General features: G+C 30.7%; 5 protein-coding genes across 8 annotated transcripts; all 5 read left to right on the forward strand.

Moving 5' to 3' along the window:
* The first annotated feature begins 1,412 nt into the window (after positions 1-1,412).
* Positions 1,413-3,909, forward strand: LOC137821420 (two-component response regulator ARR6-like). Its single transcript, XM_068626007.1, has 5 exons — positions 1,413-1,821; positions 2,007-2,083; positions 2,183-2,260; positions 2,380-2,450; positions 3,291-3,909. The coding sequence occupies exons 1-5, from the start codon at positions 1,695-1,697 to the stop codon at positions 3,541-3,543; spliced, it is 606 nt and encodes a 201-aa protein (XP_068482108.1). The 5' UTR covers positions 1,413-1,694; the 3' UTR covers positions 3,544-3,909.
* Positions 3,910-11,184: 7,275 nt separating this feature from the next.
* LOC137822709 (formin-like protein 4) lies at positions 11,185-13,851 on the forward strand. The gene is made up of 2 exons (XM_068627655.1): positions 11,185-12,231; positions 12,427-13,851. Exons 1-2 carry the CDS (start codon positions 11,396-11,398, stop codon positions 13,748-13,750), a joined length of 2,160 nt encoding a protein of 719 aa, XP_068483756.1. The 5' UTR covers positions 11,185-11,395; the 3' UTR covers positions 13,751-13,851.
* Positions 13,852-21,663: 7,812 nt separating this feature from the next.
* LOC137820015 (protein EDS1B-like) lies at positions 21,664-25,117 on the forward strand. Its single transcript, XM_068623777.1, has 3 exons — positions 21,664-22,176; positions 22,787-23,554; positions 24,001-25,117. The coding sequence occupies exons 1-3, from the start codon at positions 21,865-21,867 to the stop codon at positions 24,727-24,729; spliced, it is 1,809 nt and encodes a 602-aa protein (XP_068479878.1). The 5' UTR covers positions 21,664-21,864; the 3' UTR covers positions 24,730-25,117.
* A 2,680-nt stretch (positions 25,118-27,797) lies between these two features.
* On the forward strand, positions 27,798-30,895 carry LOC137821948 (protein EDS1L-like). Its single transcript, XM_068626766.1, has 3 exons — positions 27,798-28,646; positions 28,845-29,624; positions 29,951-30,895. Exons 1-3 carry the CDS (start codon positions 28,308-28,310, stop codon positions 30,680-30,682), a joined length of 1,851 nt encoding a protein of 616 aa, XP_068482867.1. The 5' UTR covers positions 27,798-28,307; the 3' UTR covers positions 30,683-30,895.
* A 13,094-nt stretch (positions 30,896-43,989) lies between these two features.
* On the forward strand, positions 43,990-48,748 carry LOC137821949 (TORTIFOLIA1-like protein 3). 4 transcript variants are annotated; one of them, XM_068626767.1, is made up of 5 exons: positions 43,990-45,212; positions 45,557-45,665; positions 45,916-46,469; positions 46,666-47,080; positions 48,243-48,748. In XM_068626767.1, the coding sequence occupies exons 1-4, from the start codon at positions 44,421-44,423 to the stop codon at positions 47,071-47,073; spliced, it is 1,863 nt and encodes a 620-aa protein (XP_068482868.1). In that variant the 5' UTR covers positions 43,990-44,420; the 3' UTR covers positions 47,074-47,080; positions 48,243-48,748. The 4 variants fall into 4 exon arrangements, with proteins under 4 accessions (XP_068482868.1, XP_068482869.1, XP_068482871.1 ...); XM_068626768.1 differs by having other exon boundaries at positions 48,344-48,748; XM_068626769.1 differs by having other exon boundaries at positions 44,189-45,212; positions 47,275-48,628.
* Positions 48,749-72,089: the final 23,341 nt, after the last annotated feature.

The raw sequence follows: 72,089 nt of genomic DNA on the forward strand, positions 1-72,089 counted from the left end.
TTTTTTTTTTTTAAATAAGAAGGCTTTGACATAAATTATATTGATTTGAATTGACATTGGTTATTTTTCTTTAAATTTTACACCGTACTTTACGTATCTTTGTAAGAAAATCATTAGATAGAAATAAATTTTAAAGACAAAATAAATAATTAATTGATATATTGACTAAATTAGATATTATTATAGAGATTAAAAAATTATTGATATCTAAATGTATATTTGTATATTGATTATTAATTCATAATAACTTTCTTTGAGTTTTTTTTTAATTATGCTTTGATTTTACTTGTTACATCATATAGATGATTTTGTAACTTTAATTATATATATATATATATATTATAATATTAATGTTACGCGTGTTTGAGATATTTAGCCTTGTAAAGTCTTCGTTGGATATTAAAAACGTGTACGTTAAAAGCGTGTAAATTAAAAGCGTGTATGTATACATATTGTTATTTTATAGCATTACATGGTTTGTGTATCCATTAGTAGACAAAAAATAAACTTACTCGCAATTTAAGAAATAAAAAATAAAATAGTGTCACTCAAATTATAATTCAAAAATTAAAACATAATCAAGTCACTAAAATTACAATACAATGCAAATTCGCAAAATCTGATAACTTGATGTGTCGGAAGGCAAACGTTAGAAAATAAATAAATTAATAAGAATATTCTTGAATTATTTGATAGTTTTTAATTAGATATTTAAATTAGTATTTGGAATAAGATCCTGCATTTAATTTATTTCTACAATTAAATCAATTTTATTGATCTTTCACACATGTGTTTTGAAAAAGTGCATAAAGCTGAAATTGAAATTTTGTTGACCTAAACCATACTGCTAGGAACTGAATCGATCTTGAAGATTGAAATCGTTTAAAAAAATGAATAAAATTATTTGAAGTTGAAATTTGAAAAAGTGAAGTGTACTTTAATTAAAAGAAAATTGGTGATCCCTAATGTGAGGCGTACGTTTGATTTGATTATATAAGATATTAGTTTTAGGATAAAAATTGATTAAGTTTAATGATTATAGATTTGAAAGTGCTGCGGTGCAGTGGATTTAAAAGGAGAATCGAAATCCATTAATTTAAGGTAAATAAAGTGTGAGGATTTTGTTAATAAAAAGCATATAATCTAAATGAATAAAAGGATCTGTGGCAATGATATGTAATAATTGAAAATGAATATTATTGAGAAGTAAAAGGGTTGATCGGATCCAACTAGGTAGGCGTGATGCAATGCAAGGGAAGATTTGATTTGGTTGAAAATGTGAACTGTGTGAAAGTCAAGGAAGATGGGTTTGGGAAGCAGAGACTGAAGGTGGACCCCAACAAGATACGTTTGGTCGTGTCTGACCATCAACAACGTTACTATTAATAATAAAAGTATGACTGTGACAACATAAGCGACAACTGCAGGTGGGATAATCCTCTCTGCTTCATTTCCAAAAACAACAAACAAGATCTCTCAGATTTGGATCCTCCGAATCTCCCTCCTTTTCATTTTCGCATTATTATTTTTTTCATAATCCTTTTCTTCTATCATCACCATTCATTATAAACCACAACCCTCTCTCTCTTCCTTCTTAACTTCGCTCTATCTTCCACCATACCTTTCTTCCTCCCAATTTTTTTCTTCAATCACCCCTTTAGCGTTTTACTTGTTGTTTAAGTGTCAATCCAAGGATGTCTGCCGTCGGTGATGTTTTCATTCCGGAAGTGGCTGCGGGGGAGCTACACGTGCTTGCCGTTGACGACAGCCACGTCGACCGCAAGGTTATCGAACGGTTGCTCAAAATCTCGTCTTGCAAAGGTACAGGGCTAAAGATGAAGAATTTTCGTGCTTCTGTGTGCTTTTTGGTCTGATCTGTTGATAATAAGTAGGATTTCGAAATGGGTGTGTGTAAACTAGACTTTTTCGGTGTTGGGACGCTTTTTTGTTGATTTTTCTTGCACTTGGTTTGTGTTCTGATGGTTATTTGAACTGGGTTCTGGCAGTGACGGTGGTGGAAAGTGGAAGCAGGGCCCTGCAGTATCTGGGGTTGGATGGAGAGAAGAGCTCCATTGGTTTTGATGTAAGCATATATGGCTTTTGAATTGTTAAAGACACTTCTTTTTGTTAGTGTTTTCTTGGAAGTGATGCTTATGTTGTTGTTTGATGAATGTTTTGACAGAGTGTCAAGGTTAATTTGATAATGACAGACTACTCCATGCCGGGGATGACAGGATATGAATTGCTCAAGAAGATAAAGGTGGGAAATGAAATGAGAATGATCTTTGTTGTTTTTTTAGTTTAATTTTAATTTCTTGTTGGTTGTGGGTTTTTCCTATTTTCTCCTTTGTTGTTAATTATCTCTGTTAATATCCGCAGGAATCATCTGTGTTTAGAGAGGTTCCGGTGGTGGTTATGTCGTCTGAGAATATCTTGACACGAATTGATAGGTGCGTTCTTCATTAACTCTTCAATAGTTTATTGATTTATGGGGGTAAAGGTTTTAATATTTTGGATGTTGTTTGTTGATTTACATATGCTAATGCTTAGATTAGCTAAAGTATCCGATTATTTGGGAGTATCACATTGCTGCATCTGGAACTCTTGTTTTTTAGGGCATAATTCCCATCTAAACTTGAATTACATGTGTGAAAAAGACATGAAAATTTGTTTTATATGATTAGATCCCCTATGATTTGGGCACATGCATAGATCGAAAGATTTGTTGGCCATGTGAAAAAGGAATAAAGAAGATTACACTGGATATTGGACAAAAGGGATTTCATGGTGGATAAGACTTGTGAGAATCTGTTTTTTGACTTAGACTAGCAGCGTAGTGTATTGGATATAGCGAATCTCGCTCGTGGGAAAAAGTTATTACTGGATTAGATCCCACACTTTCCCATTCTCTAGGATGGTTCCAGTGAAATTCATTTTCTGATCCATCAATAATCTGAACATTAGTCACATGGAGGAGCGTTTTGAGAACATGTTTCTAACTTGCATTTGTGGCTTCAATGATTGAAGCAAGATGAAATCCAGATTCCCTCTTGCCTAATTGTCAATTGGTTGCACAATGACCCTGTTGGCACAACAGCAATTATTGTCTTCATAATAGCCACAACTATAATCTCCTCATTGCTTGCATTCATACATGGAATTATAGGCAAACACTTAGTTTTACTTAAACATTTGAACAAAAGTTCTATACTGTAATCTTTATTTGCCAAAATTGATGATTATTTGAGTTATAGACTGATTTATTGATTGTTTACTTTTGTGATTGGCAGTTGCTTGGAGGAAGGAGCAGAAGAGTTTCTGTTGAAACCTGTGAAGTTGTCAGATGTAAAACGCGTGACAGATTTCATCATGAAAGGTGAAGGGAAGAAAAGAGTAAAAAAAAGCCATAAAAGAAGTAGATCAGATGATTGCACCCCTCCATCTATTTCAACTTCATTCTCATCAGTTTCTCATCCATGTGAAGTATCATTGCCTGCATCGCCTTCTACCTTTCACTCAAAGAAATCCAGATTGAGCATATAGATTGAGCAGTGGTGTTTATGTCTCCTCCAATTTTGCCAAACCATTGTTCATACCCAAAAGCCTTTGATGTTATTGCATTTAGACTACACATTGCTGATACTGAGTACTAGGATTAGGAATGAGGATGACAGAATCACTCTGCTTTTTCATTTGGCCCTTACAAAATTTTGCTGTACAGAAAAAAAGTTCATTAAAAATTAACGAAACCCTCTGTTTCTCTTCATATTCACTATATTCAATCATTCTTAATTGTGATGTTTGTGGATCCTTCACTTCTTGGGGATTTCTCCAAACGAGTATGAACTTCTGTAATATTTTTCACTGTTATCAAGACATTAAGGAATAAAGTATTTATTTATTCTTGAAGTTATATTTCATTGATATTCTATTTTTTAAAACTGTGAAGCGGTAAAAAATCGTTTACTTGTTAAGTTAATAAAACCTAAAAAATGTCAAGATTCTATAAAGGCTTTTCTTAATTTTGATATAATGGTGAATATACTTTCAAGGTTAAATTCATCTTTTATATTAAACTAAAAAAACTAGAAAAGGTTTCTAAAAGCATTAATAATTTGTAAAATGATTTGATGTGGTGAATTTAGAAATAAAATTGTAATTAAATAATATGAAAAAATATTAAAATAATAATATTATGATTGTATAAAATTATGGGTTCTGAATGTACCATTATCTTAATTGTTTACCATAATCAGTTGTTTCACATAGAAAAACGTATCTTTTTGTTTTGATTCTTACTGTTTATTTATATCCACTACACATGCATGATTAACACGTTTATTATTTATTTTGTTTTTGTCTTCAATAATTATTATTTAATCGTGGTTTCTCATAATAATTCTATATTGGTTCTCAGAACAGAGACAACTTTCTTATTTTAAATTATTTTATTCAAAGAAAGAAAAAATTAATTAATATCATACGTATAACATTGTTTCCTTCTAAGGTTTGTTTTTCTTTTTTCAACATTTTCTATTTGATGGATAAATAATTTATCGGAGAGGAAGGATTTGAGATAAAAAAGATCTTATTCTTATAAATCTTGGTCACCTTTGAATTTTACCATTCAGTAAGAAAGACCCTACGAAATAAGGAATACAAATTCAGACTAAATAAAAACAATAATGTTGCTAGTTTATTAACCTTTTTTTTCTTTAAATAAAATTATTTAAAAATAATATACCTTAGTTATTGACCTGATGACTTAAAACAATTCATTACTTAAAAATGAATAAAAATATGTTGAGAGATTAAAATGAGAAAAAAAATGATAAAAAAGGAAAAAAAGGACATGTGTCGATTTTGTCTGGATCAAACAGCAAAAAGTTAAGGACAGAAAAAATGTCACAAAAAGTATGAAATTTGAAAATTAAGAAAATAAAATATTTAAAAGTATAAAAAATAACGAGTATTTTATGAGTTAAACTTTCTTCACAGTAAAAAAGAGATTTACGTAAAAGTTTATATATAATAAGTATATTTTAAATATTATTGATTATGTTATAAATAACATTTGTGAAATAATTAAAATTGTGCATAATCTTGAAATTTTTCCCTATACAGCGACAAACCACAATTTGTAATGAAGATAAATTCACAATCCACTTTTTTCTTACACGCACCTAACAACCATCGATTATATTGTTTAATAATTTTTTATATATAATTACAAATTTATTTTTTATTATATTTTTTCAAACATAGTTGAAATAAAGCTTTTAAAGCTTTTTATCTAGGCTTGTTATTAAAAAGCAATTTAACTTATTAATGTATTATATTTTGATAGAGAGAAAAAAAAAAGAAATGAGTTGGATAAAGTTAAATTAATAGAGTGGAAATAGATAAAATAAAGTAAAAAATTAAAGACATTTAATCAAAGAGAAATAGAGAAGAGATAAAAGAAATAAAAACATGAATATAAATATATAAAAAATAGTACAATAAATCCTACCATATTTTAATACTATTTTTATTTTCTTTTTTCAATTTTTACTAAACACCCAATTTCATTTTGATCCTCAAAATCAAACAAAAGTTTAAATAGTATTTAAAAACAGGCACTAATTTATCCAAAACGAATAACAAACATGAACTATCAAATTTAGTTTAAATTTTTTTAGTTTATTAACATCAAATAACTAACTTAAAACTATCAGATACCTTAGGAAATCAAATTCTGTGTCTTCTAACTATCATTCTAATGTTAAAGGAGTATATGTTGCCTTAAACTTGAGGTTAAAGGTGAGACTAATAGAGATCGATTCAAGTGTTTCTTTGGTTCTGGATTTATCACACATGGTAACTGTTTAAGTGCACATTTGGAAGATTGTTAAGTAATGCTTAAAAGATGAAAAGTTATATGAAGAAGATGCATCTGAACACCCTAAAGTAGATGCAGAATTACTTCTGTTTGAGACTTAAACGCGTCCAATCATTTACTATGCATGATGAAACACACAACAAGTCTATGCCTCTGCCTTGCCTAGCATTGTAATGTTCAATACAATTCTGTTCCCAACTTTGTGTGAAGAACAAGAAACACCATCTACTGGTTTGAAGTACATCATTTGTCTCTCAATTCTAGTTTCAATCACATGGGCTTTCTGAATTCTCCTTAAGAACACTACTGCATCATCCGACAAGTCTCGAGTCACACGAAAACTAAGGTTCAACATGCTCGGGACATTGCACGTCATGGATGTGTAACTAACAGCATACAATGTGTGTCGTGATGGAAGCTCCAAATTGCTTGTTAATAATTGATAATCACTAACAGATGTGTTGTGTGTGCACCAAAAATGTCTGAATAGGATAAGAGGAATCCAAAATACATTGTTTTCACTTTCCATACATTAAGAAATCGGATTTAGCTCTTCAATTAAGCATCATTATTTCAAATAAATTGGTAACACATGAAAAATCTCAACTGAATCATGTACAGTTGTTCATCACAAATACTGTTTGTGTTTGAAACTTTCCAAGGATGCCAGTAATGTCCAGTGAACATGGTCAAACTATTTTTCTTTTCTTCAGAATTGGCTGTAGAATTGGAGGAGCAATAAAGGTTGTTTGTTATATTATAATAATCGAGGAAGTTCCTGTTGTTCCCAATCATGGGGTAATACCAATGAATTTGAGTGTAGCTATTATCAATCACCAGAAGTTTTGCATTCACAACAAAGTTTCCACTTCCCCTAGGCTTAAAGCCATAAAATATTGCTAATTCTTGCTTTTCACATAAATCATGGTACTTTATTAGTTCAGAAAAAAAAAAAAATCTTATTAAATGTTGTTCCCAAAAGAAAAGTCTTTGAAAGGCTAACGTGACCTTTTATTTTCACATAAATCATGATACTTTTTTTTCTTTGTTTTTGTATTAGAAACTTTTACAAGGAGATGAGACCTAGAAAACTATTGAATTCTTCGTCTTCTTCCTTTCTTGAGGGGCAGGTTGCTAGGGCTTCACTAGGATCATTTTCGCCTTTGTGCTACTTCTTCGGCTCTCAGTTTCGGATGAATACCAAATGAGAGATGTACTTGCAAAAAACACTCCGACGCTCAAGTCAAGTCAGTAAAGAGGGTATTCGACACTCGGATAGGTGTGCAGTAATAAATACGTACCTTGTTCCTTGGAATGTGTGCTATTTATATTATTTTAATGAGTTTACCTCATTGGATCTGATTAGTTGAATGAATCACACTTATGGTTGTATTACTTAATTCTTAATGGTAATTTAGTTTCACCAACTTTGGTTTAAGTGTTAATGATTATTTGTGTCGGTCGGCCAGACCGTCCGTGAATGTCGAGGTCAGCTCGGTTAGGGAGATCAAACCACGTCAGCGTGTCGATCAGACATGATTTTAAAAATTGACTGAATATTGAGTAAATATAAGAGATTGTAATTAAATAATTGGGAGACATCCTTCCACTTCACTGTAACACTAATAATTCTTTAAATTAAAAAAAAAAACTAATCTGCATTCCGAGAATTAAGGAATAGACAGTTGTGAGAAGACAATAAAAAAGAGGGTGTTTAATAATCCGAAGGCGTGAGGTTTTTGATTGAGAATTTAAGATCCAGCGTGATTCTTGGATGATGATAACAGTAGGTTGCATCTACCAAAGAAAGAAGAAGCAGAAGTGGTAGAACAATAAATAAGCAGCATTCTACCGCTTCAACCTAAGATAAGATTCCCACAACCTTTCCTCTGTGCAACAGCTGGAGCAAGATTAAACCATTTTCATAGACACAACATTACACTCAAACATTTATTACTATACCTAAGATCAACCTCAATTATGTGTCTTATTAACTACTTCAACCGTTACATCCACCATAATCAAAGCCTCAATCAACCATCCTTTCACCATTACTCATTGCCTCAAAGTTTAAACCACTGGTGTGTGTTGTATTATTATAGGTCTTGCAAGATAAACAACAATAATGCAAATGTTGTGATTGAGAGAAACCACTAGGTCCATACCCTGGATTCTCTGTCTCAAGGATCTCAAACTTGTCTACACTCTCTCAACTCCACCACCCTGCCCTATTCTATTTTTCTTTACTAAATATGTTTTTTTATAAAAAAAAATTAATAATTGACTTTGTAATTTTTTTTTATCTAGTTTAAAAAAAATATTTTAATCTGTGTTGTTCAAATATCATTAAAACTTCTGCTAACCGATTTAATTCATCATATTTTGATTTTGTATTCTTACGATAAAACATTATATGACGTGTATTTTCTTTTCATATTGTTATTCTAATAGCATTGGGATATGATGCTGGGGGCAAAAGGACTGCAAAAAAAAATAGTTTTTCTTTTCTTCCTAAGGCCGGATAAGATTAGTTTGAAATTGGAAAGATCAAACTTACTCCAACTTTTAGATAATAACATTTATTTATTTTATATATTTAATTGTGATATATAATTTACTATTACTTTTTTAATATGTAAGGTGTTTTTTCCCTCTAACTCTGGATATTTTTAGCTCTACAAACAATCCGACGATTTTATATGTCCGCAATAATTAATTTTGTTAAATTAAAATTATTTGAATAACGAAATAAAAATTATAAAAGTTAAGAAATTTATTTGTACTAAATTTTAACAAAATAAAAGATTGATGATTAAAATGATAATAAATAAGTAAAGTTGGGTATTTGAAATAATTATGAGTGTGAATTAATGTTTGCAAATATATATCCAATATAGTTGTGTATAAAATTTGACGTTTGTCACATTTATACATATGCTTCTTAATAAAAATTACATGTAAAGAGAAAAGAAAATGTTCCAATACACAATACCTCATTATTATTATTTTTTATTTATTTCTTATTAAAAAAATATAATCTAGTTATAAAGATAGTTTAATAGAACTTAGAAATAGTTTACAATTTTTGTAAAGACAATATGATAAGTGCAATAGATAAAGATAAAGAAACACTTTAATTTTAATATCAGGTCACAAGACTAAAACACTTTAATTTTAATATTAGATCACAAAAGTGGAAATATTATAAATATTATCAATTCTAATTATTATTATTATTATTATTAAATATTATCATTATCTCTAATACATAAAGTTATTATTGAATATTACCCTTTATTTCACCCTACAATAATCAATACAAGCATTTTTTTATATAAAGTTATTTCTAGTTACAATAAAATAATTGTTTATAAGGTTTAAAAAATAACTCTATAAGGAGAGTATATATAAATAAAATCTTCTTGTAAGATAAAATATCGATAATTTTTTTTATGAAGAAATAACCGTATTTATTTTATCTTGTAAGACATTTCTATGATCCAACACATAAATAAATTTTGGCAAGGACACATGCACAATACATTAATATTCTACGTAAGATCATTAAATATGACAAACTTTTTATTTATAAATGTTTTGAATAAGATTGTTACGAGTAATGTGTTGAGTTTTTCTATGTCAGAGGATTTGGTAGTCTTTTAGTTAATAGAATCTTTGTGACACTCAACTTGATGTACTTTACAATATTTGTTGTTTTGAACTTATTTTTCTTGCATTGATAACACTATTTTTTATGCTTAGCAACATTTGCTTGATTTTGTCACCAAAACTATATGCTTAACAATCTTCAACAAGGTCATTGTCAAAACTTATTTATCGTTTGCAATCTTTGCTTGACTTCTTTGCCAAAACTTATATGCTTGATAATCTTTGCTTGATGTCATTACCAAAGCTTATATGCTTGGTATTGGTCATCATAACCTAAGGTCGGGTGACTCCGTAGTGTTATCGTCCAAGCCTGATCTTCTTAGGGTATATCTCAAAATATTCTAGGTAGATAGCTGAGCTAAAGGAATGTGAGATTCGTTTACCCTTTCTTTTAGTCTCTAGGCTCAAAGTTCAATGTTGGGGGACTATGTTGTGTTATTACCTAGACTTGATCTTCTTAAGCCCCCGATCTCATTAATATTACTAGTAGGTCGTTGAACCACAAGAGAGATATGCCAATTAAATCTGTTTAATAAGTGAATCTTGATAATACTGTTAATATATTTAAACTATTTTCATAAAAATCATGAGATTAAAGAGACGTAATTAATAATAAATATAATGAATAGAGGCTGAAAACAAGGTCTCATACAAGTCACAATAAAGAAGGAGAAATAAGTGAACATTAGAAGAAATAGAAAATCTCCATACTTTCTTGCTAAACAAAGGTCTTTTAACATAATCATTATTTGTTATAATAAATAATTTATTTAAAAAAAATACTTAGAGTGATTGAGGCAACACCATAAGATTGTTTCTTTGTTTCCAGAGGGGTTTCAATAGGGGATTTGAGGATGTGAAAATGGATAAAAATAGAAAAGAATTGAGTGAAAAAGAAGATTGTTTGGATTAAGGAAAATATAGTAAAAAATAAAGGAAATTAAGAAAAAAATTGTAAGTGATTTATGGAATGTGATAAATAATAAAATTTAAATGATTATCTTATAACATTACCATTTTACCCTTGGGTTTAAAATTAAATTTTGGATAACATAATTTCTGTTGCGATCCGTGAAGTCACTTGAAACAAAACTAAAAATTACCTAACACTGGTCATACATGTAAAAATATAGAAAAAGATTTTGATGAAATAAAAAATATTAGAATAAAAAAAATATAAAAGATTTAAACAAAATTATAAATGACCAAAAAAACTTGCAATAATAACATTCAAGAATACAACATTATATAAGTTAGTCGACAAGTCTTCTCATATTTCACTTGAACTTGAGTTTCCTTTGAAAATTGCAACTTAAATTCAACCTGCGTTTAATTTAAAACTATTTTATAAGAAGTTGGAATTGAAAAAGAAAAATTGATTTAGAGTAGAAAGTACAAAATAATATTTCTTGTCTATTCTTCTTTTCTCATCTACATATTTTTCTTCCTTTTTTTTTCTCCCTTGTTTATCCAATTCAGTATAAATGATTTTTGTTAGTTTTAGTTGGAAATTCTGTCCGTTCCTTTTCATCCATGCTAACAATCCAAAATTTGGCCGTCTTATGTGTAATTTTATTGGTCATGAATGTGGAATTGCCCTTTGTATCCAATTTAAGCTCCTTCTGACATGGACCAATGACAACTACCTCATTGAAAATATCAACAACCGTAACCAAGAACATTGAAAACATACTACACCAGTGTTAATTCTTGTGTGCAATTTTACTTCTCTTCTCATCTTACTACTATTCTTCAATTCCTGTTCTCCTTTGCATTTTCCTGCCCATGATCAGCTAAAGATCATAGAAAACTTCACTCTTCAAAGTCCCATTTGAAAATATATCAATGTCAGCCTCTAGTCATGCAATTGCAAAGGCTGTGGTTGCCACAGCTGGGGCTATGTTACTTATTGCTGCTGTTCTTTTTTACTTCTTTCACAAATTTGTGATTTCTAGATACCGCCAGAGAAACAAAATTGGAGCAAGTTTGCTTCGAGAATCAGGAGTGAACCTTGAGTATATAAACAAAGTTGGTGGCAATGTGAAGGGATTAATTGTTGAAGAAAATGGGGTTGATGTTCTTTATGTGATGGACACAGAAAGAAGACCATTGATAACTGGATTCCAAAATAGTATACTCAATCCAAGTTATGAACACGATGAAGAAGAAAAGAGAATAGATATAATGGTCCACAGGTCCAAAGTATTCAAGCCTGAACTTCCACATGCAAGTGAATCTCCAAGCTTAGTTGGCCATGAGAATCAAGTTAAGCCAGAGTCACAATCACCATCAGTTTCAACATCACTAACACCAAGACAAAACTTGCCACAATCTCCTCAGCTAGCACCTTCACTTCAACCACCACAACAATCTTCACCAATGATTCCTGAGAACAAGAAAACTCAACCACCACCACCTCCTCCTCCTCCAACTCGTCCTCCACCACCACCACCAGGTCCACCTCCACTTCCAAAGGCCAGTGGCTTCATTTCATCCCTGAAACCCCCTCCTGCACCCAAAGGGAAAACAAACATAAGAAGCACTAAAGAGGGTATGGCAGGGGAGAGTTCAAGAGAGAAGGGTGTTGGTCAAACAAGACTGAAGCCTCTACACTGGGATAAGGTTGTAGCAAATGTTGATCATTCAACAGTGTGGGATCAGATCAATGATGGCTCTTTCCGGTAGATTCTCCTAATTGTTAATTTTGTTATAATTTTTTACATTACAGTGTAACTGATGTAGTCGCCATTACAGTCATAATTAGTCAAAAATTCTTTAAGTTGAAATTACTGTTGCTAATTAACCGTTTTTAAAACCTTGACTGTTTATGTCACTATACTTTCAACTTCACAAGAACTTCTTTCCCCCTTTTACAGGTTTGATGATGAACTAATGGAATCACTCTTTGGATATTCAAGTAGCTATAAAACACAAGATAGAAACAGAACTCTTTCCACTTTGGCCAAGTCCAATTCCAATGCGCCAACTCAAATGTTCATTCTTGACCCAAGGAAATCTCAAAATACTGCCATTGTGTTAAGATCACTTGCCATTTCTCGCAAGGGAATCTTGGATGCTGTCCTTGATGGTCAAGGTCTAAGTGTTGAGACACTTGAAAGACTCACTAAAATAGCTCCCACCAAAGAAGAGGAAGCAAAAATCATCCAATTCAGTGGCAACCCGGATCAGCTTGCTGATGCCGAGTCTTTCCTGTACTACATTCTTAAAGCAGTTCCGACAGCATTCAACCGTTTGAAAGCAATGCTTTTCAGGTCGAGTTATGATTGTGAAGTTCTTCAGCACAAGGAACAGCTACAAACACTTGAAAGAGGTTGCAAGGAACTGAGAACCAGTGGTCTGTTTTTGAAACTCCTTGAGGCCATTCTCAAGGCTGGGAATCGTATGAATGCTGGAACTTCAAGAGGCAATGCACAAGGCTTCAACCTGAGTGCTCTTAGAAAACTTTCTGATGTGAAAAGCACAGATGGGAAGACTAGTTTGCTTCATTTTATAGTAGAACAAGTGGTTCAGTCAGAGGGAAAAAGACAAGCTCTCTATCGAAAGCACACACTTCACATAAGCAATGTTGAAGCAAGCAATGTGAATAGAGCTTATTCATATAGCCTGATGCAACAAGAGGCTGATAAAGAATACACTATGCTTGGTTTGCAAGTGTTAGGTGGGCTAAGTGATGAGTTATCTGAAGCAAAGAAAGCAGCTAGTATTGAGTATCACAATTTGATCACAATGTGTTCCACTCTTAATGCTCATGTTAGTGAAATTAGACAGATTGTAACATGTTGTGGCAACACGGGGAGTGGTGGATTTATCAACGAAATGAAAGGGTTTCTAGAGGAATGTGAGGGAGAACTTGAGGTGGTGAAAGAGGAGCAGACAAGGATCATGGAGCTTGTGAAAAAAACAAATGATTACTATCTATCAGGAGCATCCAAAGACAACATGGTAAACCCCTTTCAACTGTTTGTTATTATAAAGAATTTTGTTGACATGGTTGGTCAGGCTTGCATAGAACTAAAAAGGAAGGTAGAAAAGAAGAATGTCGGAGGAGAGGCTGTGTCAACAACACCACCTTTGTCGCCATCAAAGAGGACGCCACTCAGATTCCCTAACTTTGATTTGTATTTTCTGTCAAATGTGTCAGAAACTTCATCTTCTAGCCAATCAGAAGATGATTTCTGAAGCTGGATTTGAGTTTATTTCATTTTGGTTCTGCAAAATGTTCACTGGTGTTTCCCTTGTCGATCACTGATGTGGTACATAAAATCTTTAACATTGATGGATTTCTAAGGTGTACAAAAGATATGACTTATTGATTATACTTTAATAAGCTAGTTAGAATCTAGATTTTGGTTCAATTCAGAATTATTAAGATTTTATACCTTTTATAACAATCCTTCTTCCTAGCACTTTGCTTGTAGGAAACTGCTATAACACTCTTCCCTATTGTGCTAATTGGCTTGATCAAAATCTAACGTTAACTAATGAAAACATAATGGTAAGGAAAATTGAATAATCTAACGTTAAATCTTTATCAAACCCTCAAGTACACATTAAATTTTTATCAACCTCAAGTCCATATTAAATCTTTATAACTTTAAATTTATTGAAATATGTATTTAAATTCTCATTAACCTCGTAAAATTATTGAATAAAACAGATTATATAGATAAATTTATTTTTTAATAAATATTTAGTACAATTTATGTTTTGTCTATTTAATGTTAAGGTTTACAAGAAAAAGAATAGTAACAAATTTTCATATCATATCCAAAGTGATAATATTAAATATTTTTAATATTTATATATTATTTTCTTGCCAGCAAAAACCATGATTGTTGCGATGTAAAAGAAATTTGTCGCCAGCAAAGGTGAAGCCGTCTCTGCAATAAAAAAGACCAAAAAGGTAGCAGAAACTTTGTGACTCGATGTTCAAATAATAATGTTGTTAAAGACTTTGGTAGGTTATGTTATTAATTAAAGGGGCAAGTCTTCTCAACAGCCATTGAAGTTGTCATTGGCGACCGTTTCAGCAAAGAAAAGTGAACTTCGTATTGTTTGGACCTCTTCCAAAATTAAAATTCCCAAATTAAAAAGAGACAAACAGAAAAATCCAAAAAGAAAAACCCACATGAAAAAAAAACTAACAACACACTTTTTTAAATACCATCTATTTATTTAATATTGTAGCTTTTTTAATTAGGATAATTCTATGAGCCCTACCTTGCCTTTGGACGCCGCGGAGTAATGCATTTCCTTAAAGAACTTTAGTTACCCTACTTTAAATTAAACACTTTGGATTTAAAAAGCAATTGAAACTATAGGTTTTTAATAAGTATTTTATTTTTTCAATAAAAAAGAAAAGTTTAATTAAGAAATATTATAATTAAAGAAGCTATTCCTTAAAAGATCTGAATATCAGTGGCATTATCACAGCATGAGTTGTAAATAACGTGATGAATTACATTCACGTTTTGTGGATTTGTATTAGATAAAGGATAATTAAGTTAATAATAAAAAAATATAGATGGTATAAAAATAACCATTCGATAATGTGTCGGTTGGTATCGACCGAGTCCGTCTCTACCTAAGTCACCGACTGTCTGAGTTAAAGAACATTACAATATATGCAATGAATGACAATAATAACAGTTCTACACTTAATAAGTCACATTCATATTTCGAAATATATGGAAAACATCTCCGACAAATCAACAACTAAAAAGAGATTAAGGATATTCTCTAAATATATCTATACATTCCTGTAAATTAGGAATCATTACGAATCAGTTATTAACAATTGATGGTTGATTCGGCATATCACCGTAAGGGCCCATAACCTACACTATAAATATACCCTATGCGGAAGAGTAAAATACGCTTTTGTCAATCACCAACATATACTTTTTACACAGAGTTCTTACTTGATCGTCGGAGTGCCTTTTTCAGGTACTCCCGACCAAGCATCAACATTTGTGAAGAAGACTTGAAGGAAGGAACAAGAAGATTATCTCAGCAATTATACGCCCAGTTTCAGGTACTATCTAGGCACTCTTTGCCTATACAGGTACAAATAAATTTATGAATAGAGTATTTTATTATCATTTTAGGTTGGAAACAATAGACATGGATTGATTTACTGCCAACTGGAAAAAAACTTATGAAAGACTTATATATATATATATATATATTTCTATTTGCCCATGTTTTTTTGTCAACTATTTAAATCTCCATATTTTTTACATCTCCTTATAATGCTTATAATGTGTATTTGATCATCAATATTTAGTTGTTTCATTTGTAAGAAAATCTAAATATATTTTACATCTCCTTATAATTGTTTATTTGATTATTGATGACTTTTTACGACAAGTGCACCACGTTTGTCAGAAGTAATAATTGTCCCTAAGGACGGATATCGATCCCACAAGAAACAGTGAATTATCGAGTACAATAATCGCTAAATATAAAAACAGAACAATTAAAAGAGTTTTGAATTAATTGTGTTGACACTGATCAATAAGAAAACAGACAAAGAATTAGTTGTTTCAATTGGAAAAATAAAGATTAGTTTCATCTCTCTCACTCTCAAGTATTTTGATTAGCATGTCAATATTAAGTTCTTTCTTTGATTGAAATTGATGCCCGTATAAAAATCATTTATATTGATTCCTCGCATATAAAATCCTTAAGAATGTTCCCTAACCATCGATCCCTCGCATAATTATAAGAACAACTTAGAACGAAGCTCAGACGTTTAATAGCAATTAACATTTCAAGTCTATTCCTAGCACTCAAATAAGTTAAGTATTGTTGTTTAGGTCCGAATCCTAAAAATACCTCCCGGTCAGATTTAAGATTCTCAATTTGTCACGGAAAATTAAAAGTAAAACAACAATACCAATCATCAATCAAGAACTGAATATTAATATATAAGATATCACCTCAATACACAAGAGTTTGAGCAGATTATTCCCAATCCCAAAGGGTAGAATTAGCCACGCATACTTCTAGCACCTTCCATTCTCCCAATTGGGTTACAATTCACTCTATGGTGTTTTCCTCTCAATCTGGCACACTAAGGTTGAGCCTCTAGCCCTCTATTTATCCTAGTTTTCTAGGGTTAGGTTGTTTCTTGTGTCGCGCTAATGGACTAAATGATAAAACATAAAAAAGGCCCAATCTTTCTTTGCATCTTTTTCCAGTCTGAGACATTCCATCTTTATCTTTTTTGCTCAAATCATTCATCTTTAATCCAAATCTCCAATCTTCCTTAGAAATATGCAATTAACACCAAATTTGGGAATAAAATACTCTTATTCAAATAAAGATCATAAAAAATATAAAAAGGTATACATTCATAAATTAAGGATTATTTTATATGTAAATTAGCAATAAATCCTCATAAGTGCCTATATTTTAATATGAAATATTACTGAAATTAGACACTTATCAATTATTAATATTTAGTTGTTTTAAATATTTATTTAAGTTGTTTCATTTGTAAGAAAATCTAAATATATTTGGGTCGTTCTTTCAATTTCATGATAGGATTATTTCTAGGAACTGAAGTAATCATGGTCAGATTAGAGGGTCCTATGTGATTGGTAGAATACTGAGAATAATTAGGTCTTATTATGATATGATCTCCTATAAGTTGATTTGAGTGAGTACTAAGTAGCGTTTTGACAGATTTGTTAAGAAATTTGGGTCGTAGAGTTTCTCATCTTTTAGCCCAAGTTTCCTGCTTAGCTTAGAAGTTGATTTCCATTACCTAGGGATCTTTCCAAAAAATTCTCTAACCAATCTTAACTCTTCTATAAATATAAGATGCCTCCCTAGTTTGAAAAGACACTTGAACACACTAGGTAGAGAAGAACTTCTATCTTTAGTCACTCTCTCAACCAAAACATTGGCGTCCATCGTTTGGCAAGGTAAAACTTATTCCTCAACATGAGGAACCCAAGCCAGACAGCCCAACCAAAAGCACATGGCAATGCTTCAACCCTTCAAAAAATTCTTCAAATCATACAGGAGTTACTGCGAGAGAATGATGAAGTCAGATGACGAACTAAGGATTGGTTAGAATTTGAGGCAAAAATCACATCTTTTATGAAATCCATTGATCGAAAGAATCATCTTTGAGCATTTTGAACCCAAATACTGATTTCAGGAGACTCAAATACCATCGATGTAAATTGTTTGCAAGGACCCTTTCGGGAATCGCCTTACAGTGGTTCAATAGTATTCTAGATGAAACCATCCTTCGTTTCTAAAGTCCTCACAAATTTTCATCGAACAATTTGCATCAAACACAATAAAACCTCCAGAAACAATTGACCTATTTGATATCTGACAGAATTAAAATGATCCCCTTAAAGACTACCTTAATATTTTTGTGACACCCTATTTCGCATTCAACCACCCAATGAATAGATATTTTTGGAAGCCTTTGTTAAAGGACTTCATGCAAATCCTTTTGGTGAGTCCTTGGTTTGTAACTGAGTTGAAACTATGACTGAAATTTGGGTCAAGGATTTATGCTACATTGAGGTTGAGGAGGTGATGAGTAAGAAAAAGGTTGAAAAAAAGGCGTTATCAAGTTCCTGTGAAGGTCAAATACAAAGTGTGGAGGCTAAGGAGTGACAATACGATTTCGATCGAATGACCCCTAGATAGGAAATACAATCCATTGATAAGTGTCATAATTCAATAATATTTCATACAAAAAGATAGACACTTGTGGACTTTTATTGATAAAATAGTTATAATCCAACCCCTAATTTAAGAATTTGAACCTTTTTACATATTTTTGGATTATAAGATGATGTGAATGATTTATTCCTAAATTTGTGTTAATTCCAGGATTCTAAAGGAAAATGGAGATAAAAGTGTTGAAGATAGATGAAGTCTCTTCTCTACCTAGTGTTGTGTGTGTTTGATGTAGAAAAATAGCTAGTTTGCTTTGAAGTTTGTAATAGGTTTAGATGATCTTGTATGTAGGCTTGTAATTGTGTAAGGTTGCCTTTTGCTGTATGACCCTTCCTAGATGCCTAACCAAGTCTACATCAAGCACATGATGTGGTTAAATGGTTTTTGAAAAGCTTTTAAAAGTGCTCTTAAAAGATTTAAATCAGTACAAAAATAAATCTGTTTTATGGAGAAAGAATCGGTTTATTTCTTCTCTGTTAAAAGGCTTTTCTAAAATTCTGTTAGGGCACCACAGGTAAAGCTTAGTTAGTTATTTCAGTTAAAGCTGAGCTGGCCTGTTTGCTATATTTTAATCTGTTTCACTGGGAAAGAACAGGTTTATTCTTTGGTCAGCTGAAAGGTTTTTCACAAGTTAGTTAGGGCACCAAAGGTACAACTCAGACAGTTATTTCAGTTAGCTGAGTTGACGGTTTTCACAAAATAAATCTGTTAAGTTCAAAAATGAATCTGTTGTTTTCATAACTGCTTTTCAACTGTTTTTTGAAAAGAAGTTAGAAACTGTTTTCTATATAAAGAAAAGTCTCTCTCACATGAAAAGGTGCTGAGCAATTACGTTTTTGACAGAGATCAAACATTTTCCATGTGAGAAGGAGGATCAAAAGATTTTTGAAAGGTTTTCCAAAGAGATTTTCAAGTGTGCTTGTTCTAGGAAACCTTTGATCTTGGTGAAGGTGCTGGTGCAATTCTGCAGCAAATTGAACTACTGGTTTTGAGTTCTTGCATCTTCTTTTCAGGTGTAATCTTTCCTTTATTCTGGTTTGTAAAGGTGTAAGTGTTAGTCACTCCTTGATAGGGTTTCTTGGAGTGCAAGGTGTGCTGAAATAGAGTTTTTCAGCATTGATTGTGTTGTTCTTGTAGTGTTCAAGAACTGGTGTGTTTGTAAGTAATTGGTACTGTTTTAGTGGATTCCACCTTGGGGTAAGGTGAGACTGGACGTAGCTCTGTATGAGTGAACCAGTATAAAAACTTGTGTGCCTTTTTCTTCTCATCCCTGCACTCATTTCTGGTTTTGCTTAATTCTGTCAAGAACTAAATCTGTTCTTTTGAAATTGAATTTGTTAATTCTGGGTTTAAGTAAGAACTGTTCTTCCTGATTTGTTAAAGCTTTCTAATCACAAACAAGACAATTGCATATGATGGTTTAAGTGATCTGTGAACAAACAGTCTATTCATTAAAATCTGAGAAAGAATCATTCTCCTTTGAACCTTGTGTTGAGTAAATTTGTTGGATCACTAAGCATAACTGTATCATTCATCCTCATAATATTCAGCTGATCTGACTCTGTTATAATCCTCTGTTGATCACAATTTTATATTGAACAAATTCAAACTGTGCTAGACTGCTCTGAAGAATCAATCTGTTTCATGTAAAAACAATATGTTCTTTTTGCCTCTGGTATACTGAAAATTGTGTGTTCTTGCGAAAATTTTATAAGCTCAATTCACCCCTCCCCTCTTGAACTTAGACACTAATAGACCCAACAAAAAGGGCTAAAGAAAAATGGACAAGTTAAAGATAAGATGAAAAGACAAAGTTAAAACATTGAAAACTTTCCCAAGCAAGATCACTCCAGAGGAACTTGCCCCAGGCTCGCTTAAACGAGTTCACTCCAGTGAAATTGAGTTTTTTTTTCTTGTAAATTCGCTCAAGCAAGTAATATCTCGCTTAAGCGAGATGTCACTTAGCCCAATCCCAATTAGGTTAAATAGAAGGCGTGAGACATAACTGTAGACATCATTGGGAGGATATGGAGAGACAAAAAACCCTAAAGGAGGCAAGCGTCAAGGAGAAACACCCAGAATCTTCTTTTCTTTCTTTCCATGCTTGTAATATTCAATATGAGTGGCTAATGCTTTCCTTTGGAATTGGTAGTAATATGTTCAAACTCCTATGTATTGAGGTGATATTTATTTATAATATTTAGTTCTTGATTGATGATTGATATTATAATTTTATTCTCAAAGCTTGAAACTATTCATGATTTTGATCCTAGATTTGAGTGGGAAGTACTTTTGAGTATTTAACCTAAATGATATTGCTTAACATATTTGAATGCTATGAATAAAATTGAAATGTTAATTGATTTATAACATTTGTTCGTAATGATAAAGAGTTTTTATAAATATGCGAATAATCAATATTTAGGAGAGTCTCTTAATAATTTTGTAGACGAGGAATCGATATGAATGATTTTTATATGTGCATCAATGTCAATAAAGATGAAATGTTATATATTTTCATTTATTGAAACTACAAACGAGTAAGAAGGATTAACCTCATTCCTAATTTTGTCAATTGAATCATCCAAATCATTTACTTTGCTTTTATTTAATTTTCATGCAAACTTATGTCAATATCTTTTAAATCAAATTATTGTACATATGTTTCTTGTTGGTTCGATATCCGTCCTTAGGAACAAATTATTACTTCTGACTCAATACACTTGTCGTAAGAGTCATCACCCATACATCGCTCATTAGTGGCGTCGTACATGCCCCCTATTAGTCTCCAGAAAAGAAGAGCTGACATACACATAAATAACCAGAAGGCTTCAATACCCATAAGCTATTGAACACTTATTTGGCGTGAATACTTGTATCTTTAACCACTCTCTCAACCAAATCCATTCTTAATTTGAATATCAACACAAAAAAACAATGAAAATGTATAAGTTACAACTATAATATCAAAATTAAAATTTTTTAGAAATAAATATAAACATATTTTATTTTGAAAACGATTGTTGCAATCGATTTTATTATTTTGTATAGATTTTTATATCTTAATTATTACACTCTTATTTATCTAAATTGATAATTTGAGGATTATTATTAGACACACAAAAAATCACAAGTATTACTTGTTTTAAACTTAAATTAAAAAATTAAATTTATTTTGCATAAAACAGTTGGTAAAATGTTCAATGATCCAATTACACTGCAAACACCGTCATATGTTTACTTCTAGAGTGTGCGGGTTTTGGTCTTGGTTTCACAAAGAAGCTATCCACACATACACACATACACGTGTTTAACACGGATTCGTGAACGCATCATTGGTTTATCGAATAGAATATTTAGTCTAAGCCAACTTGCCTTGTCTTGGTTTTACAGTACTATATACATACACGTGTTCAACACGGATTATTGGCCCCATCATGTTTAAGTCAATGCCAAGCCTAAGTGATGGTCTTGGTCTCATCTGATCAAATAGAACCATCTCCACTTCAGTGCTGAACATTCATCAAACTTCAAACCTTCTCACAAGTAGGGTGTGAAGCAAGAGGGTGAGAAGCAATTATAGAATGGCACTGAGGGGAGAGGTGATTGAGAAGGCTTATTATGCTGTGTCTTGGAGGGCTCACAGGTCACCAGACAGACCTTACCTTATTGAAAAGATCAGCAGAAACGGCACTTCAGAAGTTATCATCTCTTTTCCTGGATCTGGTGCTGTCAGGGATTGGTACTCTCAGAGAAACTTTGGTGAAACCAAAATAGATCTTAATCTGTTTCCCTCTCTCAAAAGCATTGGGAACGATGAACCTGCTTTAGTCAATGAGTTCTTCTCAAAAAGATTCCAAGACATTTTGTTGGACAGATCCTCACTTGCAGATAAGGTATTGTATGACAGTAAATCGCTTACCCTTAATGGTTCAGTTATGCAAAACATTATTTTTTGGATTTTCTCTGCCAGTTACAAATTTTCTTAATTTGTTAGTTATGTAACTGATATTGATTTGTCAACTGTTAGTTCCCTTTGTTTAAGGAAAGGAAAATGTTAATTAGTAGAAAGTTGCTAAAAGTGTTGATACAATTACTTTTTTGGATTCACATAGAGAAAGAAAGAGCTTCACTAAATAGAAACTCATTCAGCTATACTATTATTAGCCAATAAATATAACAGTATAAAAATCTAGAATTTCTGATAGTAGTATCATATAATTCTGTAGTAATAATGCGGTGTTACTGTTTTACTGGTAACTCACTTTTTGTTCCAATTCATTCATTCATGTATGGTCATCATAATGCCTAAGATATAACTTGTTCGGAAATCTGTAGAATGAATCAAGCTTGAAATGTAAAAACTATAATTGTTTGTCTTTTATTTTCACACCTCAAATATGAAAAATCTCGCTGGGATTGAAACCAAACACATTATTAATTGGTCTTACTTTTGATTTATCACTTTTCTTACAAAGTACTTCGCTTTAAACAACATTTCTGCAGGTGAAGGAAGCTATGGATAAAAAGAAGCAAATAGTTTTTGCAGGGCACTCTTCTGGTGGTCCAATGGCCATTCTGGCAACCCTCTGGACCTTAGAAAAATACCCTCCAAATTCCCATGGGGGTATCACTCCCCTCTGTATAACCTTTGGTTCACCCTTAATTGGGAATCACATATTTTCCCATGCAACAAGGCGAGAAAATTGGTCTAGCTATTTCTTTCACTATGTGATGAGATATGACATAGTGCCAAGAATCCTCTTTGCTCCCCTCTCTTCACTTGACCAGTCATTTGAACAAATTTCTCAGTCCTTCAACCCCAGATCCAAGTCTTTCATGAGCGAATCAGTGGGAAGATCAAGTGCAACATCAGATTTCTACTTTACCATAATTTCAAATGCTGCAACTGTCACAAGCCATGCTGCTTCTAAGCTAATGGGCACCACAAATACCACATTGGAAACTCTGGAAAATTTTATTCCCTTAAGCCCTTATAGACCCTTTGGCACTTATTTCTTCTGCACAGGAAATGGAAAGAAAATTATGATAACAAACCCAAATGCAGTTCTACAAGTCCTGTTTTTCTCTGCACAATTAAGCACCGAGGCAGAAACTACTCAAGTTGCCTACAGAAGCTTAAGTGAACATACAATTTATGGCACCGAACTGCAACAAATTGCAGCACAGAATGTTTTGCACTTAGATCAACAACATCTCCAGAATCTTGCTTTGTCTGAAGATGATGCCGGTGGCTCAAATGACCTTGGTCTGGTAAGTAAATTACTCTTCATTATATCAATTATTGAAATAATATAACTATGTACTATATACTCTAATAAAATCATGGGATAAAGTCCTAGCTATATGTTTCTTAACCATAAAAAGTTGGGTTTGTTAAACAATGATATACGTAGGTAAATCATTACCAAAACAATTGTCATACTCTTGCAAAAAACTTAATCATGAAGACTTTAGTATAATTTTTTGCCAAACGAAAATTATGATACAAAATAAATTTCTATACGAATTTAGAATTGTGTTTGTATAGAAATTGATGGATATTATGAGTGATTAGTGATGTCATTGAGTATTTGTATTAAATGAAATACTAACTCTTTTTTTTCTTTGGGGGCAAGGATTTTTCTTTTGTTTTAGTGGATCTAGCTAAGGAATTACAAAATACATGTGTGTGATAATTGGTTTGTTTTGAATTTCAGAGCCTAAGAGCAAGACTGTGCCTTCGGGCAGCAGCAGAATTGGAGGCAAGAAAGTGTGAGAATGAGAAAAAGTTGAACGAGAAGAGAAGCTTTATAGAGCAAAAGTTAAAGAAGGACCTTGGGGAATACAGAGAAATGTGGAAGCACCAAAAAGTAGGTTTCTACGATGGGTTCAGGGAGCATAAGAAAGCTGAGGACTTCAAAGCAAATGTGACGAGGCTAGAAATAGCAGGTGTGTGGGACGAGATCATTGAAAAGCTAAGAAGTTATGAACTCCCAGATGAGTTTGAAGCGAAGAAAGAATGGATTAAGCTTGGAACAGAGTGTAGGGAATTAGTGGAGCCTCTAGACATTGCTAATTATTACCGACATGGGAGGCATTACGAGGATGATGCTTCTTCTTACATGGTTAAGGGAAGGCCAAAACGATATAGGTACCCTCAAAGATGGTTGGAACATTCTCAGAGAAGGCCACAACAACCTACCTCAACATCTTGCTTCTGGGCTGAGGTGGAAGAGCTTCGCTACAAAACTGGTAATAGTGATGCCTCATATAGAGATGTTGAGGAAAGGATTGTGCAGTTGGTAGCTCAGATAGAAGAATGGAGTAAAAACGGAGAACTGGCTAAGGATGTGTTCTTGGAGGGTTCGACGTTGGTGAAGTGGTTGAAAACTCTTCATCCACCACACAAGCAACAACCATTCATCAGAAGTATTATTGGAGAGTGACACCAAACAAACTTGCATTGCAACTCCATTTTGCGACTGTCTTAATTGGCTGAGTCAACTTTTGTTTCTCTTCTTTTCCCGTATAGTATTCCTTGGTTCCTTCTCTTGTGTCTAGTTTGGTTTGAGATAAACATGATGATTTTCTGTTTCTTCTATTTTCAATAAGATTCTCCCATTCAGCTCCTCGGCTTCACTGATCTTTACTAGGTAACATATGCTGATTCACGGTTCATCCGTCACAGCTTATTCTTGTTTTATTGGTACTTCCTTGATTTCTTAGAAGACTAAGAAACAACCTATTGTCCCTGAGTTCTTATGTGAAGTCTAATATAGTTGTAAAAGCTTTCTCACTTGCTTAGTGACTTGGAACATTTCTTCTTTTAAACAAGTTGTCCTCTATTGTGACAAAGTATCTTAGATATTGCTTCCAAGCCATGAACACGCCAAATAGTTGGAAATTCGTTGCATCTCTTTCAAGAAAAAGGTCCCCAACTGATTTAATGCGCTTAATCTCCATCTAATCTTCTCACTAACGTATGGATATATTCACCAAAACTCTCACTCCAAGGTATTATTTTTCTCTAATTTAACTCCAAACTTGAGTTAGTCAACATTTTTCTACCTATGTATATATTTATTGTGTACCCACGTATTGTTTTCAGTAATGTAAGGAGAAAGAAAACGTTTTACAGTCATTATTAGCATGTTTGTTCTTCTTCTTTCATGGTATCAAACCTCCATTAAAAGCTCTGTTGATACTTTTACACCATGTCATGTTCTGCCTTCAACTCCTCCGATAAAGAAAATTCTAATTCTGCCCATGTCATTCCTAGTTTAGATCCCTTTGAATGGCATTAATCTAAAAAATAAGATGGGGTTTCTCATTGGTTCTATACATGTTCCTCTTCCTAGTAACTCTTTATTCAATTGGTGGGAATGTTGAAACTCTTTATTCATGTCATGGCTCCTCAAATGCTTATATTTTTTTCATTTCTCAAAGTGTCATTCTTTAAGCCCTAAGCGACTCTAGGTCGTTTAGGTTAGAGGAGTCTGTCTAACAAATATAGAGTTGCACCTCTTAGCATGGGCAAGGAGAGCATGAGTATCCACATGACATCTCCTTAATGTTAAGCTCCAATTTGAGAGGATTTGCTCAAATGAGAGAGACTTATATTTGTCATCATGTGAGTGGAAAGTTTTAGGGTTAAAATTCTAAACTTGGACACCACTTAGCACTATAAATAGGAATGTTAATCCTCTTGTAAATTTCAGCTTGAATGAGAAAAGTTATGTTGTCAATTTTTTTAGCTTAAACACTTGTATAGTCTCTTGTGTAGCCTCCTCTACACTCTTTCCTAATGAGTTGGCCTCACCTCTCACTTGCTGGAGTGGAGGAAGGAATTCTGGATTTGAAGTGGATAATATGGATTTGAAAATGTGAGATGATATGAACACAATTTTTAAGTTAACTTTCTTCATGAAATATTTTATATGCTTATTTTGTGTTTGTAGAAGAAGTCTTCATCTTATGTTAACAAGAAGATCTTGACAGCACACATTTACATCAAATATCTCTTAGAAGTCAAGTTAAAGTCATCATGCTTGAGATCGAGATGAATTCAACTCTGAAAAGGGCTATTTGTATAACACCTCAACTATTATATAAATAATTGTTATATAATTAAAATTTGGTACTATTTTTGTGTAATAAGATTTTCTTACAGAGAACATTAATCACAACAATCACATAGATATAAATTATGTTAATATTTTACATCTTTATAGTTATTCATAATATATTAAAAAACATACAAATTTTATACAATGATAGAAGTTATATATCCAAATAGAGGATTATTTATATATTTAATATCTTCTAAGGATATTAAACTAAGTTTTCCATGAGTTTATTTAGAAAAGATATCCCAAAATTTTCCTAGAAACTCTTCCTAAGCAGGTTCTACTTCTACTTGTAGTACAGGAATACATTAATAAAAAAACACAAAAATGAGTGACATTTTCATAAGCTTTAAAACTCCACATAATAGAAACTATATATTAAAGGTCATAATTAGATATGTTACAAATAAATAAATAACAAAACTATAAATTAGTAAAGACTCTTAGTGAACATAAATTAAATGTCATAAATATAAATAAATAAAGAAGATAAATGCATAACGAGATAAATTAATCACATAAATATAAACAAATAAAAAAGGTCAGTGGGTAATTAGAAAAAAATTAAATGACATATCTATAGATAACAAAATAGAGATCAATGCGCGTAATTGAAGATAAATAAAAAAACATAAATATAAATAAAAGTATCAATGCCTAATTAAAGATAACTTAAATAACATAAATATAAATACATAAAGAGTATGCATAATTAGAGATAACTTAAATGATATAAATATAAATGCTAATTTTTTTAATTTATAATATTTATTTTATTTTGTAATTTTAGTTTCTTTATTTTAAAATATTATAATATTAAATCATTCCTCATTTTTTTATATATGCTTTATTTGTTTTATTTTAGTTGCATTGAATCCTTTCTTAATTTATTCATTTAGAAAACTAACTAACCAAAATTTAAATGAATTAAAATGTAAAAAAGAAGAAGAAAGAACATATTATAATTCAATGTTAAATTAAAATTATGAATTTTTAAAAATACAACATAAATATAGCAAGAAAGGAGATTAACATTGTAAATTTTTCAAAATGGAGAGACTATATCCCGCCACAAACCCTAAAACATATATCTTACATTTATTTATTTAAAATATTTATACCATTTTGTGTATTTTTTTTAAATCATCAATTTGGTTATTGAATTTTTATTTTTTAATAATATAATTAAAAAAATAAATTTCTAAATATTTAAAATATAAAAATTATTTTCTGGTTTAATGTTTAATCTTAAAAAATACAAATTAGAGCCAAACTAGTCCTCAAAATTATAACTTTGATAACAAAAATAACCTTAGAAAAACTTAACATCTTGATGTGATTATGGAATTTTCTGTATATATTCAACTACTATATGAAAACTTGAATCTGTTTTCAAACACAAAATTATCAGTTATTCATATTTTAGAGATTAAATTTGTTAATTGCATCCTTCGTTTTTTTACTTTTTTTACATGATGAGACAAATCCAAAAAGACAGTATTGCATTCTATTGATTTTCTTTCTTTTCTCATACTTCTTTTAGGTATCTTCCTATACATTTCCTTACAAAAAAGTTCATTGGTGAGTTCGAAGAAAGAGAGATCAAAGTCAGCAGTAGCTTCGCGAGACTTGCTTCGCTTTGATTGGTGAATGGCTTTTGGACCCCACCGAAACTTCATCGTCACTCTGGAGTTTTATTCTATTACTATTCCTAGAAACCAATGAAGAAAGAGCAAAACTTCCAAAACTGCAAAGTCTTCGTCAATTTGGTAATTTAAATCCATGCCCTCCCCTTCACTATATAGTTAAAAGTTGCAGCAGGTTTGAAATACAAATCAAGAAAACAATCAAGAACAGAAGTTTCTGAAACTGCTTAGGGTCTTGTAGAAGAGGACAACATGGCTGGAGGGTCACTTGGAGACAACATAGGATTGAAGGAAGATGTCATCAAGAGGGTCTGCGGTTTAGCCTTCAAAGCTCACAAGCACAAGCCACAAGAGAAGCTCTACTTTTACGAAAAGGTTCAAATTTCTTCGGGAACTTACCATGTTTTCAGTTTCTCGGGATCTTGGGATGCCACTGAATGGTTTGTTAACAAACCCTTTGGAGGAACGAAGATAGATATTAACCTGTTCCCTTCTCTCAGAAGTATTGGCAACGACGAAGCTGCTTTGGTGAACGAAGGCTTCGCAAAGAGATTCGATCACATATTCAGAACTACCCCGTTTAAATCCGAGGTACTTTTAAATGATGTTTGTTAGCCTATGTTGTTTGTTATTTTCTTTGGATTAGTTCCACGTGTTGAAATTTTGTGTGGGTTTTGAAATCACCGTGACTATATACTAAGACATGTTCAGTTTTTTCAGTTACCGTGATGCTTTCTATTTTTTAGTTAATTACGTTGAGTTAAGGAAATAAACTGTGAAAACGTGTAGGTGAATAAGGCTATAGGAGATGGGAAGCAAGTGGTGTTTACGGGGCACTCCTCTGGTGCTGCTATGGCCATATTTGCAACATTTTGGGCCTTGGAAGAGTACCTTAATCCAACCAAAACTCAAAAACCTAAACCACCCTTCTGTGTCACTTTCGGGTCTCCCTTAATTGGTAATCATATACTCTCTCACGCTTCAAGGAGAGAAAAGTGGTCTCGCTATTTCATACACTTTGTTTTGAGATATGACATAGTGCCACGGATTTTGCTTGCTCCCTTATCTTCTATTCACCTAACTTTTGGTTCTATTCTCCAATCCTTGAATCCCAAGTCCAAAACTTCCACCCAAGATTCAACACGAGCTGAATTTTTCTCAACTGTGATGAGAAACACAGCCAGTGTTACAAGCCATGCTGCGTGCATTCTCATGGGCAGCACAAAATTGTTACTTGAGACAGTGGCAAATTTTGTTGACTTGAGTCCTTATAGGCCCTTTGGGACATATATTTTCTGCAATGGAAATGGACAGCTGATTGTGGTGAAAAACTCTGATGCTGTTTTGCAACTGTTATTCCACACTGCTCAGCTAAGCGATTTGAAAGACCTTCCAGAAATTGCTAATGATAGCATATTGCAACACCTGTCCTATGAGGCTGAGTTGGAATGTAGCTTGGGAATGCAGAACGTTGTGTACTTGGAACAACTTGAGCAACTTCCCTTGTCTTCTGATGGTTCTGATAGTGATGTTGCAACAATTAGCACAGCTTTGAATGGCCTTGGACTGGTAATACTTTTTTGCACTTTTGTACATATATATAATGATAGCAGGTGATAAACTTTGGTAAAATGAACCTTTAGTAACTTTTTCATAGAAGTTACATTACATCACATCTTTCAGGATAAATTTCTCTTAAGTATTGTATCACAGGTAAAAAAAATTAAGTAGTGTGATGAAATGCAAATTCCTTTTCAGAAATAGATTTGATAAAATGTAACTCTGTATAGTATAGTGGTATTAAAAGGGTAATTATAGATGATTCAAAATGGAGTTAAGTAAGGTTTTATCTGTGAAGCATAAACTAATAAGTGATGGCTTACACTTCATGTCAGAGCATAAGAGCAAGGCTGTGTCTACGCGCAGCAGGTGAGTTGGAAAAGCAGAAACAGAAAAACGAGGAGAAGATCAGTAAGGAGTTTGAGGATAAAGGTGTGGCAAGCATGAGGTATCTGGAGAAGTACAAAACAACATGCGAGGTGCAAAAGGGGAAGGGGTATTACGATGCCTTCAAGGTGCAGAAGGAGGAAAACGACTTCCAAGCAAATGTGAAGAGGCTTGTGCTGGCAGGGGTATGGGATGAGGTGATTGAGATGCTAAAGAGGTATGAACTCCCAGATGAGTTTGAAGGGAAGTCAGAATGGATTCAACATGGAACCATCTTTCGTCGCCTTGTGGAACCTCTAGACATATCCAATTACCATCGCCATTTGAAGAATGAGGACACGGGACCTTACATGATCTGGGGCAGGCCAAAACGGTATAAGTACACTCAAAGATGGTTGGAGCATGCCAAGAGGGTGCCAAAACCTGTTCCTATCACTGAATCCACCTTCTGGGCTGAAGTGGAAGAGCTTCATAGCTGGATCAATAGCAAGAAGAGTTTTGATGAAGTTAGGCAAAGGGTTGAGCAACTTGAATCTGACCTTAAAAAGTGGACTCATGCAAAGGAACTCACCAAGGATACTTTCTCAAAGGATCCTACCTTCATTAAGTTCTGGGAAATTCTCCCTCCTGAAAACAAGGCAAACATAGCTGCTCTTGTTGCTAATGTCAAAGGATTGTAACTAGTCATCTTTTTTCCACTCAAAATGAAGCTATAGAATTAGGATGCTTTTGATGTGTGTTGTTATCTCATGAAGGTATGTTAACTATTTCAGTGTTGTTTTGTAACTTTTGTATTCCTTTTGTTTTGTCTCACTTGTGTTGTGAGAACTGTAAGTCATTCAGAGTGATGGACTAAGTAATTTGTTAAATTCTAGCATCTGTTTGGGATAAAATTGCTTAAATAGTTAAATCACCTTTAAACCAAATAAGTTTGTATAGAAGTCGTTTATATAACGAGTTACAAATCAATGTTGGTTCACCATTAAAAAATCACGTTTAGCTCAAAATAAAACCTCTTCTATAAGTAGAAAGATAAACAGAATCTACTATAAATAAATTAAAAATCCTATCTATATTTTATTATAATAAAAAAACTAATGTGTTGATATATTTTATGTAACAATAAAATACTCATTAAAAAAAGTTATAATTTTAGATGATTTGATCAGTTAAAAAAATTTGTCAAATTGTCGAACTAAATTTTAAATAACTCTAATACCATTTTAAGCTAACTCAACTTTATAAAATCAATTTATAAATTAAAATTTACTTCTAATTATATTATATATTATGAGCTCTCATTATCTTATGTTAAGTCATAAACTAAGTCTAACCTTTATTAGAAAAACAAAGTTTAAGACTTGTCAATTTATTTGACAGTTTTTTTTTAAGAATACCTTCGAGTATGTTTTATCATAAGATTTTTAAGAATAGTAGCGTTAATGTATTATTAATATAAATAGGATTATTAACTAGTAATTACAATTTTTTATATATTATGCTTTGTCTATATATAGTATATACTATATATAACTACGTACATGCAATTAGAAGACTCCAAAATAGCTTTCTGTTAAATTTCTCCCTATTTTCATTATTCATTTTTTTTAAATCTAATGGCTAAGATTAATTACTTATTAAATTTAAAAAAAATAATTATGTTTAGGACGAGAAGTAATTTTGATACAATCGTAGAATTACTGCTAAAGTAATTCATCCCTCCTCGTATTTAATAAAATATAATAAATTACTTATTTAAAAGTTTATTTTATAATAATACTTTCAATAAATAAGTATATAAATTTATCTCTCAATATTCCTTAAAATTAAATTTTTATGTGGTTAACATGCTTAATGATTAAGAAAATTAAATATATATAATTTTAATATATTATAACAAAATTAATATAATAATACTAAAAAATATTATTTTTATTTACTTAAATAGTTCGGTTTGTTAGGCTAAAATAATTTGTTTAATGTCTTAATGATCTTTTTAACTAAATAGAATTTTACAAAAGTTTATATTTAATTTATTTCTTGGAAAGCCTAATTCAGACCATATCATACATTCTTGTTGGATATCTTAATCTATTTTATTGCTCATCTATCAATTAGAAAATTGGAATTGGGTTGGAATTTTTTTCTGGTTATTTAAACTGTATTGAGAAGTTTGTTGTGAAATATCAATAATCCAAATATATTGAGTTCTTTCATCACATTGTTTTTCATTAATCTTTCTCAATTTATTCTCATAAATGTTAAAATAATAGATTCATTTTAAAATCGGGTGAATTGAATTTATCAAGGAATATCAAAAACTTTCTGAAAAAAATGAAAACTCTTTGGATCAATTAGTTTACGGTGTTATAAAACAAGATCTACTTCTTGGTGATGTTATATTCCTGAAATTCTAATTCATATTATGTGACAAACTATAATAGAAAAATATAAGCCATAAGAGCAACAAAATAACATAAGAAATATAGTGATTTTTATTCTTAGAAAAAAATCTAGTTGTTTAATTCTTATAATTAAGTTAATATACTAGTTTCAAATTTAAAAAAAAAACAATAAACAACACAATACAATATAGATTTTGAACGCTACAAGATTTACCCAAAACACTTTGTAAAACCCTAAAATCACATCACAATAAATAATCTTGACAATCTTAATCAAGAACAACTTAATTAATAAATAAATAATATACTAGTAAAAAAATGGAAAATCACCTAAAAAAATTTATCTCAAATTTTGCAAACTAAAACTTTGATAGTACAAGATCTGTTTCAAAGCAGACTCTTCATAGACACGAGAAAACTAAAACTTTGAAAGCTCTAGAGGAGAAGAATGATTCTTCTAAGGCTGAGTAAGAAAACTCAACTAACAAGAAAATTCTTTGTTGTATAAAAGGTTTAAGCAGATGCTTAAATACAAGGGCTAAGGCGACACAAGATTTTTCAATAAGAGAAATTACAGACAACTTCATAAAAAAGAAGAGGGTTGAAGAGGATCAAGTTGTTATATGTTGCGAGTGCAAACAACCAAGTCACATGAAAACATAGACCGTCGAGCTCAAGAAAAAGTCCAAATTCAAGAAAAAAAGTTTGATGGCTACTTGGGAGGACTCATACTCTAAGTTATATCAAAACAAGAAAATATATTTCTCATGGTAGACGTAGAGGATGAGGTGACTCTCAATCTTACCTTTTCTTTTGAAATGATATCACAATCATCTTCTGATTAAGATGATGAGAAATGTCTATTTGACGAAGATCTTCTCACTTGTGGCAACAAGATTTCTGAACAATATCTTAAATAAATAAAAAAATTCAAAGCTTTAGTTTTCAAAAATTAAAAGCTCAAAAAAAATTTATTAGCAACCAAGGAGAATATGTCAAGTCTAGAACAGACTCATACATTAGATAATGATAAATTAAACTTCTGGAAGGAAAAATAACATTGTAATAATGATTTTGAAAATATTCTTGAAAGCTCCAAATATTTGACCCATTCAATAGTTTAAAGAAATGTTTCGTCTTTTTTTCTTAAGTTTGGGAGAAACCTTGAAAAGGCAACCAGTTTCCCATAAAGTCGTTGGACCTTTTTTAGGTTTGTCCATGAGTAGCTGATATGTCTTTCTAGCTTTTTTAAGGCTGAAAGGCATGACCTTGTAACAAATATTAGTTCCCTCGGTCATGAAAGCAATCTCATCCTCATTAGGTGGATACATTGATTTGATTGTATCCAAGGAAACTAAGTAGTTCATAGTTAGTTGTGATGTCAACAAGTTGATCTATGCTCGGTAATTGATATGTGTCTTTGGAACATGCTTTATTCAAATTTGTGTAGCTAGGACACATCTTGCATTTGTCGTTTGACTTTTTTAGCACGACCACATTTATCATCCATGTAGTGTAAACCCCTTATGAAGTTGGCCTTGAGTAATTGGTTGACCTCTTGGTTGATGGCCAGACATTACTCTTTGTTGAGCTTTCTTTCCTTTGAGCAACTGGTCTGATTTAATGAAGAATGACAACTTTATGACATGTAAAGTCTGGGTTAATACCAAACATATCCTTTGGACACAATGCAAAAATATTCATTTTGTAACAAGACTCTTTTTATCTCCTTCTTTAGCAAACAACTTGTTGTTAAGCCCACCCAGGTGCACTAAGTTGTTAAACTCAATTTGCACTTTTATCATTGGCTCATCGAAGGTGGGACAGTTTTCCTCAAAATCGGTTCATGGGTCAAAGTCAACCTCATCATCCTACAAAGTTGTTTGAGGTTCTAATTCTATATTATGACATTGTTGAACATTGTCATGTTCATCTAGAGTGTGATCTAATGGGTCCAACACTTCAGCTTGAGTTTTACCATTAATAGAATGAGGACTTAATGAATAAGGGGTGACTTTTAGACTCTGAGCATAATATTCACATGTTACCTTTGGACTGACCTTTACGGTGATGATAAATTATGTTCTCGACAGGGAATTTCATCACCATATATGGAGTGGAGGCTTCAGGATGGTTCAACGCCCTTTGTCCAAGAAGAGAATCATACAAAGTGTCACCCTCCACTAGAACATACTAAAACCATAAGTGTTTGATATGCCTCACTTGTGCCAAAGGTTGTTAGTAGATTAACAAACCCCTTGGTTTGAACTTATTCTTAATGAATCCAAGTATTGTATCTTAGTACAAATTGATAAAAAGGGGTGAGAATGTTGAGCTTTAAGAACATTAACTAGTAAAGTATATCGACCATGCTTCCTTAGTCAATGAGGACCTTTTTGACTTGTCAATTGACTATTGTGGCTATGATAACTACTAGATAATTTTATGTAGGGTCGTTAATACAAAAGTCTTTGTTTGTAAAAGTAATGGATAGGAGAGAGTGAGGCGGGAGTAGGCTTATTGAGTTGATGATTTGGAGATGTTTTTTCCTTGTAGAGCTCAAGTTGCCTCCTCTAACAAATCCATCAGTGATAGTATTGATTATTTCTCTAACTTCACTAGGGTTTTGTTATGGTTACTCTCTTTGCTCTTGCTCAGGCGATTGCACCCATTGGCCCTCCTTGTGATTTCCTCTTCCTCATTTTTGGAATCCTCCACGAAGTCCTCTACTTCGACCTTCTCTCCATCCTCATAGTCATTTACCTCATCTATTTTTCCCATTTTGTACAATGTGCCAAGGCACTTGATTTAAAGAGTTTATTTATTAGATTAGGTACGTTACATCATTCTTCAGTTGTATGACCAATGTTTTGGTGCTACACCTTTAGTTGGATTAGCAAAAGGAAGGGACGGTGTAGGTTGTCGGACGCGTAACAGTTCAAGGTTAAATGCCTCTTAGATGATAGTGTCTCGACTAACACATAAGGGGTATAATTTTTGTATTTACTAACTCACCTACACTTAAATATATGTGAGGCATTTTATGTGATTTGGGAAGTGGATGAGAAGGGTTGTGTAGTACCTTTCATCAATCTCTTTCTCATACTTGAGTTCTTCTTCATGTTGAAAGCTCCTCCATATTAGCTGGTGGGCCAGCAAAGAAAGTTTGAGGAATGGACCTAAGTGGAGTCCCACTAGTAGTCCATGCATTGACACCGCTAGGTGGAGGTCAAGAATGTTGAGACACTTTTGGAAAACGAACAATGTATTGCTTGAGTGGTTTGATTTCCCCTTCTACGACATTGTGGAGGGAGATCAAGTTTGTGATCACGATGTTTACTATCTATAAATCAAGCTGAGAACCTCACACAAAAAGTTCAAAAAGAGTCTATCAAATTTATAGACATGGAATAATACCATTGCAGAGTCATTACCTTGAGGGTAGTTGGGTAAAGTTTGCAATGTATTGTTAGGTTGTCGGATAATAAGTTGCCTTGGGTCTCTAGCTTTGATGATCCATCATATTGCTTGATAGTGGGGCACTTCCATTTGTGGGGTTTTGGGGAAGTGGGACATTCATGATTTCTAGAGTGGAAGGATGGAAAACATCAATGTTTTTCTCCATAATTTCATCCAGTGGGGGTGTTGGAACATCCCTGAAAGGTTATTGTTGGTCACATGTTTGCAACTCCTTTCGTGATAACGAGCCATGTAGTGTTGTGCTCGTTCCTCCTGCATGACGGCTATTGTATTTTGGAGGTTCTCCTATTTTTTTGGAAAAGGACTTTTTACATGCGCCTTAAGGGCAGGGCATTGACGATTGAGGGGTTCATCCCGAAATTCGATGAGGATTCTACTTCTGTGAAGTTTTATAACCTAATGGTTTGGGAAAAGTTTTACTCAGACCTCATGGTGGGCACCAAATATCGTATCTAATAATCACACATTAGTTAGGAGTTAAGGTTAAAGACAATTTAAATACACATTTCTCATTAAACCTCTGAAGTGTCTTTTAAGGACAAAACCATGATGGAGCTTCAATCTTCAAGACAAGCACTTCAGATGCCGTGATTTACCCTAAACATGTTATCTCAACAACTTGAGGTTGGAAAATTGGCATTGTATGTGGGAATGGAAAAGAGGTTCCAAAGATTGATCTTTGTTCCCTTAGCCCTCGAATAGAGGGAATAAAAAAAAGTGGTTCCAAAAACGAATCATAGTTTCTCTTAAACCTCAACTTGGGACTTGTTTTATTATGTCTAATAGTCTCATATTGCTTAAGAGTCGAGTTTAAAACCAATTTAAATATACATTCTTCTCTTAATTATCTAAAACACCTTCGTGTTTTAAAACAGACAATATCCTATATATAGTTCTTAAATGATATTATACCAAATATTTGAGGTCAAAATAAACTAATTATAATTTAAATATATTATCGTTATTTTTATAAGATAAATATGAAAGTGAATGAAATAAGATGATATAAATTTAATAAATTACTAAAATAAGATAAAAAAAAACATGAAGTTTTATATAAATTGAGATCAAAATTTGAATTTTATGGAAATTAAAACCAAATGTTATGGGAACTAAAATACAATTTTGTGTTTTGTAAGAACTAAAATTTGATTTAAAATTTTCGAGAGATAAAAATATACTACATTGTAACTACGTAGATTATATCATTCAAAATATCTACATATTAGGGGTGGCAAAGCGGGCCAGCCCGCCCCGCATTGGCCCGCCCCGCACTTGGCCCGCAAAAATGTGGGGCGGGTTGGCCCGCCCCGCAAAGTTATTGCGGGTTAGAAATCCCGACCCGCCCCGCATAAGAGCTGGCCCGCGGGTTTGCGGGCTAGCCCGCGTTTTTTTTTTAAATTAAATTTTTTTTTTTCATTTTGTTCTTAAAAAATTGTCAAATTAAACCTATATATTTGTTACTATCAGATCCAATTTTTTTTTTCTTCCTTTTCAAACATAGTCAAACATAAAAGAATTAAACATTAAGATAAATATCAAATATCACTATTCTTCCACTTCCAAAACATTAAACATACCTAATTCCAAAACTTAAAACATAAACATAAATATTAATTAAAAAACATTAAACATAAACATTATTGACATTCTTCCATTTCAATAACATTGGATGTTGCCTTAGAAGAACTTTTATCCATTTTTTTCATAATTATAATCTTCCCCGTCATCTGCACACATTAAAACAATGACATTTTTTTTTCTTGCGGGTTAGCGGGCCAGCCCGCATGGCCCGCCCCACTTTGCCATCCCTACTACGTATACAACGCTTACAAAAAAAATTACATATTTTATATTTTGACAACTAAAATTAATTTTTTTTTAAAAACCAAGATTTTACTATTTTAGAAGTAACAAAAATATATATTATAAATGTATATCCATACATTATGTAACTTCACATTAAATAAAAAAACAAAATTGGAGACTAGTAGTATATCATATATACAAAATATAAACCTTCCAAATAAAGTAGTTTGAGATGTCTTCTATCGTAGCTTATTACAAGAAAACATTAAAGATAAAATAGGTGATTTCATGACAAATTTGTTGCAAACACACTGATAATAAGGTAAAAGTTCATTGGAGAAAAGTCAAATGAATTGTATGTATGAGGAGTTAGGATTCTAATGTACTAACATTATTAATTGATTACATAATGTATTAACATTTTTCATTGATTACGTTGTTTAGTGATTACGTATAATGACACTAACGAAAAAAAAGAACAAAATAATTTGAAAGTTAGACACGCATATACATCACGTGGTGGAACATAGCTTTCAGGTAAGGAAACAAATTAAAAAGAATCTTGTGAGAATCTGAATTCTTAAGAAGTTGGGTTTTTACGCCTCTAGTTCTACATTCCGTAGTTGCTATGTTACTTACTTTTTAATTTTGGGTCCATTTTTATTAATTAATAGGCCATAACGTGATTCACTTCAATAATTCATGTCTGACCATTTTGGTACTATTGTTTCTTCATATTATAACTAAATTCAAAGTATTTAATTTGACTTAATTCTACTTTTCACCATTGCAAAATTAATCCTTTATATCACCAGTTTTACTTCTAAATTAAAGAAAAATATGAAAAAAAAGTGGGAGGTGATATATTGACACCATAAATAATAAATACATACACTAACGTCATAAAATATTAAAATTTTAATAATTTTAAATTTATTTTTTAATTTAAAATATTATTATATTATTATAAAGAGTTGTGAAGTGTATGTTTTACTATTTGTAGTGTGAAAGAAAAAATTTCCAAAAAAATGTGGTTTCTATAATGTGGTTTCCACAAAAAAACTTATTTCTATAAGATTGTTAGAGTTTAACGTAAAATTTAATATTTATATCGAATTTGTGTGCGACATAAATATTAAGTTTTGTTATATTTCTAATTCAACATAAAATAATTTTAAGTTAGGGTTTTCAATTTTTTTATATGATTTTTTGTTTTCTTTTTTCAGTGATGACTATGTTATTTGTGGATGATTTATAAAATATTTTTATGGTCTAAATTGGTTACTATGTATCATGTTAGATGTTTTTTCTACTACATTGAAGTTTTGTGGATCCAATGAGATATTGAGGTAGGTGTTTTATATTTTTGTAATTGTTTTTAATCATAAAAATGCATGAATATCTTCATTGATATTGTATTTTTAATTTGTTGTTGTTTTATTTTAGGTTAATTATTCTTTTAGTCCCTATATTAAGGGTAAAAGGTCATTAAGTCTTAGATTTTTAAGAAATTCAGTAAGGTCCCAATTTTTTAAAATAATCTAATATGGTTTCTTCTCTTATATTATCATCTTTAAAATATATTTATCTTGGTAATCTTGCCACTCCACATAAAATTATTTTATAAAAAAAAGTTAAGACTACCTGAATTGTTTTAAAAAAGTTGGAACCACACTAATTAAAAAAAATGGAACCAAATTGAAAAGTTGAGATGACATTAAACCTTTTAAAATGTGAGAGATTAGATTAATTTTTGACCATTAATATACGTTTTATCATATGAATGTATCCATTTTTAGTATATTTTTGTGTTTTTATTATTTCCACAATTTTATAAAATATCATTAAAAATAGGTAGAAATTAATTTTTGACAATTTCTTTTTGTCTTTTAATGCATATTTGATAGAAGAATCTTTGCCTGATCATAAATTTTTAGATATTAAATTGGTAGAGAAACATTTAAAATGTTCATCACTTTTGATAAAAAAAAATTGGATTGAGAGGAGTGTCATTAGAAATCCAAAATCTAAAAAATTCTTTCATTTACTATAAGTTTTTTTTAGTATTTTTAATTTTTTTTTTTAGATTTTAGGTATTTATTGTACGTATCTCACACACAAATTGTGCAAAAAATTTACTAGTTTTATTCTGACTTTTATACATACGATAAGATGTGAGAACTTTAACCTAATTACAATTAAGTCATTTAATTTCTTTCCCAAATTATTTTTATAATTAATTTTTCTTTTGTCTACATTTGATGATTTGGTAAGCAAAGTAATTATTCAACATGGTAATCAATCCCTGTCGGTCCAACCGACAGTTGCAAATCCCAACTGGGACCAAATTAATTTGCAGAATGTGGCTTTTCAATTTGTCATAAAGCAATTTCCTGATCCAATGCATAGGAAAAAATATACATGAACTTCCCATTACCTAATTCCCTTCTCTTCTTTCCCCTCTTGGAAAAAAAAAGTAATAAATTAGCATGTGCATGCCACACTGTTCATCATTCTCATTTATTTGAGCCAATGATAGCCCCAACTAACAAAAATACAGGGATTGTCTTTTTCAGAACTAGGTATGCTTTTTCCCTCCATGCCTTCTCTTTACAACTATTGTATATGTATAAAGAAGAAAAAGGTTGGTGTGGAGGTTGAGACCCACTATGAGTGGTAGTAGTAGTAGTAGGTTAGGTTCAACATTGAATCATATTAGCACCTTCATAGCTCTATGTTCCTTAACTACAATATATCCACACCATTATCATTACTATTAATCACAATGTTTATGCAAATAAAGGACATGGACCCTAAGGAATGCCATATCCCACTTACCTCACACAACAACCCTATACCCGCTTACTTTTAGATGAGGAATATTAATAATTAAGGTTAAATTAATAATTAAGGTTAAATTTGTTAAAAAGTGGGCTTTAAACCTAACTCAACTCCATAAAACCGACTCATGAGATTGAGGTTTGCATCCACTTATATACCATGAAATGTCCTAATTTTTAGTCGATGTGAGATCTCCAACACACTCCTCACGCCGAGGCTACCAATTCGTGTGTGAAGATATATGTTATGGATGGTCCGATAATGGTTGGCCTGATAAGGCCAACAAACACTTACTAGGATAAACTCGAAATGACTCTGATACGATGTTAAGAAGTGGACTTTAGTTCTAAATCAACCTCATAAAATCGGCTCATGAGGTTGAGGTTTGCACTCACTTATATACAATGAAATGTCATAATCTTTAGTTGATATGGAATCTCCAACAAAATTGTCTTTCTTTTTATTCAAATTTCATCTCGATTCAAACTTCACACCATCCAAATATTCTGATTGATTTCATTAACTAGGTTAATAAGCTAGCACAAAAATACGTTCAGGGGGTCCTTCTTTATTGTTAGTTATTTCTACTCGGAATTATTGTTAGAAAATTTTTAGTATTATTCTGTATTCTTAGGCCTAATTATTTTTCTGAGTTAGCATCTTTTGAGGACTTGAATTGAAGCAATTAATAGTTTGAGTGGGTGCCGACAAGAAAAGTAAAGCGTGTAGTAAAACTGTGAGAATAGTAACTTTTGCATGGTAGCGGCCAGGCATCACCACGTGACCCTTTAATAACAATGTTACACCTAAATGTCACCCATTACCCATCATCATTAGTCATTCTCTCTCTTAAAACAACTCTTTTTTTTTACCGTTAGTTACACTATATTGACCGGCCGGTACAAAGGAATATATTAAAGTAAATACTATGGAAATTAACATAAGTTAAATCTTACATTAAAGTAAAAAGAATTTAGTACGATCCTATATTTAAAAATTAAGATAAAAATACATATTAATTAATTATTACAATATTTACTATATATTTAAATTATTACAATATTTACTATATATGTATATTAAATACTTATTTAAATATTGGAGAGTTTTTTTTAAGTACTTCTCAATTTTATAGTATGGAAATAATTATAAGTTAAATTATATAGAAAATTAGGTAATGTAAATGTTAATAGTTATATATATATATATATTTTAATTTTAGTCTAATAGTAAAAAAAATTAGTATATTTTTATTTAGTATAATTAAGATAAAGGTATATATGGGTTAACTATTACAATATTTATTATATCTGCGTATCAAATACTTATTTCAATGTCGGAGAATTTTTTATAACTATTATTTGTATACCACAACTGCCACAAACACCCCTTCATTGCAAGACATAATTGTCAATATCAACGAAAACATAATCCTCGAGTTTGTACCTAACAGAAACGCTTCCACGAAACTAACTCCCAATTTTGTCTTATCTTTGTTGACACTTGAAGTGGAGAATCTCTTATAGCAACAGCCTTCGGTGGCTGGTGATGATCTTGAAACAGATCCTATGATTCTCGGGGTACTAATAGAATGTGTTATGGGAAAGAATGTCTACGCCACCATGAAAAAAAAATCAGATTTGAGACTATCGGAGAATGACCTAGCGTACTGCAAGGGTTTTGAGAAGCCTTCTTAGGTTCAATCGTGTGCATAACCTTGTTTATTGAATCGTCATGATTTGATTAAAATGGATGCCACTGGATCAAGGAAAACATTGACATTCACGAAACCTGTGATTAAGCATGCTTTGAGGATAATGACTGGGGTTGTCTTTTAAATTTCAAAGTTTGACATGTTAGAGTTTTAATTGATTAATTAATTTCTTTACTGTATTTTCAATTTAGTTAACCAAATTTTATCTATGAGTGTGGTCACAGAGGTTAATCAAATGGTTATGAAGGTTGTAGTGGTACTGCTAGAAAATACTGATTTTACCAGGCGATGTTAACAAAAGACTAACCTTAGACATCTACAAAGACAAATCTTATCAAACAATATATACAAAGACCGACATTATCAGACGACATCTAGCAAAGACCGGCCTAATCCAGAAACATCTACAAAGACCAATCTTATTAGGCCACATCTATAAAGAACAACCTTATCAGGCAGTGTAAACAAAAACTAAACTTGTTAGGCGGTACAAAAAAGTTAACTTTAGTAGGTGACATTGATGGGAAGAAACCTTATCAGGCAGAATAAATATCGATATAATTTTGGCGACATTTGCTTAAAGTCCAATTCTTAAGATAATTTATTTCCTAATTTTTCGTTGAATAAACATTTTCGCCTACTTATCTTGAGATTGGGAGGTTGTGTATCCTTCCAGGCTTAGGCAACATAAACAAAAATCTGACTTCATCAGACAACATAAACTAAACTTCGATCTTATCAAACGACATAAAAAATACCAACTTTACCAGGTGATAAATAAAAGACTGACCTTATTGGATGGTATAAACAAAAATGGACCTTGTCCGATGATACACAAAAAATTGACTTTAACAAGTGACATTGACGAGAATAAACCTTATCAAGTGGTTAAAATACCAATCTAACTCTGACGATATTTACTTAAAGCTCACTTTTTAAGATAATTTATTTTCAATTTTTTCACTAAAGAAACCTCTTTGCATACTTAGTTTGAGGATGAGGAGTTTTGTACTATCTCAAACTTAGGAATCAACGATAACTTACCCATAAAAATAAGATAGATAGTTAAATTTATTTAATAAGTGAACCTCGATAATACTGCTAAGACATTCTAAATCATTTAATATGAATAATAAGATTAAAAATAATAATTAATAATAAATGTAATAGATAGAAACTAAAAAAAATATCTTATAAAAAATGAAAAAATATTAGATAAATAAAACAATTGAAAAAAAATGGTTAGAGTGAATGCTCAAACTTAGGACTTCAATGCCATTTCATTAAAAATATAAGAAATATGAGTATATATTTTAAAACTAAAAGAAGTGGAGGGTTATTTTACATAACTTTAAAAGAAAACTCAATTATTTTAATAGATCAAATTCAACTGTATATATAAAGCTAATATAAATAGTATTGGTATTAATCTTTAACTTCTTTTCTAATATTTAAAGCAGTCTGTCAATACAAATTTGATGACGAATATTTCTATTTATTTTTTCTATTTATAAAATTTGTGGATTGAATGAACTTAAATTAATTTTTGTAAAATTTTTAAATAGTAAATAATTTATGATTTTTTTACTAAATTATATGTATTAGCTTCATATTTTTATATTATTATACAATTATATAGTATTAAAAAAATTAATAATTGCTATATTGATTAAGTTAAAAAAAAAAATTAAATGAGCCCAGTTCAGATTTAAAGAGTTTGATTTTTTCTGAACTGTCTAAGCTTTCGTCTGTGTTAGCTGTTAAGAAACACGTAGCATCATTTACAAACTTCTGTAAGACTCATCTTCATTCAACTTCTTCCATCATTTTACCAATTAAAGTCAAAACTTAATTCAGATGAAGTTGAATATCTTAAAAATTACTATAATTTTTACATTTTAGTATTTATTTATTTATTTTTCCCGTTACATTTTAACGGTAGTTCTAGAGGCAGAAACAGTGAAGACAGAAACGCCGTTCCCATTCCCCATTTCCCCATGTTCCCGTGACAGTTAAAAAGCCAAGAAGGCGTTGTCGCATTGAATGTGCGTTCATACCGCGAAACCAACCGCTCAACGTCACCGGCGCTCCGGCAAAGTGGCCGGAACTCGAATAACCGCCGCCGTTCCTCATCCTGTTCCGGCCACGACTTGAACACAAGATTCAACGATGCCTCAAGCCACAAAGCAAACGCAGAACACAAAGCAGAGGGTCTTCACGTGCTTGACGAAGCTCTCGGACCGCGATACACAAGCAGCAGGAGCCACCGAACTCGAGTCCATCGCTCGTAGCCTGGACCCGCACTCTGTTCCTGTGTTCCTCACCTGCATTCACTCCACCGACGCCTCCGACAAAACCCCTGTCCGCAAGCAATGCGTGCACATCGTAGCCACGCTCTCCCACGCGCACGGCGACGCGCTCTCGCCCTTCCTCTCCAGAATCCTCGCCAACCTCGTGCGTCGCCTGCGCGACCCCGACTCCTCCGTGCGGGCCGCCTGCGCCGATTCCGTCGGCGCTCTATCGGCGCGCGTCACTCGGCAGCCGTTCTCCTCCTTCCTGAAGCCCCTCGCGGAGGCGCTCTTCACAGAGCAGGACCCCAACTCGCAGGCCGCCGCGGCGCTCTGTCTCGCCTCCGCCATCGACGGGGCTCCGGATCCGGACCCCCCCAGGCTTGCCAGGCTGCTCCCGAGATTCGAGAAGCTTCTCAAGAGTAAGATGTTCAGGGCCAAGCCTGCGCTGCTGGCGCTCGTCGGAAGCGTCGTTGAGGCCGGCGGTGCGTCCAGTCGCGGCGCGTTGAGGAATTTGGTTCCCTGCCTTGTGGAGGCGCTCGGCAGCGTCGACTGGGCCACGAGGAAGGGCGCGGCGGAGGCGCTGAGGAAACTCGCTGTTACGGAGAGGAACCTCTTGTCGGAATTCAAGAGTGATTGTTTCAGATTGCTCGAGGATCGGCGATTTGATAAGGTTTTTTTGAAGATTTTTTCATTTTTTTCCTCTTTTACTCTTTGTCTATTTATGGAAATTTGAAAGGAGGATTTAAATTGAACCTGTGTTTAGTGCCAAGCACGTGCATAAGCTAGTGCGATACTGTTTTAGTTTGATTAGTGATCTTATTGATCTTATTTGGCTTGATCAGATTGCCATCGGTGAAGATGTTTGTTGTCTCTTTTTAAAAAAAATCGAAGTTGTGTTTGTGTTACGGTTACTGAAATCGTGAGCACACACCGTTGATCTGATGATGTCATGATGTTGTGAGTTCTGGAATGCTGTTTAAAAGTAAATTTAGTTCTTGTCTTGTTTGTGTGCAGGTAAAGTTGGTTCGGGAAGTTATGAATCAGATGCTGGAGGCGTGGAAGCAGATTCCTGATGTTTCGGATGAGTTTTCTCCACCTCCTCACTCGCAGTCTTCTTCAAAAGGTATTTATTTATCTATATCTAGTTATCTACTGTTTGTTTGGTTTTGTTGCCACTTTGATCGCAAGTGACAGACGCTTTGTGTGAATTCAATTTGGAAACTCTGATGTTGAGTCTTAAAATGAAAATCATGGTAAATAAAGGTTGTGGACTCATGGTTGATGTAGGTCATTTGATCTAAAAGATTTTTATCCAGATGTAGGTCATTTGTTTTTGTCGTGCGTTCCTAATTTTGGGCTGTCTTTTATTTCAGAGAATGCAAGTGATGGGCGCTATCCTCCTGTGTCTCAAAATTCATGTAGTCCGGGTTCTGTAATGAGTAAATTGAGGAAGAAATCAAGCCCAATTAGCAAATCAACTCCACCGGATAGATCTCTTGCTGGAAATGCTAAAAAGTTGAGTGCCTTAAGTCGTGACCGGATGAGTTCAGGTGTTTTGCAGAAACTGAACCATAACCATTGGGATGTTAGAATTGCTGTGTCAAATGTTCCTGATCGTGGTGAATGTCGGCTGAGGGATGAAAATGTATTGGAAAGCAGCAAAAAGGATAAAAGCAGATTTTTCAAGTCAGAAACAAAACGGGCTCTGTTTGAGAAAAATTCTGATGACAAGATGCATAAATTTGGTGGGTCCAAAGCTGGATCTCGTGTGGTTCCTTGTTCAGAAGAGAATGAAGACTCAAGTCCTGTCTGTAATGTAGCAAAGGTTCTTCCTAGGAATGACAAAGAGAGTGAGGAATTATCTTTGATTCGTGCCCAGTTAATTCAAATTGAGAAGCAGCAGTCAAGTCTGTTTGATCTTCTACAGGTTTGTTTCATATGCTTAAAAGCACTTTCCCAGTGGCGATGTTTTTAAATCTGTTTAGGTCAACTGAAGTTTGCAATTTTATTGGAAAAAAGCTTACTGGTCCGTGTTTAAAATTTCTCCTTTTTTGAATGTATATTTATATGTAGCATGTGTTGAAGGACGAGCATGTCTGACAATATCCACCATATTTTTACAGAAATTCATTGGGAGCTCTGAAAATGGAATGCGTTCTTTAGAAACTCGTGTGCATGGCCTCGAGTTGGCATTGGATGATATATCTTATGATTTGGCTGTAACTAGTGGAAGGATAACTAAATCTGATGCTCCCAAGAATGCATGCTGTCTGCTACCCGGTGCCGAATTTTTAAGCTCCAAATTCTGGAAGAAAACACAGATCCGGTATTCATCAAACCGATTCTCTAGAACTGGTAGCACTCCATTACTAGCTTCCAGTCATAACAGAGCTAATAGGAGCACCGAATCTAGTACGACAAGCCACAGGTTTAGGGTCCGTGGTGATGGAACCTTCATCACAAATCCTCTGGCAGAGATAAAAATTAATTCACGGGAAATTTCAGGCTCTGCAAGATCGGAGCTATCTTGAAAAGCAGGTTCGCTTTCTAAATTCAGTAGTTTGTAGTCACCATTCACAATGACCTTATGTGTGGGTGTTGGGAAATGCTAGATCCCTTCCTCATATGCTTTTGCATAAATTCTATTAAGGCATCACAGCCCAACACACTTGGGTCCATGGATGAGAAGTCAAATTTACTATTAAAATAAGATTACAAGATGTTGTCTGCAGGGCACTTTCAATTTCCTCAATTTACAGCTACATCATTTTCTCAATGTACAATCATCTACTCGCTATCCTTGGGTCTGAACATCTTGTGAAGGTCTAGTTACTTCCTTAGAACAAACACGTCAAATTATAGAGGAATAGCCAATATTCATCTTTCTCATTCTCTACGTCTGGTGGCACACCATAACTACTTGTCATTCGCCATAAATGGCAGGAATGCTGAAACTTAGTTAACAAGCTACAGCTTTAGGGGTACATGATGATGGGGGCTTCATCAGTAAAAGTCAAATTAATAATAATTCAAAGTGAGATTTTTTTCTTTTTATTAGGAAGTTAACTTTAAATCTAATTTACTACTTTGACCTTATCTATAATCGAGTAGGATCTCCAATACCTTTTGTGAACATAACCTATTAAAGTAGGTTTGCATGCTTCGTGTTGCAATATATACCTCCATATCCTAGACAATCGCTATGGCTTGGTATTGGAAAACATCATAATTCATATCTCCTATATTCAAATGCTTTCTAGTAATTAAGAAAAAGCATCACAACACTAAATTTCTTCCTTCACACAACTCTCTTCTCGTTAGTTTTATTTCTCAAAACCTTGTGAAGGCGTTACAATGGATCTCCCATAAGAGATTCTCTTTCGCCTTCTCGTGAATGTGATGCTTCAAATTATTCAATACGTGAATTTTTTTTTGTTTGACTAGTTACCATCTAATTTTTTATCAGAATCAAAATCTCACTAATTCTCCCCCATATCATTAGGTATTTTAATAATACCTATAGTATTTCAATCTACTTGTTAATAGGAAACTATCAATGACAATATTTAAATCAGAAATTATGGTTCAACTCATCAACTAGAAACTTTTTATTTCACCCAAAAGAATTGCAATATGTGAGATTAGTGACACTGGTTAATGCCAAACCGTTTACTCTTTCCCTTTTCTTACTTTCTGGCAGATGTAAGTTTGATCTCTGATTATCGACCTGCTGGTGGAAAAATCCCTCCCCAGAGAAGTGTGTCAATATGTATGTAATCTGAATATATATTTTTATGCCAGGAAATACGTATATTCGGAAAATACCTAGTAGTAGTACATTACTTTCTTGGAAGGAGAAGGTGGCTATCATACATTCTTCGTCTTGTTCAGAAATTTCATTTGGAATGCCACGATGTTGTAGGGCAGGAACATATTGGAGTGAGTATTACTATTCTCAGTAGAGGCTGAATATGTACATAGGAGGAACAATGTCACAGGCTACTTTGTGTTTCGAAATACGTTTGAAAGACAAAAAAATCACGTTAAATGGGTTAAAGATGCAAAAATTACTACCCTAAATTTCAATGAGGGCAGGTAAACCCGCGTAATTATTGCTACTAGCGCATGGGTGATGAGGATAATGTAATTACATAACTTTTTTTTCTTTTGCTTTTGATGAAAAGGAATTTAAGAATATTTCGTATTCATCGATGTTAATTAAATTTGTAGATATTTGTCTGATCAAGGAGTACAATAATTTTTTTTTTTACTTTTTTTTCGTATTAAAGGTTTTTTTACAATCTTTGCATTATACGCAAGTCTGTCAGAAAATCTAATGTCTGGTGAGTTTTTTTTTTTCACCCATTTTGGACATTTTAGTTAGTTATTATTAATTCTTATTTTTTTTTCTAAAATTGAGTAAATAGTTATTTCTGAAGTGAAGTAGTAGCACAATTTATTATGAAATAATTATTTTAAAGCTGAAAATAATAAAAACCGTAAGTTGCAAATTGGTATACAATTTTATTTATTATGTTGATTAGAGGTTATGCTAAATGATACTCATGTCTCATCTCATTGTAAAATTGACATTAATCTCTTTATAATTTTAACAAAAAAATATTCACATTCTTTTAAGTTTTTAAATAAATACCTATCTCTGTCATGTTTTTAATAAATAAATTATATCTTCTTGCACTCACTTCTCTTCTTTTATTTCAAAAATATTACTTTGATTACAATTTAAATAAAAAGTTAAGTTTTAAAATATAAGTCATAAACAAAAAATTGGATAAATAAAACAAGATATGTGAATATTACTTATTAAAAATATAAGAAAGGGAAATATCATTTATTTATTAAAAATATGATAAAGATCGATGCTTACTTAAAAATTATAATGAATGAGTGTAATTATTAGGAACGTAAGAGAGAAGAATGTATATTTAAAAAAAAGAAAAAAGACGTAACTGTTAGTATAACCTTAAGGTTAAGTTAGTTAGTGAAATATTTTCTCAGTTTTTATTGAAGTTACGAAGATGGCTGTAGTTTTTTTTAATACTTCTTTTTTTATTAAAATTCTTAAGATACGACTTTATTTTTTATTTTTTTGATAAATTATGAGGTCATCATATGATTTCCTTATATTTTTTCGTTAGGGCTTCATGTATGGATACTAGATGCGTTTCTTCCTGCCTGCACTACGTGAAAATATATATTTTTTTTTTTTTTTACTCTATAAAGTAGTTTTCGGATTATGTAATCTGGACTGAAAAGAGATTCTAGATTACGTAATCCGGAAACTAAAAATAACTTCTAAATTATGTAATCCGGAAACTAATTATGTATCTGAAAAAATATTTTTAGATTATATAATTTGAAAGCTAATTACGAAATTGAAAAAAGACTTTCAGATTACGTATTCCCAAATATTACAGAGAGATATTTTTGAAAATAAAAAAAATTATGAAGGTGAGAGAATAACATATGGAAGTGCAAGAAGAAACAATCCTAGATGCATATCTTAACACATTAACAAGGCCTTAATTTCAAGCAATTACTTTTTGCACCAAATGTTTTTTATTTTTACATTTATGGAATGTTGGAAATGTCTAAATGCTCATGGTTCACAGTAGAATTTGAAAATATATTTTAGATTACACAATTAATAATGTATTTCTTAATCTAAAAATATATTTTGAAATTGGAAAATACATATGAATTACATAAATGAAATTATTAGATTACATAATCTAAAATATATTTTTCAGATAAAATACACACAATTCACAATGTATTTATAGATTATGAATCTGAAACATATTTTGATTTATATAATTTATAATGTAATTTGGGATTAGATAATTTTACAATTTAAAATGTAATTTTATATTACATATTATATAATTTAAAATACATTTATTTCGTGTAAATGTTATGTAGGGGTCTTAGGCATGAGTTCTTCCTTTGTGTGTGTCACTCACCCATTTGTCAAAAAATTTGTTCATATTTGTTCTTTTCCCATGAAGTATATCTATAACAAGAATAATAAATTATTTTGGTATATTTTCTTTGGTCCTTTCTTGTTAGTTTTGGATGGTGTCTCTTATGTTTACATCTGACACAACCTTAACGTACTTTAAAATATTATTTTTGTGTTTTAAGTCACATATAAGACAATACTTTTCTAATGCATGTCCAGAATTTTAAGAGAGGAGGTTTAGACGGCCCGATAGGAGGTGACACAATAGACCCAACAAACACTCGCTAGGATAGGCTTTAAATGACTCTGATATCATATCACAAAATAGACTTTAAGCCTAACTCAATCCCATATTTACACTGGCTGATGGGGTGAGGTTTGCACCCACTTATATACAATGAAATATTTTCATCTCTAGTCGATGTGGGATCTCCAACATAACCTTTTCATTTTCTGGAAAAAAAAAACTTTGATTTTTTGTTTTAATTTGAAATTCATCTCATAGATTTTATTGCAGCTATTAAGAAGATCTTCATAAGTATCTTCATTAGATGATGAATATGATGAGTCTGAGGAGGTTTCAAAAGAAGAAGGATTAAGGTTAGAGCATACCTCATTTTCTACACCAATTATGAGACACAAATTTTCTTTCTTTGTGTTTGTCCTAGAGTTAAATTCCAAGTCTAAATAATCTCATGTATTCTTTAGACAAATCTTCTTCAACTTCGGGAAACTTGTCATAACAAACACTAATTCAAGTACACAAAACTATACAGACAAAATATTTTACAATCGTCATAACAAAAGTATACAATACCTTATAGTTATCTTAGAATACATGCCAACATTACCTCATATACATAATTCAATTAGAAAAATTCATAGAATTTAGAAACCCTTCCATAAAGTTTCTTTAGAAATCATAAACTTAGACTTACCCGTTCACAAATCTAATTGGATAGAATTTCTCATTTATTTATTTCCATTCAAAAACCAACAAAATTTTAGTTTATTTATATAAAGAGAACATGATAAAGAGATAAAAAAATTTATGAAAAATTTCTATTTATAAATTTCATAAAGTTGAATAATAATATAATCTTTTTAGTATTATATTATATTTTTCATACATTACGGCGTTTCTTATATTTACATATTTTTCACGAAAATAATCATTCTCAAGCCAAATGTATATAATCTTAATCTAAACATTTAAGGTAGTTACGTATTTAGATATCAAATTTAAGGTCATAGAATAAATTAAAACAACTACATTAGATTATAAAAAGAGTTAGATAATAATTTAAAAAGGTTTTAATAACATAAAATGAACATTTTTAACTAAATAAAACTTAAAAAACCAGATAAGTTAAAAAAACTTAATTCGACTTATTGAATAAATAGTATAACCTATAACCAATGAATAAGTAATTCATTCTCACTTCTATTTAGTACCTTCTTATAATTTCCTCTTATTTCCAGTGTGGTATATCTTTTTCTATTTAATCATTTTTAATTTAAAGAGATTGTGGTACAGCAATCCTTTCACATATAGAATCTCTTCTATCTATAAACCTTACTTAAGTATTATTTTATAAACACATAAGTTTCATTTATAAGAAACGCTTTTAAATAAAATATACCAAACGGAACCTTAAAGTAACTGCAAAGAAAGAAAGAAAGAAATATATATAAAATTTAACAAATCATATTTGCAATCTGATTCAGTGTGAATGCCGAATCAAAATGGAATAATTCAATTTAGCACACTTCCATGTTTTGCTGTGGTTGAACAGCATCTAACATTATTCATGTTGATTTCGCTCATGAACAAAATATGGGTTATGTCCTTTTCTTTGCCACTAAGAAACGACTTTTAGATTTACTTATCCTTTAGCTTTCAAATTTATCACCTTTTTAAAAGATAGAAGAGATGGTACCATATGATTCATTACTATAAATAACAATATTTTATTTTATTTTTGTACTTGATACGGTCGGACGTTCATCTTGACTCGGTCAGCATTATTGATAATTCAATCACTCACTTACCATAACAAGTTCTGCGAGATCGCATGTGGCCAACCAACCCATGACGCCAAGTTATGGACTGACCAAGTCAGCAACACTAATCCATAATTAAAGGTTATTTAGCGCAACCCTAAACACAAACCAATCCCCTAATCCGACCCACCAATGAATGTCCATTAAGGCAATATAAATAATGTAGATTTCAAGAACCAGGTACATCATTATCTACAATGCTTTGACAACCGAGAGCCGAATCCTTTACAGACTTGATCGTCGGAGTGCCTTCTGCAGGTACCATCCGAACCTGCGTTCCCAAGCGACCGCGAGATGAGACGAGAAAGGGAGAAAAGGTAGTAGGAAAAGAGAATCAAAGACAAAAGTGACCGACCAACAAGGTGCATCAAGCAATAGTTCTCTGCGTCTCAATACCCGAAAGAGAACAATTTTATTATTAAAAAATAAATTTTAAATTTAATTTAATATATTCAATAGCATGTCATAAATAATTGTATATTTTAAAATAACTTTGATATTATATTAAGAGATAAATTTTAAGTTTAATTTAATCTTATAAAATTAATGTTTTTATTTTGTTTTAAATTAAAGTTGGGTATTGTGATGCAAAGAAAGAAAGAGGCGTAATTGAAAGAGTGCAGAGGAATTGTAGAATTTATCTATTTATTTATTTAGTTGGTTGTAATTCAATGTTCCAAACTTCCATGATTCTCATTTCTCACTAATCATGGCCTTCACACATCACAAGGTTCATCATAAAAAACAAACTAAAAAAACTGAAAATTTTATTTGAAAAGATAAAATAGACACGCAATTTTGTACAAGGACAATCAATGAATTATGCTATTACAAATTAAAGAATTAACTATTTATTACTTAAGATATGTTTTATTATATCTTATATTTATTATAATGCAATCAATATAGAATCACTTTATCTATCTATTTATAATACTTCAATCAAAATGTTTACTTATTTTTTCAAGCATTAATCATAACTAGAAAATAATATTATAAAGATAATATGTAAAAATAATCAAATAATCTAAATATATAATGGAAAAAAAATAAATCAAGCTTCCAAATTATTCAATTATTAATGAACAATATTCTGTCTTAGAACAAAGTATAAACCTACGTAGTTAGAGTATAATACAATTATATTTTAAAATAATGGTAAATTTTTTTATAAAGAGTTGTTGTTGTTAGATTATAGATAAATCCACCTCCAACCTAGTACGAACTATTTAACCTAAAAATTAAGTAAATCAAGTTCAGTTTTATTCATATTTACAAAAATTATACATTTTTTTTAATTTAATACAACTCGAGGTCTTAGGTAGTTGTATTGACAGACAAATTTAAATCGATTTTCACATCTTTGTATACACATTTATATTTTAAATTACTAAAATACCTGTATTTTATTTAGTAATTTATTTAAAATTTATGTAATTATAATTGTTTTATTGTTATACAATATTAAAAGGAGAAAAGTACATGTATCATTGAATTCATGATAATATCATATTTTTTCTTTGTTTTATTTTTCTAAAATTATTTAATAAATATTTGAATGATACATATATACAAGTAGATATATCCATCATATAAATAAAACACAAATCTCATATCTCAAAAATAAAGATGAATATGAGTTTTTATTTTAAAAATAGTATTATCAAACTTACACCTTTGTCATAGGTTATCATTTGTAGAAAAAGAGTATCTCATAAAATAAATTTATGAATTTATCTTTGGAAGTAAAAAATAAACTTTTGGTTAAAACAAAACTCATTAAAAGTGATTAATAAATTTTTGTACTGAAATTAGTGTTTGACAAAGTGGAGGAATTCTCTAAACCAATAATATTGTTACAAAAGTATTAGATATAATTTTCTTAACAATTATGATAGCATTTGAATGTATGTATAGGAATAAATATGTAGGTTGGTTGAAGTAAAGAATTGCGAGGGATTGAATAATGAAAGGCATAGCTAAAAGAAAAATGCAATGGTGGAACCTACAAAGCCTTATCAATGGATCATCTTCCATTCCCAATAGTTCCCTACCACTAAAGCAGCAATAAATGAATCACTCGTCATTTCCCATTTGCTGTGTGAGAAAGAAAAAGTTTTAGCACAAGAGATGGAACACAATAGACAGTGACATCATATGTAATAGAAAAAAAACACATATTCCCCTTCGCTTCGCTTGTGACCAAAACATCATAGTGTTTATAAAGCTAATGGTCCACACACGTGTACCATTTTCCACGCAGCTACTAACACCATTCTTAATTATTTAGAGACTAAATAAATTCTTCAACTTATTCTCTTCAATACCTTAGTCAACACTTAATTTTATTCATCTAAAATTTCTACTAAAAATTTCAGACACACGTATCAATTAATTTAGTCTTAACATATATAAATGTATCTCTTTCATCTTTATAGTTTAAAAAATTCCAAGAAAAATGTATTGAAAAAAGGATTTGATAGGTTGTTATTTCTTCAAATCAAAACCAATTACGTCTACAACAAAAATACAACTAAGAAACTTCATTATACAAATTATACCGATTTATGTGTTATGTCAAAGATCGCAAAGTGTTTTTGAGTTTGTTGTTAGGACATTATCCGATATGTAATATTTTATCATTTTGTGGACACATAAATTAATTGTAGGTAGCTATGACATTATAGGTGATGGAAGCGTTATATATGAAAGAATTTTTCTTATAATTTAACCAACAAATGATTATAAAATAGCAAATCAATGAAAGAAGTGAAAAATAGACGTTGAATAGTAGACAAAATTTGCAAGATATTTGTAGAAATTTTATGTAAAAATTAACGTGAGTTTCATAAAAATTGTTGGAAACTTCTTGCAAATTTAAATATTCAAGAAAAGGTCAAAGTTTACTTTTGAATTTCCTATAGATTTAACTCTAAGAAAAAAATATAATAAATAAATTAGAAGCAATTTTTTCTTGAATTTCCTAGAGAATACTTCTTAAAAAGTCTTTTAAAAATGTGGATTATGACTTACCTTTCCCTTTTTTTAACATAATTGAGAGGTTATTTGCCACAATTAATTGTAATCAAATGGAGATTTCTTACTACAATTAATTGTCATCAAAAGGAGGTTACTTACCATTAATTGTTTTTATTATTGTTGTCTCCTAGAACCACTATATATATATAGTGACTACGTTTAACCCATATAGAGAGACAAAATTCATTGTACTTCCAGTACCATTATAGTGGAAGTTTTGGCTCTCTTGCCGGTTATTTTTTACTTTTATTCAAAGGGATTTTTCACTTAAAAAATTTCTGGTATCATTCTCATTTTTTCCTTGTTACTTTAATTTTTCATAATTTTTTGTTGAAATTATCACGTTTCCGCACACGATATCCCTAAAAAAAAAATAGTTTTTTTTGTCAATGATTGAAAACAGTAGCTAAAATACAAATTACAGTATATTATTTTTTCAAAAAGTTTTAATTGTTAACATCATATTTTATCCACATTTCTATATAAAATCCGTTTTAATACATTAGAACAAGCAACCTGTTTTTAATTATTGATAGTTCTGTTGTCGAAATCATCCACAGAACATGACAATAATATTATAAAGGTTGGCTTGATTTTCTTGTAAACAAGAATTTTATTAATCATGAATAGAGTCTGTCAAACAGTTTTACAATTGTCATTAATACATATATAATTTAAAACACTTAATTATGATGGTTGAGAATAATCATTAATATATACATAATTAAAAGTAAATAATTCGATAACAATTGAGATCAATCATTAATATATACGACAATGTTTCATCATCATCAAAAGTATTAAACAACAAAATATAATGTTATGATAATCTTTGTTCGTACTTTCGATAACAGTTTCTTAAAGAACTAATATTAAAAGGTTGATTTTATGTATTGGTACACCCTTTTTTTTAACAGTCCTAATTTAACTATCATGAAAAGGCGTCATAATAGGCCTATTTAACACTAATACAAAAATATATAATATTTTTTAATGTGAAACTTACATATTATTTTTTCAATAACTTTTAAAATATTTTCTAAATCATTTAATATATAATCATTTTTCAAAGTATAGGAGAACCTTCTCAACCAAATAGAGGAAGATAAGAAAATTGTTAAATATCACAAGTCTCTATGAGAAGATTACTCTCATGATCTTAAGAACAAAAGAAACTTTAAAAAGCATTTCAATTATCATTCATCATAGGTGAATTGTACATAGACCAAAGGGTCTTATTTATATAGATCAAGCACCTTGACACAAAAAACGTGGAACTAAGTACTAAAGCAAGTCAATTTTGGACCCTCCTTTAAATGAATGTGCAATGCTTCAGTTATGTCTATTATAAGCATATTCCACTTGATGTGAGACTTTCATATTCCAAGCCTTCTTCTCCCTTCTTCTCCATGACTTGGTCAAGATTTTGACTTTGTTTTCTAGTATTGACTTTTCAAACCCAAATCAAAACCTAATTAAGGTTCAAAGGAAATTCACTTATATCTCTACAAAATCTTACAAAAAATGCAAAAAGAACTACTCTTATACAATATGTACAAGACTAAGTGTAGAGTCTTTCTCCACAAGGTTTCATCTTTTACTATCCTCTTAGCCAATAATTTGTGACTAGATGGTTTCAAGAAATAAGCAATCATTATTAAAGATGATGGATCATTCAGAAAAAAAATTATATATACAATTTGTGTGTCAATTTATTTTTCTATTTCAAATTTCAACCTTTTTATTGAAAAGGGGAAAAAACTTATTTTTGTAGATTAATTTGCAATGATTTTTTTTTTTACTTTACATTTATAATTAGTATGAAAACATTACTTATTTACTTATAATAATATATATATATATGAATTGTTATTAACGATTTTAAGAATAAATTTTTAATAATTATATAATATTTTTTCATAAATACTTCTTTTTAAGGGTGACAAAACGGTTAACCCAACTCGTTTTGACCCAATCCACCATTGGCTCGTCAAAATCGGGATAGAGTGGGCTAACTCGCCAAGGTTACATTATAATTTTTTATTTGTTTTAGAACTATTTACTTGGTTATAATCATTGATATCACTTTTTGGAAAATAAAATAGAAGAAAGAACAATAAAATTAAATCAAATTTTAATATTCTAATGAAAGAAGGTTTAATAACTAACAAAATAAAGTAAATATCAACAATACTTCAATGAATCAAATGATGTATAAAGAATTTAATGTAAATAAATTTCTATATAAAACATTGACCACACCTAATTTTTATTTCAAAAACATGTGATCCCTCTTTAAAAGTACCAAAAATAAAAAAGGGTGGGATGGCAGGCCAGCCTGCCCTACTTATGGCTCGCCGGGTTGGCGGGTAGGCGGGTCTGACCAATACAGGTTGGTGGGTCCGAAAAGCTAACCCACCCTGCTTGAATGATGGCGACCACCGCACCCATCCCGTTTTGTCATCCCTACTTCTCATAACATATACATGATAAACTTAGAACATGCATAATCTTGTCATACTTCATGTTTGAAGTCTACGGAAGATGATCCATAGTACTGATATAAGAATTGTTTGCATTCACATGTCATGTATCATCCAAAAGTTGTTTAGGATACTAGTTAGGAGACTCCCTTAGCCTTTTTTTAAACATAGTTTTAGAGTGCCTTCACCAGAAAAATTTTGCTCAGATGATTTAACCCCACTTTGTAAATTATGTATAAAAGATTTTTGGATGTTTTTTTGCATAATTTTCTAGGCGTTAGCCATCTTGGCTTAGCCATTTGTAGCTTGGCTTATCCAATTATTAGCACTGCATCAAATTTGCCTCTGTAGCAAATCCGCTTAGTGCACGGAAGCTACACTCAATCATTTTTTCCTAATAAACACTTTCTTTCCATTCTTGCTGTCGAGAGTGAATGCGCTCATCAAACGAGGGTTGCGCCCAATGGATTTAAGGTAGTGACAATATAATTTTTAGTAACTTCTCGGTGCTTTGCAATCCACTTAGCAGGTCAATTCCTATCAGTTTAGTCTAAATAACCTTAATTTGTTATTTTTACATACTTTGACACATAATAAAGTTGGGAGCTATGAGAGAAAAGATTTTCTTACCACCTAAAGCACAAGAAATCAAGATATTCTTCATTTTTACTTATTCTCCATCGCTTATTCTCCTCATCCTCTTCCAATTCTACCAGTTAGTTTTCTTCCAAGGTGAATGATTCTCCTATCTCCATCCTTTTACTCCTTTATGGTGAGAAATGTGACATAGAAGAAATTTAGGATTATGAGTTATGAAACCTTTACCCCTAAAGTAATTTTTTAAAGAGATATATTGTCTTAGACCTTTCTTATAAGATATTCCTATAATCACTGATATTCTTTCACATAAAGATATTTTAGTATAGTATTATGGATTATGAAATACTTTATGAGAATTATTGAAAGTTATCTTTACCTTTAACTTCAAACATAACTTCTATATAGTGTGATAAATTTCTAAGTATAGTTCATATTTCACAAGTTTCTTAGAAAAGAAATTATAAAGTATGCTTGTAGAAAACGTATCACTAAAAGAACATTCAGATGTTCATCTCTAAATAACTCTGAGAGGATATGAGAGTCCCCTATGTTCAAATTTTCTAGGGGGTATAAATATCGAGAATTCATTGCATAGAGGAAAGGGACACCTCTCAAAATATTTGAGCTCAACATTATGTCAATAGGATGAAAAAGAGAAAAGAAGATTTTTAGAGACAAACATACCTTACTATTTCTTGAGTTGAATTCAATTACATAGACATATTTTATATATGATTTCTTTTATTGCTTTTACAATACCAACTTGTGAAATGTTTAATAATCGACTTATTTACTGTATGTTATGTTACCACTCACTGAGTTAATCCAACATAGTTTTATATATTACAAATGAACGAGTTCAAAAGTAAATTATACTTATTATACTTACAAAGTATGAAACGAATTTTGAGTTACATGCAATTCATTAATTGCTTAATTAGCTTTTTGTAAAGATCGTTGTATTAATTTTCCTTTTATAAACAAATCTTTATAGTTTTATATATTTCATATGAATAGGATCATAAGTAAATTATACAGTATGAAGTATATATAAAACAACTTTTGAGTTTCATGCAACTTATAAGTTGCTTAGTTAGATTTTTGAAAAGATATTTATATTAATTTTCCTTTTATAAACAAATATGTATAGTGTTCTAGATACATTTTTAGTTCGATTGTGTGTTGTTTGTTAAGGAACGTCAATGTATAACAAATATTATGTTATGTAAATTTCTTTAGTCACACATGTTATTATTTATGTTATATCCAAATCCTCACTAAAATTTTACATGTCGCATCTAAGTAAACTCATCTTTAGTTAGTTAATAATTGGTCTACCTAAAATCATATTTGAAAAAGACAAATGTATTGGTGAGGACTGCACGACCAATGTAATGTATCAGACCCCAACCTAGGACCGACCGAATGTAATCAAGGCACACGTCCGTCAGACCGACCGATATCTCAAGACTAATTACGCTCAACTAAGGTCAGCAAAGCTAATCCATGGTTAGAAGCTAGGTAATTCAGCCCTAAACACGGTTTAATCCCATAACCTGACCCAATAAGGAAAGCTCATCACAGGTAATATAAATAACGCATATTCCAAGAAACTGGTATGTCATTATCTACAATACTCTAACAACCGAGGGTTGAACCCTTTTGTTGACTTGTGCGTCAGAGTGCCTTCTACAGGTACCCTCATTCGGGAATCACTAGGAGACCGAGAGCCGAGGCCAGGAAGGAATAAGAAAGGAAAGTTAAAGAGCAGTACGATCGACCGAGAAGAAGGAAGAAGGTGAATCCTCTCAATAGATCTCCAGACCCCAACCCTCACATGAGAACAACAAATTTTGTAATGCTTGTAAAAAAAAGACAAAATCTCTTTTAAATAAATAAAAATTACACCTCAAAATTATTTTTTGAAAAGTGATTTTACTTAAAGACATTGAAAAATAATATTGCACAACCTTTGTTCTTAATTTTTTTTTATGATCACGACTTAAAGTGTTATCTTTCTTTTTTGAATTCTTATGCGTGTTTCTATATATCTAGGTTTGATATTTAATTCCACACGTGTAATTTGTATTCTTAGAGTCTGTTTGGTTCAAACGAGAGAAAGGCAAAGAATAGCAAAGATTTACTTTGCTAAGGTGAAACACACAAATCAAGAGAATATATTTAGAATAACACGTAAATCAAGATTATTTTTGTTCAGACAACTTTCTTCGCAGATTTGCGAAGAAAGCTATATATATATATTAAATTATTTATAAATTATTATGTTAACCTTTTCATTTTAAATTTAAATTGTTATTTATTTTAATAAAATTATATAATTAAATATAATATAATAATATTTAAAAAAATAAAAATTTTAAATTTTAAGTAAGTTTATGTTAGAATAATTATAATAATCAATAATTATTATAATATAATTAAAAATAATAAATATTTTTATAATAAAAAAATTATTTAATAATTATATTAAAAAAATAAAGATAAAAATAATAATGTTATTTAATATAAAAATATTTTTTATCAAATATTTATAATTATAAATATTTAAAGATTTTTTATTAAAACTTATATCATTTAAATTTTTTTATCAAATAGTTCTAATATATTATTCACAATAATATTCCAATCACTAAAAATAATATTTTAATTAAAATAATTATAATTTATAGATAAATAAATTAAATTAATTTTTTAATATTTTTTTAAATATAAAGTTAATTTTGTAAATTTATATTTTTATCAATTAAAAAAATACAATTTTAATTACATCTATCACATCATTCACAAACTTTCATAAATTTTTCCTATACTTTCTCCTATATTCACCTTAATCCAAACAACACAACTTTCTTCACACTTTCCCTTCAAATCATCTCTAATTCACTTCCTCAAATCCACTCTCTAATCCAAACAAAGCATTAAGGTGCGTTTGTATTTGAGTGGAGAAAAGCGAAAATATACTCTTAACAAAGAAAATGCAAAAATGAAAATAATAAAATATATTAAAACACAGAAATCGAAAAAGTTTTTACCTCGCACATTTGCAAAGAAAGTACTATATATATAATTATTAATTGTAAATTGTAAATTACTTTTTTATCCTTTTTATTTTAAACTTAAATTATTTATTTTTATTTAAGTAGGATTATAATTTAAATATAAAAAATAATTATTATAAAATAACATAATTAATTATATTATATATATAATAAATTATAAATATAAATAATAATAATAAATATATTTTTAAAAATAAAGAAATAAGTTAATATAATAATTATTAATTACAAAAAATAAAGATAAAAATAATAATTTTATTAAATATAAAAATTAGTTTTTATTAAATATTTATAATTATAAATATTTTAATAATATTTTAATTAAAAATAATTATAAATTATAAATAAATAAAATTAATTTTTGAACAATTTTTAAATGTAAGGGCAAATATGTAAAGTTACATTTTTATCTATTAAAAAAATACAATTTCAATTACACTCATCACATCACTAACAAACTTTTCTCACACTTTCCACTCTATTTACCTTAATTCAAACACCCTAACTTTCTTTACAATTTCTCTTCAAATCATCTCAAATTCACTCCCTCATTTCCACTATTTAATCGAAACAAAGCATTAAAGTGTTTTTGTATTGAAGTATTTGTTTAATATAAAAATGCAAGGAAAATTAAAACTAAAAGTAAATTGAAAAATAAATCAAACTAGTATAATTTTTTTTTATCATTATTTATTTATTCTAATTTATTTTTGTGTTCTTTATATTTTCTTTGAAAGAAAATTATATTAATTTTCGTATTCCAAGCCTTTAATCAAATATTTAAAAAAGTTCTATTGGTTAAATTAACTTTTTTAAACATAATTTCACCCTGCTCTTACTGCTCTTAGTAGTACAAACCTATTTTTCTGATATATTCTTTTCATTTTTTGTTAACAAAATTTAATAGAAATTCTATTAAATAATTAAATCTACTAATTATTAATAAACCATACATAAAATTGTATTCAATAAAGAAAATTCGAAACAGAAAATTATTAATATTTTTATTCCATTTCAAATATATATACTTAAAGAAATCTACTTCATTTCACATGTACTTTCATATAAATATTTTTCCTTGCATACTCCACAATGAAAAATGGTTGTTTGAGCCTTAAAAATATGTATGGTATGAATTCAATTATAAAAAAAATGTTCAAAACAATTACTTTCTTTATAACGAAAAGTGACGTTAATTACGTCATTATCTACGATATCACGTATGAGCAGTGAGACTACGTTCTATTAACGATTTTTTTTTATCTACAAAAAAAATAAATCTATTTTATATTGTATTTTAAGAAACAAAATCAGAATTACGTTTTTTTTTTTTATAATCTAGAGACATATTATCTCCACTGTTAAGAGATTAGACACAAACTCACCTGATCTTATTATATAAGTATATTCCAGTGAGTCAAAATATAACAATATTTTAAGGTGTAGTTCCATTAATGATATAGATAAAAAAAATACATTTGATCTTTTTTTTGCACCCATGCATGTGGGTTTGGTATTTCTTTTTGCGTTGCAATTTTTTTTGAAAAGGTTAGGATTCGGGAGCACGTGTTAGCTCGACAAAAAAAAGAAGTAAAAGGAGCACATGCATGCGTTGGGTAGGGTTCGTAGATTAGTGGAGACTAGAAAATGGAAGCCACTGTGAGATTGTCTCCTGTACCTTTATTAGTGTTTTTATATTCTCAAAAGTTTCACTTAATTTAGAGAATCAAAATTAAGCTTAGTTAACTTTTGGAGATCCCGTCAAACACCCATAGTGTTTCTTTATATAATATATTATTTTGTCAAAATAAAATATTGAAGATTTTATATTATTAAAGATAAGGACATTTTATAATATATAAGTAGATGTAAATTTTATAAGGTTGAGTTAGACTTAAATGTACTCCTTAATATGATATCAGAGTCATTTATAATCTATTCTAATGAGAATTTGTTAGGCTTATCGGGTTACCTGCTATCTGGCCACTATTGAATCATCTATAAATATATAGTCGCATGCACGAGTTGATAAATATCGACGTGAATGATGTATTAGAAATCTCACATCAACTAGAGATAAGAACATTTCATAGTATATGTACTTGTATAGGGCCTAGACAGTACCTGTTGCCGACTTGACAATTGAATGTTATTCCTTGATCGTGCTTTTTTCTCTTTCTTTCTTGTGTTAGGTCTTCAGCTCTCGGTCAGGAATACACTTGCAAAAAGTTCTCTGACGCTCAGTATTCAGTATTTGAATGTGGTTAATATGGTTAATATAGTAATCAAAATGTACTTTATAGAGTTTGTAATGAGCTATATCATTGATGGACCATATTGAATGTGTATCATAACTTAAATGAAATTACCTGATTTATCATGTATATTTTTATTTTACCTTGATGTATTTACTTTGGCTAGTCGGGTGACCTCCAATACCAGATGTTGTTGGTTGGTCCGAACTCGACCAGTATAATATATATAAGTGAGTGCAAACATCATCTTATAAACCGATTTTATAAGGTTGAGTTATACTTAAAATTCATTTCTTAATATTAATTATAATTTATCAATGTCGGAATCTGAACTATCCACTTATGTAAGTCTCTCTCCTCTTAAATGAAAAAAGGTGAAATTAAAATTAAGAAAAACTCATTATTCATAATTAAAGCAATAATAAATAAAGAGACGGGAAACAAATAAATTAGAATTATATTCTTAGAGATGGATGTTAAAGGGTGACTGGAGATTTATTAAAATTTGGAATTATTCATTTTTAATGGTTGGACACTATAAGAAAATTTGGAATTACATACTGATTATTATATACGGATAAAAATTCTTATGTAAAATGAACATTACATACGGATTTTATTCAGTATGTAAATACACATTACATACAGATTTTTCCATATGTAAAGCAAAAGTAATTACATACGACTATAATTCGTATGTAACTTTGGCATCATGAAGCGGGAATAATTACATACGGATATAATTCGTATGTAAGGTATTTAAAATTTAGTTAAAAAAAAATTATTACATACGGATTATATATGGATATAATCCGTATGTAACTTATTTCAAATTTAATTAATAAATAACATATGTAATGTATTTAAAAATTAATTAAAAAACATAATTTGTGAGTGATGTGATAGTTGATAAGAAATTTATAAATTATTTTAAAGATATAAAATATAGGTTTACAAATTTATCTTTATTATTAACAAAATTTGAATAATAAATTATGATATATTGTGTTTAGGTTTGAATTAATTAAATTTTCCTAATATATAATATTCATAATTACTTGTATTTTAAAAAAAATAAAAAATATAATAGAAAATATTTTTGTGTTAAATATAAATAAATTAATTAGATATATTAAATTTTTTATTATTATATACATTTGTTATTTTATATAACAATGTTTAGGGTTTATATTATAATTTTATTTTATTATTTTCACTATTTATAATTATATGTTGTTATTAATAGTATAATTAAATATTTTTAAAATTGTTAAATATATTTATGTAATATTTAGTTTTGTATATTGTATATTATGATAAAATATGGGATACCTTTCTGGTCTTTTGGTTAAGATCAAGTGTAGTATCTGGTTAAAAGATCTTAGGATGCCTGATGGATATTCTTCGAACTTGGGTAGATGTGTTGATGTGAACAAGGAAGGGTGTTTGGGATGAAAAGCCATGATTGTCATGTATTCATGGAATTCCTACTTCCCATAGCATTTAGTTCGTTACCAACTCATGTTCTAAATCCCATTATAGAGGTAAGTCATTTTTTCAAAGATTTGTGTTCTACAACACTAAAAAAGGATGACCTTACTAGGATGGAACAAAAGATTCCAATAATTCTTTGTAAGTTGGAAAGAATATTTCCCCTAGCATTTTTTGATTCTATGGAACATCTCCCTGTCCATCTAGCATATGAAGCCAAACTTGGTGGACCTGTCCATTATAGGCGGATGTACCCATTTGAAAGGTAATAATAAGAGTTATTAGTCTTTATTTAATGTGAACTATAATTATTAATCATAACATATTTCTTTGATTATAGATTCATAGGATATGCTAAACGATCAATGAAGAATAAGGCTAGGGTAGAAGGATCTATTTGTGCATCTTATTTGCATCGTGAGACAACTCATTTTTGTTCACACTATTTCAACAACTTCATGTTAAGACCACAACATTGTAGAAATGAAGTCGACATTGAAAGTGAAGGCTTCCATCAATCTTATCTATCTTTGACCAACCTGGACGTCATTCTGGGAGGGAGATCACTGGTTGGTTAACTGTTGAAGAATTGAACTCAGCTCATGTTCATGTTTTGATCAACTATAATGAAGTTAAATCATACCTTGAGTAAGCCTCATGCAATATATTCTTTTAAAACACTATTATTCATTCATTAAATTATTGCTAACCTAATGCATTGACACCTATATATTGACAGCTCTTTCTTACATTCTAATGAAATTTTTGAATCACATGTTTCGACTCGTGTACATGCAGATTTCCCTTTGTGGTTTATGACACAAGTATGTATCTACAAATTCTATACTTTACTTTTTGTTGACTTCTTTAACCATTTCATAAAAAATTAATCACATTCATATATTTATAGGTTCATAAAGACCCTTTAAATGTGAAGAACCAATACCTAAGAGATTTATCACAAATTCCACACTCATGCATGGAGCAACGGAAATAAAACAATAAATAGTGGGGTCCATGTAAAGAGTCTTACAGAAGGAGGTGAGGATGATTTCTACGGTGTGATTCAACACATGTATGAGGTGGAGTACAATTCTTCGACCTCAAATAAGAAAGTTGTATTATTTTACTGTAATTGGTTTGATCCATCAACAAGAGGTACACGAGTGGATTCCAAACATGGTATTGTGGATATTTGAATGGATAGAAGATATGTGCCATTTGATCCTTTTATCATTGCACAGAATGTTCGACAAGTTTATTATGTACCATATCTAACATCACGCAGAGACAAACATGGCTGGTATGTTGCAATCAAAACGAAGCCCAAAGGTTATAGATTCTGGTGATGTAGAAGTTGAAGTGCCATATCAAGTTGATGAAATGTCACATGTTAATGAAATGATTGAAGTTGAAAGGGTTTCAGGATTACAAGATTTAGAGGTTGAGCTTGAATAAGTGGACATAAACAATGTATCATCATTTGAAGACCAGATAGATGAAGAAATAAATGAATGGGAAAAAGACAATGAAGAGGGAGAAGGTGAAGATGAATAAGAAGATGACTTTGACATCTCTAACTCTAAATAGACTTAGGAAGCCAATGTCAACAAATAATATCTATTGTAGGAACTAGTATTGTATTGTTGTTGTTAACATATTGTTTATTACTCCAATTAATCTAATGTCATATTCTTGGTTTATGTTTGTTGATGAAATTTTTGCATGTTTATTTGATTTTTTTTATATTCAACATATTTTTCTACATTGATAAACTTATATTACCTTCATTATCATTTCATGCCATATATATAGATGTCATCAGGAGATTCTGATCAACCATCACCGAGTAACATCAAAAAAAGGGAAAAAAAATTATGTGATAAAATTGTTATCACGATTTAACAATCAAAGTCCATCATCCAGTCAACCCAATACACCTATTCCTTCTTCAAATCATGGATCTACCCCACCAGTAGCAGATGTTATTGCATCAACACCATCTCCATGTTGGTTCTAATGCATCAACCCCACCAGATATTACACCATCCCCATATACAAATCTTGGAGGGACACATTCAACTTCTACAACCAATAACTTAGAGGACGATGTCCTCTCAGCTGATGATCGCCCTCTTATTCAACTTATTGGGGGAGGCTAAGAATATAATACAATTCAATTTATATAATTTACTATTATTGTCTTATAATTTTGACTAACTTTGTTTTGGTATTTAGGTTTTATCCATCAAAAAATTGCATCAAAGACCATCATTGCCACCATTAAGCAACAATTTGGTGAGCTATGGCTAACATGGGAGGCAATCCCAAAGGTTGACCGGGATATATTTTTTCAACGTTTTAAGGTACTTATTTTTTATTCACTTTAAAAATGTTTATATTTTACAATTTGGATTGATGACTCTTGTTGTTTTGCAGAGGAAGGTCACATGGAGGGTTGAGGATGAGGAAAAAATTAAGAAAAATTTCTATTTGAAGGCATCTCACACCTTTCACAAATGTTTAAAGATGTTCGCCAAGAAGGTAAACGACTAGGATGGATTGACAATAACGTTTGGAACAACCTCCTGGAATAGTGGAACATGCATGCGTATCGATCCAAATGCGATACAGCTAAAAAGAATCGTTTGTCCAAAAAAAGTGGATGTCTGCACACTAGAGGATCCATTAGCGTGCATGAACACGCTATTCGTTTGGTATGACTTCCATATAAAATTTTGTATTAATTTAAGATTAATTATTACCTCCTTAATTTATAAAATGTTTTCTTTATAGACAGATGAGTTTGGCCACTCAGTCCATGTTGATGAAGTGTTTCAACAAACACATATACGGAAGAGCATTGAGGATTTTGTAGATGATAGATCGAGGCAGACACATGATAGTTTTTTTTAACTTTTTTTTTTCATGTACATTAATTACTATGATAACAAATATTTTTCCTTTTAATAGGAAGATTTTGAAAGTAGATTCTCTCGAGCATTATCTAAGTCACAATCTATGTCTACCTCAATATTTACTCCATTAGATCTTACTGAGGAGGAAACATTGAGAAACTGTTGTTGGTTATAAGCTGTAGGTGGAAGGTACAAGGGACAAGTATATGGGGTTGGATGTGTCGATCGTCAGGACGACTGTGTTGATCGCTACCTACAAGAAACAAAAGCATCTTCTAGTAATAAGAAAGTTGATTCAGAAGAAATTGTTGAACTTAGGTAGCAAATTCAACACATGAATGCTCGGTTTCAATCCTTTCAAGATTTTATGATGCAATATATACCACCTGAAGCAACAACTGCATAACATATTTTTCAACAGCCAAATACCCCGCAACCAACTCAACAAAATGAGATGTAAGATAATAATGAAGTGCAACATGATAGTAATCATGATGAACAACAAAATTCACCTGGTCAAGATTATAATAATTATTAGTTTCTTTAAAACTTTGTAATGACTTGAATTTCCTTTTATTAGATTTTTTGTTTGTTTTAATGAAATACATTTGGATATTTTGAATATTTGAAAATAGTATTGTATTTATGGGCAAGTTTGAATGTTGATGGATATTTGTCTTTAAATGAATTTTGAAAACTAGAATGTTGATGAATATATGCAGGTGTGGAACATCCAGTGCTTTCAAATATTAAAACAACTGCACATTGTTACATAAGAATTTTGCCCGCTGTTACATACAGATTTATCCGTATGCAAGTATGTACAGAGTTACATACAAATTTATCTGTATGTAATTACATACAGATTTATCTTATTCATTTTCAAATGTCAGTACAAGGGAGGGATGGCCTAGGTCTCTTATTTATAACTATATGAGTTTTATGCACACAATGATATAGGGGATGTAGGACTAAAATGTGCAAAGTGCAGTTGCACTTATAATTTTCGTAGATTCCTTGAAACCAAGTCCCACATTGCTTATTTCAAGTTCTTTTCATGTGTTTATAAGCTTAAATGCTCATTAGATGGACGCATAATTGTGTGGACTTGTGGGAGGTTGTGGTTGACTCTCTCTATGCCTCTTCAATTAGGGTCTTGACTTCCATAATAAAGAGGGTTGCATGTTGACTCCTCAAATTGGTTGTTCACTTAGCATAGAAAATCATAGTATGAATATTCATCATTATATGATATTTACTAAAATATTTCAAAATTAATTAAAACATGATTTAACCCCCCGCTTCTTGTAATTTTCCTGCGTTTGATGAATCTTGAATTTTTTTTTTCCATTGAGAAGTAATGTAAGAATAATCTCATAATATCTATTTCAAAAAATAACAAAGCTTTCTTTTTTTTGAAAAACATAGAATTATGTTAGTGAATAAGGGAAAACTTTCTTTTCCAAAGAAGTTTGAACCTATTTTTGAAAAAGTTTGTTATAATCGATTATGTCTTAAGATCATCGATTATATCTAAAACATGTGAAAATATACAAAACAATGGATTAACATTCACATAATTGATTAAATGTAAAATTTGAAAAACAAAATTTTCAAAACATATTGATTATTACTTGACATAATCAATTACTTGTGAGAGTTGAGAAAACATTTTTGAAACCATGTAATCGATTACTTCTTAGTACAACTGGTTATTTGAAAGATTAGTGAAACAAAACTTTGGCTCAAGTATAATCAATTATATATTTAATAAAAATGGAAAAAACAATTCTAAATCAATTTTTTGTTAAATAACATCTTAGAAGGTAGATTATGCTTTACAATTTTATCGTACTACTATAACAAACATTGGAGACAAGAATAATAGGTGCAAACATCATTAAATTATCAAGTTTTGCTATGCTTTGCCAACACTATTAATATTTTATTACATTTCTAAAGCTTTAGTCTTCATGGTGGTGTCCACCACCACAATGATAACAATGTTTATTACGTGTAAAATTTCTTTGCGTTGGTAGTTCTTCGAGAAGGGGGGATGATCTTCTTTGAGTAGTGGTTATTGTTGGACATTTGCATGATAAAGATCAAATGAATTTTGTGCAATCATATGTTGGTATGCTCCATAATTTGAAATGAAGCACTAGAACTACCAACTTCAATATGAAAATTCCCTAAACAAGGAGATCACATGTAAGCATGGGTGAAACAATATTAAAATTTATGCAACAATTTAACATTGTGTTACACTTATGTTTGTCGATCAAGACTATTCTACATAGTTTTCATGTGAATGACATAACAAATCAACTTTTAAAACTAAATAATGCTTGAAACACATTCGGAAAAATGTGTTGAAACATGCTAAAAATATAATAAATAAATCGCTTGAAAGTCATGACAATGGCTCTAAATAAGGATAATCAACACAACAATATTAACACTTTTAAAATTAAAAAAAATATTTACAATAAGTTACAAAAGTATGTGAAATAAATAAAATAACATTTTTAAGATGAAAATTATAATAATAAATAAAATAGAAGTTATGATTATATCTTTAGATACGAATATATTTATCAATCGAAATTATTTTTTATAATTTCATGTCAATAATCACAACAATTCAACAATTCAAAATCGAAAAGTATTATTATCAGCAAGTTAAAATCATAAAGTAACTTTTAAATTATGTTAGAACATGATTTATTTAATTTCTATCTATAATAATAATTAATTATTAGATGTGATCACATTTTTATAATAATTTTAATGATATTTAAATTAATATTTACAACAATTCTTTTCATTTATACATAGATTTTATGTTAAGTAACAAATCCTTCACATAACTAGTAATATATATATATATATATATATATATATATATATATATATATATATATATGACAATTTATTAGACGAATGAAAATGTTTAATTTAAATAAAGTAAGCTTATTAGAATTATTTTAAAATATCAAAATAAAAATTGTTCTATAACAATTCTATTCTTAGCTCCTTAAAAATAAGAAAAAAAACGAATATAGAAATACACTTCTAAATCTAAAAAAAGCATACAAAGCTAGAAAAATCATACTTCTACATACTTCTAACTCCATGAAAAAAGCATACAAGTGAGAGAAAAAACACACTGCGATATGTTCTTAGTTGTGGTATATATAGTTTAAGAGGAAAATAGTTTAATATTGTTCATGATATAAAGTTATATCTATTTAAAGAGATCTTTCATAGAGCTATTATATAGGTTCAATCTATTTTTTTTTTCTATAACAAGAAGTGGCAATAAATAATATTTGAAGGTTTTGGTGTTAGGAGAAGATTAGAAGAAGATAGTGGCACTTATATTAAAAAAGAAGATCGATCATAATGCTACTTACATAATATCAACGTTGGGCCCAAAAAAATGATAATATATTATTATTATCATGAGGAAAAGAAAACAAATATATCCATGAAATATTCTGAAAAGAAAGGATTCCATAAAGAGACAAGATAAAACACAGGATAACAGCAGATAAAACGGACCACCAACTGCCACGTATTAAACAGCACACAATAACTTTTTTTCTCATAAATGCTATATGGTCTAACATGG

The sequence above is a fragment of the Phaseolus vulgaris genome, chromosome 9, assembly GCF_000499845.2.
Source record: "Phaseolus vulgaris cultivar G19833 chromosome 9, P. vulgaris v2.0, whole genome shotgun sequence".
NCBI lineage: Eukaryota > Viridiplantae > Streptophyta > Magnoliopsida > Fabales > Fabaceae > Phaseolus > Phaseolus vulgaris.

Coding starts and splice junctions, on each gene's coding strand:
- LOC137821420 (XM_068626007.1), top strand. CDS start 1,695: ATGTCTGCCGTCGGTGATGTTTTCATTCCGGAAGTGGCTGCGGGGGAG. Junction 1,822..2,006: donor CAAAATCTCGTCTTGCAAAG/GTACAGGGCTAA, acceptor GGGTTCTGGCAG/TGACGGTGGTGGAAAGTGGA. Junction 2,261..2,379: donor AATTGCTCAAGAAGATAAAG/GTGGGAAATGAA, acceptor TAATATCCGCAG/GAATCATCTGTGTTTAGAGA.
- LOC137822709 (XM_068627655.1), top strand. CDS start 11,396: ATGTCAGCCTCTAGTCATGCAATTGCAAAGGCTGTGGTTGCCACAGCT. Junction 12,232..12,426: donor ATCAATGATGGCTCTTTCCG/GTAGATTCTCCT, acceptor CCCCTTTTACAG/GTTTGATGATGAACTAATGG.
- LOC137820015 (XM_068623777.1), top strand. CDS start 21,865: ATGGCACTGAGGGGAGAGGTGATTGAGAAGGCTTATTATGCTGTGTCT. Junction 22,177..22,786: donor GATCCTCACTTGCAGATAAG/GTATTGTATGAC, acceptor ACATTTCTGCAG/GTGAAGGAAGCTATGGATAA. Junction 23,555..24,000: donor GCTCAAATGACCTTGGTCTG/GTAAGTAAATTA, acceptor TTTGAATTTCAG/AGCCTAAGAGCAAGACTGTG.
- LOC137821948 (XM_068626766.1), top strand. CDS start 28,308: ATGGCTGGAGGGTCACTTGGAGACAACATAGGATTGAAGGAAGATGTC. Junction 28,647..28,844: donor CTACCCCGTTTAAATCCGAG/GTACTTTTAAAT, acceptor GAAAACGTGTAG/GTGAATAAGGCTATAGGAGA. Junction 29,625..29,950: donor CTTTGAATGGCCTTGGACTG/GTAATACTTTTT, acceptor ACTTCATGTCAG/AGCATAAGAGCAAGGCTGTG.
- LOC137821949 (XM_068626767.1), top strand. CDS start 44,421: ATGCCTCAAGCCACAAAGCAAACGCAGAACACAAAGCAGAGGGTCTTC. Junction 45,213..45,556: donor AGGATCGGCGATTTGATAAG/GTTTTTTTGAAG, acceptor GTTTGTGTGCAG/GTAAAGTTGGTTCGGGAAGT. Junction 46,470..46,665: donor GTCTGTTTGATCTTCTACAG/GTTTGTTTCATA, acceptor ATATTTTTACAG/AAATTCATTGGGAGCTCTGA.